This window comes from Taudactylus pleione, unplaced genomic scaffold, assembly GCF_031769625.1.
Source record: "Taudactylus pleione unplaced genomic scaffold, aTauple2 ptg000727l, whole genome shotgun sequence".
Lineage (NCBI taxonomy): Eukaryota > Metazoa > Chordata > Amphibia > Anura > Myobatrachidae > Taudactylus > Taudactylus pleione.
This window is the reverse complement of record NW_028285129.1, coordinates 145,508-215,697: the sequence shown is the minus strand read 5'-3', so window position 1 is coordinate 215,697 and position 70,190 is coordinate 145,508.

Here is a 70,190-nt window from a genome sequence, read left to right as displayed (position 1 = left end):
TTAGGGCTAGTGTAGTGTGTGCGGGGAGCGGCAGCAGGGTTAGGGGTAGTGTAGTGTGTGCAGGGAGCAGCAGCAGGGTTAGGGGTAGTGTAGGGTGTGCGGGGAGTGGGAGTAGGGTTAGGGGTATTGTAGTGTGTGTGGGGAGTGGCAGCAAGGTTGTCGGTAGTTAGTTTGTGCGAGGAGTGGGAGCAGGGTTAGTGGAAGTGTAGTGTGTGCGGGGAGTGGGAGCAGGGTTAGGGTAGTGTATTAGGTGCGGGGAGTGGGAGCAGGGTTAGGGGTTGTGTAGTGTGTGCAGTGAGCGGCAGCAGGGTTAGGGGTAGTGTAGTATGTGCGGGGAGTGGGAGCAGGGTTAGGGGTAGTGTAGTGTGTGCAGTGAGCGGCAGCAGGGTTAGGGGTAGTGTAGTGTGTGCAGAGGATTGGGAGCAGGGTTAGGGGTAGTGTACTGTGTGTGTGGAGTGGGAGCAGGGTTAGGGGTAGTGTATTGTGTGCTGGGAGTGGGAGCAGGGTTAGAGGTAGTGTAGTGTGTGTGGGGAGAGGGAGCAGGGTTAGGGGTAGTGTAGTGCGTGTGGGGAGTGGGAGCAGGGTTAGGGGTAGTGTAGTGTGTGCGGGGAGCGGCAGCAGGGTTAGGGGTAGTGTAGTGTGTATGGGGAGTGGGAGCAGGGTTAGGGGTAGTGTAGGGTGTGCGGGGAGTGGGAGTAGGGTTAGGGGTATTGTAGTGTGTGGGGAGTGGCAGCAAGGTTGTCGGTAGTCTAGTTTGTGCTGGGAGTGGGAGCAGGGTTAGGGGAAGTGTAGTGTGTGCGGGGAGTGGGAGCAGGGTTAGGGGTAGTGTAGTGTGTGCAGTGAGCGGCAGCAGGGTTAGGGGTAGTGTAGTGTGTGCGGGGAGTAGGGTTAGGGGTAGTGTAGTATGTGCGGGGAGTGGGAGCAGGGTTAGGGGTAGTGTAGTGTGTGCAGTGAGCGGCCGCAGGGTTAGGGGTAGTGTAGTGTGTGCGGGGAGTGGGAGCAGGGTTAGGGGTAGTGCATTGTGTGAGGGGAGTGGGAGCAGGTTTAGGGGTAGTGTAGTGTGTGTGGGGAGCGGCAGCAGGGTTAGGGGTAGTGTATTGTGTTCGGGGAGTGGGAGCAGGGTTAGGGGTAGTGTATTGTGTGCTGGGAGCAGCAGCTTGGTTAGGAGTAGTGTAGTGTGTGCGGGGAGTGGGAGCAGGGTTAGGGGTAGTGTAGTGTGTGAGGGGAGTGGGACCAGGGTTAGGGATAGTGTAGATTGGGAGCAGGGTTAGGGGATGTGTAGTGTGTGCGGGAAGCAGCAGGAGGGCTAGGGATAGTTTAGTGTGTGCTGGGAGCTGGAGCAGGTTTAGCGATAGTGTATTGTGTGCAGGGGATTGGGAGCATGGTTAGGGGTAGTGTAGTGTGTGCGTGGAGTGGGAGCAGGGTTAGGGGTAGTGTATTGTGTGCTGGGAGTGGGAGCAGGGTTAGGGGTAGTGTAGTGTGTGTGGGAAGAGGGAGCAGGGTTAGGGGTAGTGTAGTGTGTGTGGGGAATGGGATCAGGGTTAGGGGTAGTGTAGGGTGTGTGGGGAGTGGGATCAGGGTTAGGGGTAGTGTAGGGTGTGTGGGTAGTGGGAGCAGGGTTAGGGGTAGTGTAGTTTGTGTGGGGAGTGGCAGCAGGATTAGGGGTAGTATACTGTATGCGGGGAGTGGGAGCAGGGTTAGGGGTATTGTAGTGTGTGTGGGGAGTGGCAGCAAGGTTGTCGGTAGTGTAGTTTGTGTGGGGAGTGGGAGCAGGGTTAGGGGTAGTGTAGTGTGTGCGGGGAGTGGGAGCAGGGTTAGGGGTAGTGTATTGTGTTCGGGGAGTGGGAGCAGGGTTAGGGGTAGTGTATTGTGTGCTGGGAGTGGGAGCAGGGTTAGGGGTAGTGTAGTGTGTGTGGGGAGTAGGGTTAGGGGTAGTGTAGTGTGTGCGGTGAGCGGGAGCAAGGATGGGGGATGTGTAGTGTGTGCGGGGAGTGGGAGAAGGGGTAGTGTAGTTTGTGCGGGGAGCGGCAGCAGGGTTAGGGGTAGTGTGTGTGGGGAGAGGAAGCAGGGTTAGGGGTAGTGTAGTGTATGCAGGGAGCGGCAGCAGGGTTAGGGGTAGTGTAGTGCATGTGGGGAGTGGGAGCAGGGTTAGGGGTAGTGTAGGGTGTGCGGGGAGTGGGAGTAGGGTTAGGGGTATTGTAGTGTGTGTGGGAGTGGCAGCAAGGTTGTCGGTAGTCTAGTTTGTGCGGGGAGTGGGAGCAGGGTTAGGGGAAGTGTAGTGTGTGCGGGGAGTGGTGGAGCAGGGTTAGGGGTAGTGTAGTATGAGCGGGGAGTGGGAGCAGGGTTAGGGGTAGTGTAGTGTTTGCAGTGAGCGGCAGCAGGGTTAGGGGTAGTGTAGTGTTTGCGGGGAGTGGGAGTAGGGTTAGGGGTAGTGTGTGCGGTGAGCGGGAGCAAGGATTGGGGATGTGTAGTGTGTGCGGGGAGTGGGAGAAGGGTTAGGGGTAGTGTAGTGTGTGCGGGCAGCGGCAGCAGGGTTAGGGGTAGTGTAGTGTGTGTGGGGAGAGGAAGCAGGGTTAGGGGTAGTGTAGTGTGTGCAGGGAGCGGCAGCAGGGTTAGGGGTAGTGTAGTACGTGTGGGGAGTGGGAGCAGGGTTAGGGGTAGTGTAGGGTGTGCGGGGAGTGGGAGTAGGGTTAGGGGTATTGTAGTGTGTGTGGGGAGTGGCAGCAAGGTTGTCGGTAGTCTAGTTTGTGCGGGGAGTGGGAGCAGGGTTAGCAGAAGTGTAGTGTGTGCGGGGAGTGGGAGCAGTGTTAGGGGTAGTGTAGTATGAGCGGGGAGTGGGAGCAGGGTTAGGGGTAGTGTAGTGTTTGCAGTGAGCGGCGGTAGGGGTAGTGTAGTGTTTGCGGGGAGTGGGAGCAGGGTTAGGGGTAGTGTAGTGTGTGAGGGGAGTGGGAGCAGGTTTAGGGGTAGTGTATTCTGTGCAGGGGATTGGGAGCATGGTTAGGGGTAGTGTAGTGTGTGCGTCGAGTGGGAGCAGGGTTAGGGGTAGTGTAGTGTGCGGGGAGTGGGAGCAGGGTTAGAGGTAGTGTAGTATGTGCAGGGAGCAGGGTTAGGGGTAGTGTAGTGTGTGCGGGGAGCAGGGTTAGGGGTAGTGTAGTGTGTGCGGGGAGTGGGAGTATGGTTAAGGGTAGTGAAGTGTGTATGGGGAGTGGCAGCAAGGTTAGGGGTAGTGTATTGTGTTTGGGTAGTGGGAGCAGGGTTAGGGGTAGTGTAGGGTGTGTGGGTAGTGGGAGCAGGGTTAGGGGTAGTGTAGTTTGTGTGGGGAGTGGCAGCAGGATTAGGGGTAGTATACTGTATGCGGGGAGTGGGAGCAGGGTTAGGGGTATTGTAGTGTGTGTGGGGAGTGGCAGCAAGGTTGTCGGTAGTGTAGTTTGTGTGGGGAGTGGGAGCAGGGTTAGGGGTAGTGTAGTGTGTGCGGGGAGTGGGAGCAGGGTTAGGGGTAGTGTATTGTGTTCGGGGAGTGGGAGCAGGGTTAGGGGTAGTGTATTGTGTTCGGGGAGTGGGAGCAGGGTTAGGGGTAGTGTATTGTGTGCTGGGAGTGGGAGCAGGGTTAGGGGTAGTGTAGTGTGTGTGGGGAGTAGGGTTAGGGGTAGTGTAGTGTGTGCGGTGAGCGGGAGCAAGGATGGGGGATGTGTAGTGTGTGCGGGGAGTGGGAGAAGGGGTAGTGTAGTGTGTGCGGGGAGCGGCAGCAGGGTTAGGGGTAGTGTGTGTGGGGAGAGGAAGCAGGGTTAGGGGTAGTGTAGTGTATGCAGGGAGCGGCAGCAGGGTTAGGGGTAGTGTAGTGCATGTGGGGAGTGGGAGCAGGGTTAGGGGTAGTGTAGGGTGTGCGGGGAGTGGGAGTAGGGTTAGGGGTATTGTAGTGTGTGTGGGAGTGGCAGCAAGGTTGTCGGTAGTCTAGTTTGTGCGGGGAGTGGGAGCAGGGTTAGGGGAAGTGTAGTGTGTGCGGGGAGTGGTGGAGCAGGGTTAGGGGTAGTGTAGTATGAGCGGGGAGTGGGAGCAGGGTTAGGGGTAGTGTAGTGTTTGCAGTGAGCGGCAGCAGGGTTAGGGGTAGTGTAGTGTTTGCGGGGAGTGGGAGTAGGGTTAGGGGTAGTGTGTGCGGTGAGCGGGAGCAAGGATTGGGGATGTGTAGTGTGTGCGGGGAGTGGGAGAAGGGTTAGGGGTAGTGTAGTGTGTGCGGGCAGCGGCAGCAGGGTTAGGGGTAGTGTAGTGTGTGTGGGGAGAGGAAGCAGGGTTAGGGGTAGTGTAGTGTGTGCAGGGAGCGGCAGCAGGGTTAGGGGTAGTGTAGTACGTGTGGGGAGTGGGAGCAGGGTTAGGGGTAGTGTAGGGTGTGCGGGGAGTGGGAGTAGGGTTAGGGGTATTGTAGTGTGTGTGGGGAGTGGCAGCAAGGTTGTCGGTAGTCTAGTTTGTGCGGGGAGTGGGAGCAGGGTTAGCAGAAGTGTAGTGTGTGCGGGGAGTGGGAGCAGGGTTAGGGGTAGTGTAGTATGAGCGGGGAGTGGGAGCAGGGTTAGGGGTAGTGTAGTGTTTGCAGTGAGCGGCGGTAGGGGTAGTGTAGTGTTTGCGGGGAGTGGGAGCAGGGTTAGGGGTAGTGTAGTGTGTGAGGGGAGTGGGAGCAGGTTTAGGGGTAGTGTATTCTGTGCAGGGGATTGGGAGCATGGTTAGGGGTAGTGTAGTGTGTGCGTGGAGTGGGAGCAGGGTTAGGGGTAGTGTAGTGTGTGCGGGGAGTGGGAGCAGGGTTAGAGGTAGTGTAGTATGTGCAGGGAGCAGGGTTAGGGGTAGTGTAGTGTGTGCGGGGAGCAGGGTTAGGGGTAGTGTAGTGTGTGCGGGGAGTGGGAGTATGGTTAGGGGTAGTGAAGTGTGTATGGGGAGTGGCAGCAAGGTTAGGGGTAGTGTATTGTGTTTGGGTAGTGGGAGCAGGGTTAGGGGTAGTGTATTGTGTGCAGGGAGAGGAAGCAGGGTTAAGAGTAGTGTAGTTTGTGCAAGGAGTGGGAGCAGGGTTAGGGGTAGTGTATTGTGAGCTGGGAGCAGCAGCATGGTTAGGAGTAGTGTAGTGTGTGCGGGGAGTGGGAGCAGGGTTAGGGGTAGTGTAGTGTGTGAGGGGAGTGGGACCAGGGTTAGGGATAGTGTAGTGTGTGCGGGGGATTGGGTGCAGGGTTAGGGGATGTGTAGTGTGTGCGGGAAGCAGCATCAGGGCTAGGGATAGTTTAGTGTGTGCTGGGAGCTGGAGCATGTTAGGGGTAGTGTAGTGGTAGTGTAGTGCGTGTGGGGAGTGGGAGCAGGGTTAAGGGTAGTGTAGAGTGTGCAAGTAGCGGCAGCAGGGTTAGCGGTAGTGTAGTGCGTGTGGGGAATGGGATCAGGGTTAGGGGTAGTGTAGGGTGTGTGGGGAGTGGGATCAGGGTTAGGGGTAGTGTAGTTTGTGTGGGGAGTGGCAGCAGGATTAGGGGTAGTATACTGTATGCGGGGATTGGGTGCAGGGTTAGGGGTATTGTAGTGTGTGTGGGGAGTGGCAGCAAGGTGGTCTGTAGTGTAGTTTGTGCGGGGAGTAGGAGCAGGGTTAGGGGTAGTGTAGTGTGTGCGGGGAGTGGGAGCAGGATTAGGGGTAGTGTATTGTGTTCGGGGAGTGGGAGCAGGGTATGGGGTAGTGTATTGTGTGCGAAGGATTGGGAGCATGGTTAGGGGTAGTGTAGCATGTGCGGGGAGTGGGAGCAGGATTAGGGGTAGTGTATTGTGTGCTGGGAGTGGGAGCAGGGTTAGGGGTAGTGTAGTGTGTGTGGGGAGTGGGAGTAGGGGTAGTGTAGTGTGTGCGGGGAGTGGGAGCATGGTTGGGGGATGTGTAGTGTATGCGGTGAGTGGGAGCAGGGTTAGGACTAGTGTAGTGTGTGCGGGGAGCGGCAGCAGGGTTAGGGGTAGTGTAGTGTGTGTGGGGAGAGGGAGCAGGGTTAGGGGTAGTGTAGTGTGTGCAGGGAGCGGCAGCAGGGTTAGGGGTAGTGTAGTGCGTGTGGGGAGTGGGAGCAGGGTTAGGGGTAGTGTAGGGTGTGCGGGGAGTGGGAGTAGGGTTAGGGGTATTGTAGTGTGTGTGGGGAGTGGCAGCAAGGTTGTCGGTACTGTAGTTTGTGCGGGGAGTGGGAGTAGGGTTAGGGGTACTGTAGTGTGTGCGGGGAGTGGAAGCAGGGTTAGGGGTAGTGTATTGTGTTCGGGGAGTGGGAGCAGGGTTAGGGGTAGTGTATTGTGTGCGGGGGATTGGGAGCATGGTTAGGGGTAGTGTAGCTTGTGCGGAGAGTGGGAGCAGTATTAGGGGTAGTGTATTGTGTGCTGGGAGTGGGAGCAGGGTTAGGGGTAGTGTAGTGTGTGTGGGGAGTGGGAGTAGGGTTAGGGGTAGTGTTGTGTGTGCGGGGAGCGGGAGCATGGTTGGGGGTGTGTAGTGTGTGCAGTGAGTGGCAGCAGGGTTAGGGCTAGTGTAGTGTGTTCGGGGAGCGGCAGCAGGGTTAGGGGTAGTGTAGTTTGTGGGGAGAGGGACCAGGGTTAGGGGTAGTGTAGTGTGTGCAGGGAGCTGCAGCAGGGTTAGGGGTAGTGTAGGGTGTGCGGGGAGTGGGAGTAGGGTTAGGGGTATTGTAGTGTGTGTGGGGAGTGGCAGCAAGGTTGTCGGTAGTCTAGTTTGTGCGAGGAGTGGGAGCAGGGTTAGGGGAAGTGTAGTGTGTGCGGGGAGTGGGAGCAGGGTTAGGGGTAGTGTAGTAGGTGCGTGGAGTGGGAGCAGGGTTAGGGGTTGTGTAGTGTGTGCAGTGAGCGGCAGCAGGGTTAGGGGTAGTGTAGTATGTGCGGGGAGTGGGAGCAGGGTTAGGGGTAGTGCAGTGTGTGCAGTGAGCGGCAGCAGGGTTAGGGGTAGTGTAGTGTGTTCAGAGGATTGGGAGCAGGGTTAGGGGTAGTGTACTGTGTGTGTTGAGTGGGAGCAGGGTTAGGGGTAGTGTATTGTGTGCTGGTAGTGGGAGCAGGGTTAGGGGTAGTGTAGGGTGTGCGGGGAGTAGGGTTAGGGGTATTGTAGTGTGTGTGGGGAGTGGCAGCAAGGTTGTCGGTAGTCTAGATTGTGCTGGGAGTGGGAGCAGGGTTAGGGGAAGTGTAGTGTGTGCGGGGAGTGGGAGCAGGGTTAGGGGTAGTGTAGTATGTGCGGGGAGTGGGAGCAGGGTTAGGGGTAGTGTAGTGTGTGCAGTGAGCGGCAGCAGGATTAGGGGTAGTATACTGTATGCGGGGAGTGGGAGCAGGGTTAGGGGTATTGTAGTGTGTGTGGGGAGTGGCAGCAAGGTTGTCGGTAGTGTAGTTTGTGTGGGGAGTGGGAGCAGGATTAGGGGTAGTGTAGTGTGTGTGGGGAGCGGCAGCAGGGTTTGGGGTAGTGTATTGTGTTCGGGGAGTGGGAGCAGGGTTAGGGGTAGTGTATTGTGTGCAGGGGATTGGGAGCAGGGTTAGGGGTAGTGTATTGTGTGCTGGGAGCAGCAGCATGGTTAGGAGTAGTGTAGTGTGTGCGGGGAGTGGGAGCAGGGTTAGGGGTAGTGTAGTGTGTGAGGGGAGTGGGACCAGGGTTAGGGATAGTGTAGTGTGTGCCGGGATTGGGAGCAGGGTTAGGGGATGTGTAGTGTGTGCGGGAAGTAGCAGGAGGGCTAGGGATAGTTTAGTGTGTGCTGGGAGCGGGAGCAGGTTTAGCGATAGTGTATTGTGTGCAGGGGATTGGGAGCATGGTTAGGGGTAGTGTAGTGTGTGCGTGGAGTGGGAGCAGGGTTAGGGGTAGTGTATTGTGTGCTGGGAGTGGGAGCAGGGTTAGGGGTAGTGTAGTGTGTGTGGGAAGAGGGAGCAGGGTTAGGGGTAGTGCAGTGCGTGTGAGGAGTGGGAGCAGGGTTAGGGGTAGTGTAGTGCGTGTGGGGAGTGGGAGCAGGGTTAGGGGTACTGTAGTGTGTGCGTGGAGTGGGAGCAGGGTTAGTGGTAGTGCAAGTGGGGAATGGGATCAGGGTTAGGGGTAGTGTAGGGTGTGTGGGGAGTGGGATCAGGGTTCGGGGTAGTGTAGGGTGTGTGGGGAGTGGGAGCAGGGTTAGGGGTAGTGTAGTTTGTGTGGGGAGTGGCAGCAGGATTAGGGGTAGTATACTGTATGCGGGGAGTGGGAGCAGGGTTAGGGGTATTGTAGTGTGTGTGGGGAGTGGCAGCAAGGTTGTCGGTAGTGTAGTTTGTGTGGGGAGTGGGAGCAGGATTAGGGGTAGTGTAGTGTGTGCGGGGAGTGGGAGCAGGGTTAGGGGTAGTGTATTGTGTTCGGGGAGTGGGAGCAGGGTTAGGGGTAGTGTATTGTGTGCGGGGGATTGGGAGCATGGTTAGCGGTAGTGTAGCTTGTGCGGGGAGTGGGAGCAGGGTTAGGGGTAGTGTATTGTGTGCTGGTAGAGGGAGCAGGGTTAGGGGTAGTGTAGTGTGTGTGGGGAGTGGGAGTAGGGTTAGGGGTAGTGTAGTGTGTGCGGTGAGCGGGAGCAAGGATGGGGGATGTGTAGTGTGTGCGGGGAGTGGGAGAAGGGTTAGGGGTAGTGTAGTGTGTGCGGGTAGCGGCAGCAGGATTAGGGGTAGTGTAGTGTGTATGGGGAGAGGAAGCAGGGTTAGGAGTAGTGTAGTGTGTGCAGGGAGCGGCAGCAGGGTTAGGGGTAGTGTAGTGCGTGTGGGGAGTGGGAACAGGGTTAGGGGTAGTGTAGGGTGTGCGGGGAGTGGGAGTAAGGTTAGGGGTATTGTAGTGTGTGTGGGGAGTGGCAGCAAGGTTGTCGGTAGTCTAGTTTGTGCGGGGAGTGGGAGCAGGGTTAGGGGTAGTGTAGTGTGTGCGGGGAGTGGGAGCAGGGTTAGAGGTAGTGTAGTATGTGCAGGGAGCAGGGTTAGGGGTAGTGTAGTGTGTGCGGGGAGCAGGGTTAGGGGTAGTGTAGTGTGTGCGGGGAGTGGGAGTATGGTTAGGGGTAGTGAAGTGTGTATGGGGAGTGGCAGCAAGGTTAGGGGTAGTGTATTGTGTTTGGGTAGTGGGAGCAGGGTTACGGGTAGTGTATTGTGTGCAGGGAGAGGAAGCATGGTTAGGAGTAGTGTAGTGTGTGCGGGGAGTGGGTGCAGGGTTAGGGGTAGTGTAGTGTGTGAGGGGAGTGGGACCAGGGTTAGGGATAGTGTAGTGTGTGCGGGGGATTGGGTGCAGGGTTAGGGGATGTGTAGTGTGTGCGGGAAGCAGCATCAGGGCTAGGGATAGTTTAGTGTGTGCTGGGAGCTGGAGCATGTTAGGGGTAGTGTAGTGGTAGTGTAGTGCGTGTGGGGAGTGGGAGCAGGGTTAAGGGTAGTGTCGAGTGTGCAAGTAGCGGCAGCAGGGTTAGCGGTAGTGTAGTGCGTGTGGGGAATGGGATCAGGGTTAGGGGTAGTGTAGGGTGTGTGGGGAGTGGGATCAGGGTTAGGGGTAGTGTAGTTTGTGTGGGGAGTGGCAGCAGGATTAGGGGTAGTATACTGTATGCGGGGATTGGGTGCAGGGTTAGGGGTATTGTAGTGTGTGTGGGGAGTGGCAGCAAGGTGGTCGGTAGTGTAGTTTGTGCGGGGAGTAGGAGCAGGGTTAGGGGTAGTGTAGTGTGTGCGGGGAGTGGGAGCAGGATTAGGGGTAGTGTATTGTGTTCGGGGAGTGGGAGCAGGGTATGGGGTAGTGTATTGTGTGCGAAGGATTGGGAGCATGGTTAGGGGTAGTGTAGCATGTGCGGGGAGTGGGAGCAGGATTAGGGGTAGTGTATTGTGTGCTGGGAGTGGGAGCAGGGTTAGGGGTAGTGTAGTGTGTGTGGGGAGTGGGAGTAGGGGTAGTGTAGTGTGTGCGGGGAGTGGGAGCATGGTTGGGGGATGTGTAGTGTATGCGGTGAGTGGGAGCAGGGTTAGGACTAGTGTAGTGTGTGCGGGGAGCGGCAGCAGGGTTAGGGGTAGTGTAGTGTGTGTGCGGAGAGGGAGCAGGGTTAGGGGTAGTGTAGTGTGTGCAGGGAGCGGCAGCAGGGTTAGGGGTAGTGTAGTGCGTGTGGGGAGTGGGAGCAGGGTTAGGGGTAGTGTAGGGTGTGCGGGGAGTGGGAGTAGGGTTAGGGGTATTGTAGTGTGTGTGGGGAGTGGCAGCAAGGTTGTCGGTACTGTAGTTTGTGCGGGGAGTGGGAGCAGGGTTAGGGGTACTGTAGTGTGTGCGGGGAGTGGAAGCAGGGTTAGGGGTAGTGTATTGTGTTCGGGGAGTGGGAGCAGGGTTAGGGGTAGTGTATTGTGTGCGGGGGATTGGGAGCATGGTTAGGGGTAGTGTAGCTTGTGCGGAGAGTGGGAGCAGTATTAGGGGTAGTGTATTGTGTGCTGGGAGTGGGAGCAGGGTTAGGGGTAGTGTAGTGTGTGTGGGGAGTGGGAGTAGGGTTAGGGGTAGTGTTGTGTGTGCGGGGAGCGGGAGCATGGTTGGGGGTGTGTAGTGTGTGCAGTGAGTGGCAGCAGGGTTAGGGCTAGTGTAGTGTGTTCGGGGAGCGGCAGCAGGGTTAGGGGTAGTGTAGTTTGTGGGGAGAGGGACCAGGGTTAGGGGTAGTGTAGTGTGTGCAGGGAGCTGCAGCAGGGTTAGGGGTAGTGTAGGGTGTGCGGGGAGTGGGAGTAGGGTTAGGGGTATTGTAGTGTGTGTGGGGAGTGGCAGCAAGGTTGTCGGTAGTCTAGTTTGTGCGAGGAGTGGGAGCAGGGTTAGGGGAAGTGTAGTGTGTGTGGGGAGTGGGAGCAGGGTTAGGGGTAGTGTAGTAGGTGCGTGGAGTGGGAGCAGGGTTAGGGGTTGTGTAGTGTGTGCAGTGAGCGGCAGCAGGGTTAGGGGTAGTGTAGCATGTGCGGGGAGTGGGAGCAGGGTTAGGGGTAGTGCAGTGAGCGGCAGCAGGGTTAGGGGTAGTGTAGTGTGTTCAGAGGATTGGGAGCAGGGTTAGGGGTAGTGTACTGTGTGTGTGGAGTGGGAGCAGGGTTAGGGGTAGTGTATTGTGTGCTGGTAGTGGGAGCAGGGTTAGGGGTAGTGTAGTGTGTGTGGGGAGAGGGAGCAGGGTTAGGGGTAGTGTAGTGCGTGTGGGGAGTGGGAGCAGGGTTAGGGTTGTGTAGTGTGTGCGGGGAGCGGCAGCAGGGTTAGGGGTAGTGTAGTGTGTGGGGAGAGGTAGCAGGGTTAGGGGTAGTGTAGTGTGTGCAGGGAGCGGCAGCAGGGTTAGGGGTAGTGTAGGGTGTGCGGGGAGTAGGGTTAGGGGTATTGTAGTGTGTGTGGGGAGTGGCAGCAAGGTTGTCGGTAGTCTAGATTGTGCTGGGAGTGGGAGCAGGGTTAGGGGAAGTGTAGTGTGTGCGGGGAGTGGGAGCAGGGTTAGGGGAAGTGTAGTGTGTGCAGTGAGCGGCAGCAGGGTTAGGGGTAGTGTAGTGCGTGCGGGGAGTGGGAGCAGGGTTAGGGGTAGTGCAGTGTGTGAGGGGTGGGACCAGGTTTAGGGGTAGTGTAGTGTGTGTGGGGAGCGGCAGCAGGGTTTGGGGTAGTGTATTGTGTTCGGGGAGTGGGAGCAGGGTTAGGGGTAGTGTATTGTGTGCAGGGGATTGGGAGCAGGGTTAGGGGTAGTGTATTGTGTGCTGGGAGCAGCAGCATGGTTAGGAGTAGTGTAGTGTGTGCGGGGAGTGGGAGCAGGGTTAGGGGTAGTGTAGTGTGTGAGGGGAGTGGGACCAGGGTTAGGGATAGTGTAGTGTGTGCCGGGATTGGGAGCAGGGTTAGGGGATGTGTAGTGTGTGCGGGAAGTAGCAGGAGGGCTAGGGATAGTTTAGTGTGTGCTGGGAGCGGGAGCAGGTTTAGCGATAGTGTATTGTGTGCAGGGGATTGGGAGCATGGTTAGGGGTAGTGTAGTGTGTGCGTGGAGTGGGAGCAGGGTTAGGGGTAGTGTATTGTGTGCTGGGAGTGGGAGCAGGGTTAGGGGTAGTGTGTGTGGGAAGAGGGAGCAGGGTTAGGGGTAGTGCAGTGCGTGTGAGGAGTGGGAGCAGGGTTAGGGGTAGTGTAGTGCGTGTGGGGAGTGGGAGCAGGGTTAGGGGTACTGTAGTGTGTGCGAGGAGTGGGAGCAGGGTTAGTGGTAGTGCAAGTGGGGAATGGGATCAGGGTTAGGGGTAGTGTAGGGTGTGTGGGGAGTGGGATCAGGGTTCGGGGTAGTGTAGGGTGTGTGGGGAGTGGGAGCAGGGTTAGGGGTAGTGTAGTTTGTGTGGGGAGTGGCAGCAGGATTAGGGGTAGTATACTGTATGCGGGGAGTGGGAGCAGGGTTAGGGGTATTGTAGTGTGTGTGGGGAGTGGCAGCAAGGTTGTCGGTAGTGTAGTTTGTGTGGGGAGTGGGAGCAGGATTAGGGGTAGTGTAGTGTGTGCGGGGAGTGGGAGCAGGGTTAGGGGTAGTGTATTGTGTTCGGGGAGTGGGAGCAGGGTTAGGGGTAGTGTATTGTGTGCGGGGGATTGGGAGCATGGTTAGCGGTAGTGTAGCTTGTGCGGGGAGTGGGAGCAGGGTTAGGGGTAGTGTATTGTGTGCTGGTAGAGGGAGCAGGGTTAGGGGTAGTGTAGTGTGTGTGGGGAGTGGGAGTAGGGTTAGGGGTAGTGTAGTGTGTGCGGTGAGCGGGAGCAAGGATGGGGGATGTGTAGTGTGTGCGGGGAGTGGGAGAAGGGTTAGGGGTAGTGTAGTGTGTGTGGGTAGCGGCAGCAGGATTAGGGGTAGTGTAGTGTGTATGGGGAGAGGAAGCAGGGTTAGGGGTAGTGTAGTGTGTGCAGGGAGCGGCAGCAGGGTTAGGGGTAGTGTAGTGCGTGTGGGGAGTGGGAACAGGGTTAGGGGTAGTGTAGGGTGTGCGGGGAGTGGGAGTAAGGTTAGGGGTATTGTAGTGTGTGTGGGGAGTGGCAGCAAGGTTGTTGGTAGTCTAGTTTGGGCGGGGAGTGGGAGCAGGGTTAGGGGAAGTGTAGTGTGTGCGGGGAGTGGGAGCAGGGTTAGGGGTAGTGTAGTATGAGCGGGGAGTTGGAGCAGGGTTAGGGGTAGTGTAGTGTTTGCAGTGAGCAGCAGCAGGGTTAGGGGTAGTGTAGTGTTTGCGGGGAGTGGGAGTAGGGTTAGGGGTAGTGTAGTGTGTGCGGTGAGCGGGAGCAAGGATGGGGGATGTGTAGTGTGTGCGGGGAGTGGGAGAAGGGTTAGGGGTAGTGTAGTGTGTGCGCGGAGCGGCAGCAGGGTTAGGAGTAGTGTAGTGTGTGTGGGGAGAGGAAGCAGGGTTAGGGGTAGTGTAGTGTGTGTGGGGAGTGGGAGTAGGGTTAGGGGTAGTGTAGTGTGTGCGGGGGATTGGGAGCATGGTTAGGGGTAGTGTAGCTTGTGCGGGGAGTGGGAGCAGGGTTAGGGGTAGTGTATTGTGTGCTGGTAGAGGGAGCAGGGTTAGTGGTAGTGTAGTGTGTGTGGGGAGTGGGAGTAGGGTTAGGGGTAGTGTAGTGTGTGCGGTGAGCGGGAGCAAGGATGGGGGATGTGTAGTGTGTGCGGGGAGTTGGAGAAGGGTTAGGGGTAGTGTAGGGTGTGCGGGGAGTGGGAGTAAGGTTAGGGGTATTGTAGTGTGTGTGGGGAGTGGCAGCAAGGTTGTCGGTAGTCTAGTTTGTGCGGGGAGTGGGAGCAGCGTTAGGGGAAGTGTAGTGTGTGCGGGGAGCAGGGTTAGGGGTAGTGTAGTATGAGCGGGGAGTGGGAGCAGAGTTAGGGGTAGTGTAGTGTTTGCGGGGAGTGGGAGTAGGGTTAGGGGTAGTGTAGTGTGTGCGGTGAGCGGGAGCAAGGATGGGGGATGTGTAGTGTGTGCGGGGAGTGGGAGAAGGGATAGGGGTAGTGTAGTGTGTGCGGGGAGCGGCAGCAGGGTTAGGGGTAGTGTAGTGTGTGTGGGGAGAGGAAGCAGGGTTAGGGGTAGTGTAGTGTGTGCAGGGAGCGGCAGCAGGGTTAGGGGTAGTGTAGTGCGTGTGGGGATTGGGAGCAGGGTTAGGGGTAGTGTAGGTTGTGCGGGGAGTGGGAGTAGGGTTAGGGGTATTGTAGTGTGTGTGGGGAGTGGCAGCAAGGTTGTCGGTAGTCTAGTTTGTGCGGGCAGTGGGAGCAGGGTTAGGGGAAGTGTAGTGTGTGCGGGGAGTGGGAGCAGGGTTAGGGGTAGTGTAGTATGAGCGGGAAGTGGGAGCAGGGTTAGGGGTAGTGTAGTGTTTGCAGTGAGCGGCAGCAGGGGTAGGGGTAGTGTAGTGTTTGCGGGGAGTGGGAGCAGGGTTAGGGGTAGTGTAGTGTGTGAGGGGAGTGGGAGCAGGGTTAGGGGTAGTGTAGTGTGTGAGGGGAGTGGGAGCAGGTTTAGGGGTAGTGTATTGTGTGCAGGGGATTGGGAGCATGGTTAGGGGTAGTGTAGTGTGTGCGTGGAGTGGGAGCAGGGTTAGGGGTAGTGTAGTGTGTGTGGGGAGAGGGAGCAGGGTTTGGGGTAGTGTAGTGCGTGTGGGGAGTGGGAGCAGGGTTAGGGGTAGTGTGTGCGGGGAGCGGCAGCAGGGTTAGGGGAAGTGTAGTGCGTGTGGGGAGTGGGAGCAGGGTTAGGGGTAGTGTAGGGTGTGCGGGGAGTGGGAGTAGGGTTAGGGGTATTGTAGTGTGTGTGGGGAGTGGCAGCAAGGTTGTCGGTAGTCTAGTTTGTGCGGGGAGTGGGAGCAGGGTTAGGGGAAGTGTAGTGTGTGCGGGGAGTGGGAGCAGGGTTAGGGGTAGTGTAGTGTGTGCAGTGAGCGGCAGCAGGGTTAGGGGTAGTGTAGTGTGTGCGGGGAGTGGGAGCAGAGTTAGGGGTAGTGTAGTATGTGCGGGGAGTGGGAGCAGGGTTGGGGGTAGTGTAGTGTGTGCAGTGAGCGGCAGCAGGGTTAGGGGTAGTGTAGTGTGCGCGGGGAGTGGGAGCAGGGTTAGGGGTAGTGCAGTGTGTAATGGGAGTGGGAGCAGGTTTAGGGGTAGTGTAGTGTGTGTGGGGAGCGGCAGCAGGGTTAGGGGTAGTGTACTGTGTGCAGGGGATTGGGAGCATGGTTAGGGGTAGTGTAGTGTGTGCGTGGAGTGGGAGCAGGGGTAGTGTAGTGTGTATGGGGAGTGGGAGTAGGGCTAGGGGTAGTGTGTGCGGGGAGCGGAGGCATGGTTGGGGGATGTGTATTGTGTGCGTGAAGTAGCAGCACGGCTAGGGGTAGTTTAATGTGTGCTGCGAGCGGCAGCAGGGTTAGGGGTAGTGTTGTGTGTGCGGTGAGTGGGAGCAGGGTTAGGGGTAGTGTATTGTGTTCGGGGAGTGGGAGCAGGGTTAGGGGTAGTGTATTGTGTGCGGGGGATTGGGAGCGTGGTTAGGGGTAGTGTAGTGTGTGCGGGGAGTGGGAGCAGGGTTAGGGGTAGTGTATTGTGTGCTGGGAACGGCAGCACGGTTAGGAGTAGTGTAGTGTGTGCGGGGAGCGGGAGCATGGTTGGGGGATGTGTAGTGTGTGTGCGGGGAGTGGGAGCAGGGTTAGGGGTAGTGTAGTGTGTGCAGTGAGCGGCAGCAGGGTTAGGGGTAGTGTAGTGTGTGCGGGGAGTGGGAGCAGGGTTAGGGGTAGTGTAGTATGTGCGGGGACTGGGAGCAGGGTTAGGGGCAGTGTAGTGTGTGCTGTGAACGGCAGCAGGGTTAGGGGTAGTGTAGTGTGTGCGGGGAGTGGGAGCAGGGTTAGGGGTAGTGCAGTGTGTGAGGGGAGTGGGAGCAGGTTTAGGGGTAGTGTAGTGTCTGTGGGGAGCGGCAGCAGGGTTAGGGGTAGTGTATTGTGTTCGGGGAGTGTTAGCAGGGTTAGGGATAGTGTTGTGTGTGCGGGGTATTGGGAGCAGGGTTAGGGGTAGTGTAGTGTGTGCGGGGAGTGGGAGCAGGGTTAGGGGTAGTGTAGTGTGTGCAGTGAGCTGCAGCAGGGTTAAGGGTAGTGTAGTGTGTGCGGGGAGTGGGAGCAGGGTTAGGGGTAGTGTGCAGTGTGTGAGGGGAGTGGGAGCAGGTTTAGGGATAGTGTAGTGTGTATGGGGAGCGGCTGCAGGGTTAGGGGTAGTGTATTGTGTTCGGGGAGTGGGAGCAGGGTTAGGGGTAGTGTATTGTGTGCAGGGGATTGGGAGCAGGGTTAGGGGTAGTGTACTGTGTGCTGGGAGCAGCAGCATGGTTAGGAGTAGTGTAGTGTGTGCGGGGAGTGGGAGCAGCTTTAGGGGTAGTATAGTGTGTGAGGGGAGTGGGACCAGGGTTAGGGTTAGTGTAGTGTGTGCGGGGGATTGGGAGCAGGGTTAGGGGAAGTGTAGTGTGTGTGGGAAGCAGCAGGGCTAGGGATAGTTTAGTGTGTGCTGGGAGCGGGAGAATGTTAGGGGTAGTGTAGTGGTAGTGTAGTGCGTGTGGGGACTGGGAGCAGGGTAAGGGGTAGTGTAGTGTGTGCAAGTAGCGGCAGCAGGGTTAGGGGTAGTGCAGTGCGTGTGGGGAATGGGATCAGGGTTAGGGGTAGTGTAGGGTGTGTGGGGAGTGGGATCAGGGTTAGGGGTAGTGTAGGTTGTGTGGGGAGTGGGAGCAGGGTTAGGGGTAGTGTAGTTTGTGTGGGGAGTGGCAGCAGGATTAGGGGTAGTATACTGTATGCGGGGAGTGGGAGCAAGGTTAGGGGTATTGTAGTGTGTGTGGGGAGTAGCAGCAAGGTTGTCGGTAGTGTAGTTTGTGCTGGGAGTGGGAGCAGGGTTAGGGGTAGTGTAGTGTGTGCGGGGAGTGGGAGCAGGGTTATGGGTAGTGTATTGTGTTCGGAGAGTGGGAGCAGGGTTAGGGGTAGTGTATTGTGTGCGGGGGATTGGAAGCATGGTTAGGGGTAGTGTAGCTTGTGCGGGGAGTGGGAGCAGGGTTAGGGGTAGTGTATTGTGTGCTGGGAGTGGAAGCAGGGTTAGGGGTAGTGTAGTGTGTGGGGAGTAGGGTTAGGGGTAGTGTAGTGTGTGCGGGTAGCGGGAGCAAGGATGGGGAATGTGTAGTGGGTGCGGGGAGTGGGAGCAGGGTTAGGGATAGTGTGTGCGTGGAGCGGCAGCAGGGTTAGGGGTAGTGTAGTGTGTGTGGGGAGAGGGAGCAGGGTTAGGGGTACTGTAGTGTGTGCAGGGAGCGGCAGCAGGGTTAGGGGTAGTGTAGTGTGTGCAGGGAGTGGGAGCAGGGTTAGGGGTAGTGTTGTGTGTTCGTGGAGTGGGAGCAGGGTTAGGGGTAGTGTATTGTGTGCTGGGAGTGGGAGCAGGGTTAGGGGTAGTGTAGTGTGTGGGGGGAGAGGGAGCAAGGTTAGGGGTTGTGTAGTGCGTGTGGGGAGTGGGAGCAGGGTTAGGGGGGGGTAGTGTAGTGTGTGCGGGGAGCGGCAGCAGGGTTAGGGGTAGTGTATTGCGTGTGGGGAGTGGGAGCAGGGTTAGGGGTAGTGTAGGGTGTGCGGGGAGTGGGAGTAGGGTTAGGGGTATTGTAGTGTGTGTGGGGAGTGGCAGCAAGGTTGTCGGTAGTCTAGTTTGTGCGGGGAGTGGGAGCAGGATTAGGGGAAGTGTAGTGTGTGCAGGGAGTGGGAGCAGGGTTAGGGGTAGTGTAGTGTGTGCAGTGAGCGGCAGCAGGGTTAGGGGTAGTGTAGTGTGTGCGGGGAGTGGGAGCAGGGTTAGGGGTAGTGTAGTGGGTGCAGTGAGCGGCAGCAGTGTTAGGGGTAGTGTAGTGTGTGCAGAGAGTGGGAGCAGGGTTAGGGGTAGTGTGCAGTGTGTGAGGGGAGCGAGAGCAGGTTTAGGGGTAGTGTATTGTGCGTGGGGAGCGGCAGCAGGGTTAGGGGTAGTGTATTGTGTTCGGGGAGTGGGAGCAGGGTTAGGGGTAGTGTATTGTGTGCCGGGGATTGGGAGCAGGGTTAGGGGTAGTGTATTGTGTGCTGGGAGCAGCATAATGGCTAGGAGTAGTGTAGTGTGTGCGGGGAGTGGGAGCAGGGTTAGGGGTAGTGTAGCGTGTGAGGGGAGTGGGACCAGGGTTAGGGATAGTGTAGTGTGTGCGGGGGATTGGGAGCAGGTTGAGGGGATGTGTAGTGTGTGTGGGAAGCAGCAGCAGGGCTAGGGATAGTTTAGTGTGTGCTGAGAGCGGGAGCATGTTAGGGGTAGTGTAGTGGTAGTGTAGTGCGTGTGGGGAGTGGGAGCAGGGTTAGGGGTAGTGTGTGCAAGTAGCGGCAGCAGGGTTAGGGGTAGTGTAGTGCGTGTGGGGAATGGGATCAGGGTTAGGGGTAGTGTAGGGTGTGTGCGGAGTGGGATCAGGGTTAGGGGTAGTGTAGGTTGTGTGGGGAGTTGGAGCAGGGTTAGGGGTAGTGTAGTTTGTGTGTGGAGTGGCAGCAGGATTAGGGGTAGTATACTGTATGCGGGGAGTGGGAGCAGGGTTAGGGGTATTGTAGTGTGTGGGGAGTGGCAGCAAGGTTGTCGGTAGTGTAGTTGGTGCGGGGAGTGGGAGCAGGGTTAGGGGTAGTGTAGTGTGTGCGGGGAGTAGGAGCAAGGTTATGGGTAGTGTATTGTGTTCGGGGAGTGGGAGCAGGGTTAGGGGTAGTGTATTGTGGGCAGGGGATTGGGAGCATGGTTAGTGGTAGTGTAGCTTGTGCGGGGAGTGGGAGCAGGGTTAGGGGTAGTGTATTGTGTGCTGGGAGTGGGAGCAGGGTTAGGGGTAGTGTAGTGTGTGTGGGGAGTGGGAGTAGGGTTAGGGGTAGTGTAGTGTGTGCGGGGAGCGGGAGCAAGGATGGGGAATGTGTAGTGTGTGCGGGGAGTGGGAGCAGGGTTAGGGGTAGTGTAGTGTGTGCCGGCAGCGGCAGCAGGATTAGGGGTAGTGTAGTGTGTGTGGGGAGAGGGAGCAGGGTTAGGGGTAGTGTAGTGTGTGCAGGGAGCGGCAGCAGGGTTAGGGGTAGTGTAGTGCGTGTGGGGAGTGGGAGTAGGGTTAGGGGTATTGTAGTGTGTGTGGGGAGTGGCAGCAAGGTTGTCGGTAGTCTAGTTTGTGCGGGGAGTGGGAGCAGGGTTAGGGGAAGTGTAGTGTGTGCGGGGAGTGGGAGCAGGGTTAGGGGCAGTGTAGTATGTGCGGGGAGTGGGAGCAGGGTTAGGGGTAGTGTAGTGTGTGCAGTGAGCGGCAGCAGGGTTAGGGGTAGTGTAGTGTGTGTGGGGAGTGGGAGCAGGGTTAGGGGTAGTGTAGTGTGTGAGGGGAGTGGGAGCAGGTTTAGGGGTAGTGTATTGTGTGCAGGGGATTGGGAGCATGGTTAGGGGTAGTGTAGTGTGTGCGTGGAGTGGGAGCAAGGATGGGGAATGTGTAGTGTGTGCGGGGAGTGGGAGCAGGGTTAGGGGTAGTGTAGTGTGTGCGGGGAGCGGCAGCAGGGTTAGGGGTAGTGTAGTGTGTGTGGGGAGAGGGAGCAGGGTTAGGGGTAGTGTAGTGTGTGCAGGGAGCGGCAGCAGGGTTAGGGGTAGTGTAGTGTGTGTGGGGAGTGGAAGCAGGGTTAGGGGTAGTGTAGGGTGTGCGGGGAGTGGGAGTAGGGTTTGGGGTATTGTAGTGTGTGTGGGGAGTGGCAGCAAGGTTGTCGGTAGTCTAGTTTGTGCGGGGAGTGGGAGCAGGGTTAGGGGAAGTGTAGTGTGTGCGGCTAGTGGGAGCAGTGTTAGGGGTAGTGTAGTATGTGCGGGGAGTGGGAGCAGGTTTAGGGGTAGTGTTGTGTGTGCAGTGAGCGGCAGCAGGGTTAGGGGTAGTGTAGTGTGTGCGGGGAGTGGGAGCAGGGTTAGGGGTAGTGTAGTGTGTGAGGGGAGTGGGAGCAGGTTTAGGGGTAGTGTATTGTGTGCAGGGGATTGGGAGCATGGTTAGGGGTAGTGTAGTGTGTGCGTGGAGTGGGAGCAGGGTTAGGGGTAGTGTATTGTGTGCTAGGAGTGGGTGCAGGGTTAGGGGTAGTGTAGTGTGTGTGGGGAGAGGGAGCAGGGTTAGGGGTAGTGTAGTGCGTGTGGAGAGTGGGAGCAGGGTTAGGGGTAGTGTAGTGTGTGTGGGGAGCGGCAGCAGGGTTAGGGGTAGTGTAGTGCGTGTGGGGAGTGGGAGCAGGGTTAGGGGTAGTGTAGGGTGTGCGGGGAGTGGGAGTAGGGTTAGGGGTATTGTAGTGTGTGTGGGGAGTGGCAGCAAGGTTGTTGGTAGTCTAGTTTGTGCGGGGAGTGGGAGCAGGGTTAGGGGTAGTGTAGTGTGTGCGGGGAGAGGGAGCAGGGTTAGGGGTAGTGTAGTGTGTGCATTGAGCGGCACCAGGGTTAGGGGTAGTGTAGTGTGTGCGGGGAGTGGGAGCAGGGTTAGGGGTAGTGTAGTGTGTGCGGGGAGTGGGAGCCGGTTTAGGGGTAGTATAGTGTGTGTGGGGAGCGGCAGCAGGGTTAGGGGTAGTGTATTGTGTTCGTGGAGTGGGAGCAGGGTTAGGGGTAGTGTATTGTGTGCAGGGGATTGGGAGCATGGTTAGGGGTAGTGTAGTGTGTGCGTGGAGTGGGAGCAGGGTTAGGGGTAGTGTATTGTGTGCTGGGAGTGGGAGCAGGATTAGGGGTAGTGTAGTGTGTGTGGGGAGTGGGAGTAGGGCTAGTGGTAGTGTGTGCGGGGAGCGGAGGCATGGTTGGGGGATGTGTAGTGTGTGCGTGAAGTAGCAGCAGGGCTAGGGGTAGTTTAATGTGTGCTGGGAGCGGGAGCATGTTAGGGGTAGTGTAGTGTGTGTGGGGAGTGGGAGCAGGATTAGGGGTAGTGTAGTGTGTGCGGGGAATGGGAGCAGGGTTAGGGGTAGTGTAGTGTGTGTGGAGAGGGAGCAGGGTTAGGGGTAGTGTAGTGTGTGCAGGGAGCGGCAGCAGGGTTAGGGGTGGAGTGGGAGCAGGGTTAGGGGTAGTGTAGGGTGTTCGGGGAGAGGGAGTAGTGTAGTGGTAGTGTAGTGCGTGTGGGGACTGGGAGCAGGGTAAGGGGTAGTGTAGTGTGTGCAAGTAGCGGCAGCAGGGTTAGGGGTAGTGCAGTGCGTGTGGGGAATGGGATCAGGGTTAGGGGTAGTGTAGGGTGTGTGGGGAGTGGGATCAGGGTTAGGGGTAGTGTAGGTTGTGTGGGGAGTGGGAGCAGGGTTAGGGGTAGTGTAGTTTGTGTGGGGAGTGGCAGCAGGATTAGGGGTAGTATACTGTATGCGGGGAGTGGGAGCAAGGTTAGGGGTATTGTAGTGTGTGTGGGGAGTAGCAGCAAGGTTGTCGGTAGTGTAGTTTGTGCTGGGAGTGGGAGCAGGGTTAGGGGTAGTGTAGTGTGTGCGGGGAGTGGGAGCAGGGTTATGGGTAGTGTATTGTGTTCGGAGAGTGGGAGCAGGGTTAGGGGTAGTGTATTGTGTGCGGGGGATTGGAAGCATGGTTAGGGGTAGTGTAGCTTGTGCGGGGAGTGGGAGCAGGGTTAGGGGTAGTGTATTGTGTGCTGGGAGTGGAAGCAGGGTTAGGGGTAGTGTAGTGTGTGGGGAGTAGGGTTAGGGGTAGTGTAGTGTGTGCGGGTAGCGGGAGCAAGGATGGGGAATGTGTAGTGGGTGCGGGGAGTGGGAGCAGGGTTAGGGATAGTGTGTGCGTGGAGCGGCAGCAGGGTTAGGGGTAGTGTAGTGTGTGTGGGGAGAGGGAGCAGGGTTAGGGGTACTGTAGTGTGTGCAGGGAGCGGCAGCAGGGTTAGGGGTAGTGTAGTGTGTGCAGGGAGTGGGAGCAGGGTTAGGGGTAGTGTTGTGTGTTCGTGGAGTGGGAGCAGGGTTAGGGGTAGTGTATTGTGTGCTGGGAGTGGGAGCAGGGTTAGGGGTAGTGTAGTGTGTGGGGGGAGAGGGAGCAAGGTTAGGGGTTGTGTAGTGCGTGTGGGGAGTGGGAGCAGGGTTAGGGGGGGTAGTGTAGTGTGTGCGGGGAGCGGCAGCAGGGTTAGGGGTAGTGTATTGCGTGTGGGGAGTGGGAGCAGGGTTAGGGGTAGTGTAGGGTGTGCGGGGAGTGGGAGTAGGGTTAGGGGTATTGTAGTGTGTGTGGGGAGTGGCAGCAAGGTTGTCGGTAGTCTAGTTTGTGCGGGGAGTGGGAGCAGGATTAGGGGAAGTGTAGTGTGTGCAGGGAGTGGGAGCAGGGTTAGGGGTAGTGTAGTGTGTGCAGTGAGCGGCAGCAGGGTTAGGGGTAGTGTAGTGTGTGCGGGGGAGTGGGAGCAGGGTTAGGGGTAGTGTAGTGGGTGCAGTGAGCGGCAGCAGTGTTAGGGGTAGTGTAGTGTGTGCAGAGAGTGGGAGCAGGGTTAGGGGTAGTGTGCAGTGTGTGAGGGGAGCGAGAGCAGGTTTAGGGGTAGTGTATTGTGCGTGGGGAGCGGCAGCAGGGTTAGGGGTAGTGTATTGTGTTCGGGGAGTGGGAGCAGGGTTAGGGGTAGTGTATTGTGTGCCGGGGATTGGGAGCAGGGTTAGGGGTAGTGTATTGTGTGCTGGGAGCAGCATAATGGCTAGGAGTAGTGTAGTGTGTGCGGGGAGTGGGAGCAGGGTTAGGGGTAGTGTAGCGTGTGAGGGGAGTGGGACCAGGGTTAGGGATAGTGTAGTGTGTGCGGGGGATTGGGAGCAGGTTGAGGGGATGTGTAGTGTGTGTGGGAAGCAGCAGCAGGGCTAGGGATAGTTTAGTGTGTGCTGAGAGCGGGAGCATGTTAGGGGTAGTGTAGTGGTAGTGTAGTGCGTGTGGGGAGTGGGAGCAGGGTTAGGGGTAGTGTGTGCAAGTAGCGGCAGCAGGGTTAGGGGTAGTGTAGTGCGTGTGGGGAATGGGATCAGGGTTAGGGGTAGTGTAGGGTGTGTGCGGAGTGGGATCAGGGTTAGGGGTAGTGTAGGTTGTGTGGGGAGTTGGAGCAGGGTTAGGGGTAGTGTAGTTTGTGTGTGGAGTGGCAGCAGGATTAGGGGTAGTATACTGTATGCGGGGAGTGGGAACAGGGTTAGGGGTATTGTAGTGTGTGGGGAGTGGCAGCAAGGTTGTCGGTAGTGTAGTTGGTGCGGGGAGTGGGAGCAGGGTTAGGGGTAGTGTAGTGTGTGCGGGGAGTAGGAGCAAGGTTATGGGTAGTGTATTGTGTTCGGGGAGTGGGAGCAGGGTTAGGGGTAGTGTATTGTGGGCAGGGGATTGGGAGCATGGTTAGTGGTAGTGTAGCTTGTGCGGGGAGTGGGAGCAGGGTTAGGGGTAGTGTATTGTGTGCTGGGAGTGGGAGCAGGGTTAGGGGTAGTGTAGTGTGTGTGGGGAGTGGGAGTAGGGTTAGGGGTAGTGTAGTGTGTGCGGGGAGCGGGAGCAAGGATGGGGAATGTGTAGTGTGTGCGGGGAGTGGGAGCAGGGTTAGGGGTAGTGTAGTGTGTGCCGGCAGCGGCAGCAGGATTAGGGGTAGTGTAGTGTGTGTGGGGAGAGGGAGCAGGGTTAGGGGTAGTGTAGTGTGTGCAGGGAGCGGCAGCAGGGTTAGGGGTAGTGTAGTGCGTGTGGGGAGTGGGAGTAGGGTTAGGGGTATTGTAGTGTGTGTGGGGAGTGGCAGCAAGGTTGTCGGTAGTCTAGTTTGTGCGGGGAGTGGGAGCAGGGTTAGGGGAAGTGTAGTGTGTGCGGGGAGTGGGAGCAGGGTTAGGGGCAGTGTAGTATGTGCGGGGAGTGGGAGCAGGGTTAGGGGTAGTGTAGTGTGTGCAGTGAGCGGCAGCAGGGTTAGGGGTAGTGTAGTGTGTGTGGGGAGTGGGAGCAGGGTTAGGGGTAGTGTAGTGTGTGAGGGGAGTGGGAGCAGGTTTAGGGGTAGTGTATTGTGTGCAGGGGATTGGGAGCATGGTTAGGGGTAGTGTAGTGTGTGCGTGGAGTGGGAGCAAGGATGGGGAATGTGTAGTGTGTGCGGGGAGTGGGAGCAGGGTTAGGGGTAGTGTAGTGTGTGCGGGGAGCGGCAGCAGGGTTAGGGGTAGTGTAGTGTGTGTGGGGAGAGGGAGCAGGGTTAGGGGTAGTGTAGTGTGTGCAGGGAGCGGCAGCAGGGTTAGGGGTAGTGTAGTGTGTGTGGGGAGTGGAAGCAGGGTTAGGGGTAGTGTAGGGTGTGCGGGGAGTGGGAGTAGGGTTTGGGGTATTGTAGTGTGTGTGGGGAGTGGCAGCAAGGTTGTCGGTAGTCTAGTTTGTGCGGGGAGTGGGAGCAGGGTTAGGGGAAGTGTAGTGTGTGCGGCTAGTGGGAGCAGTGTTAGGGGTAGTGTAGTATGTGCGGGGAGTGGGAGCAGGTTTAGGGGTAGTGTTGTGTGTGCAGTGAGCGGCAGCAGGGTTAGGGGTAGTGTAGTGTGTGCGGGGAGTGGGAGCAGGGTTAGGGGTAGTGTAGTGTGTGAGGGGAGTGGGAGCAGGTTTAGGGGTAGTGTATTGTGTGCAGGGGATTGGGAGCATGGTTAGGGGTAGTGTAGTGTGTGCGTGGAGTGGGAGCAGGGTTAGGGGTAGTGTATTGTGTGCTAGGAGTGGGTGCAGGGTTAGGGGTAGTGTAGTGTGTGTGGGGAGAGGGAGCAGGGTTAGGGGTAGTGTAGTGCGTGTGGAGAGTGGGAGCAGGGTTAGGGGTAGTGTAGTGTGTGTGGGGAGCGGCAGCAGGGTTAGGGGTAGTGTAGTGCGTGTGGGGAGTGGGAGCAGGGTTAGGGGTAGTGTAGGGTGTGCGGGGAGTGGGAGTAGGGTTAGGGGTATTGTAGTGTGTGTGGGGAGTGGCAGCAAGGTTGTTGGTAGTCTAGTTTGTGCGGGGAGTGGGAGCAGGGTTAGGGGTAGTGTAGTGTGTGCGGGGAGAGGGAGCAGGGTTAGGGGTAGTGTAGTGTGTGCATTGAGCGGCACCAGGGTTAGGGGTAGTGTAGTGTGTGCGGGGAGTGGGAGCAGGGTTAGGGGTAGTGTAGTGTGTGCGGGGAGTGGGAGCCGGTTTAGGGGTAGTATAGTGTGTGTGGGGAGCGGCAGCAGGGTTAGGGGTAGTGTATTGTGTTCGTGGAGTGGGAGCAGGGTTAGGGGTAGTGTATTGTGTGCAGGGGATTGGGAGCATGGTTAGGGGTAGTGTAGTGTGTGCGTGGAGTGGGAGCAGGGTTAGGGGTAGTGTATTGTGTGCTGGGAGTGGGAGCAGGATTAGGGGTAGTGTAGTGTGTGTGGGGAGTGGGAGTAGGGCTAGTGGTAGTGTGTGCGGGGAGCGGAGGCATGGTTGGGGGATGTGTAGTGTGTGCGTGAAGTAGCAGCAGGGCTAGGGGTAGTTTAATGTGTGCTGGGAGCGGGAGCATGTTAGGGGTAGTGTAGTGTGTGTGGGGAGTGGGAGCAGGATTAGGGGTAGTGTAGTGTGTGCGGGGAATGGGAGCAGGGTTAGGGGTAGTGTAGTGTGTGTGGAGAGGGAGCAGGGTTAGGGGTAGTGTAGTGTGTGCAGGGAGCGGCAGCAGGGTTAGGGGTGGAGTGGGAGCAGGGTTAGGGGTAGTGTAGGGTGTTCGGGGAGAGGGAGTAGGGTTATGGGTAGTGTAGTGTGTGCTTGGAGCGGCAGCAGGGTTAGGGGTAGTGTAGTGTGTGCTTGGAGCGGCAGCAGGGTTAGGGGTAGTGTAGTGTGTGTGGGGAGAGGGAGCAGGGTTAGGGGTAGTGTAGTGTGTGCAGGGAGCGGCAGCAGGATTAGGGGTAGTGTAGTGTGTGCAGGGAGTGGGAGCAGGGTTAGGGGTAGTGTAGTGTGTTCGTGGAGTGGGAGCAGGGTTAGGGGTAGTGTATTGTGTGCTGGGAGTGGGAGCAGGGTTAGGGGTAGTGTAGTGTGTGGGGCGAGAGGGAGCAGGGTTAGGGGTAGTGTAGTGCGTGTGGGGAGTGGGAGCAGGGTTAGGGGTAGTGTAGTGCGTGTGGGGAGTGGGAGCAGGGTTAGGGGTAGTGTAGGGTGTTCGGGGAGTGGGAGTAGGGTTAGGGGTATTGTAGTGTGTGTGGGGAGTGGCAGCAAGGTTGTCGGTAGTCTAGTTTGTGCGGGGAGTGGGAGCAGGGTTAGGGGAAGTGTAGTGTGTGCGGGGAGTGGGAGCAGGGTTAGGGGTAGTGTAGTGTGTGCAGTGAGCGGCAGCAGGGTTAGGGGTAGTGTAGTGTGTGCGGGGAGTGGGAGCAGGGTTAGGGGTAGTGTAGTGGGTGCAGGGAGCGGCAGCAGGGTTAGGGGTAGTGTAGTGTGTGCAGGAAGTGGGAGCAGGGTTAGGGGTAGTGTGTGTGGGGAGTGGGAGCAGGGTTATGGGTAGTATAGGGTGTGCGGGGAGTGGGAGTAGGGTTAGGGGTATTGTAGTGTGTGTGGGGAGTGGCAGCAAGGTTGTCGGTAGTCTAGTTTGTGCGGGGAGTGGGAGCAGGATTAGGGGTAGTGTAGTGTGTGCGGGGAGTGGGAGCAGGGTTAGGGGTAGTGTAGTGGGTGCAGTGAGCGGCAGCAGTGTTAGGGGTAGTGTAGTGTGTGCAGAGAGTGGGAGCAGGGTTAGGGGTAGTGTGCAGTGTGTGAGGGGAGCGGGAGCAGGTTTAGGGGTAGTGTAGTGTGTGTGGGGAGCGGCAGCAGGGTTTGGGGTAGTGTATTGTGTTCGGGGAGTGGGAGCAGGGTTAGGGGTAGTGTATTGTGTGCAGGGGATTGGGAGCAGGGTTAGGGGTAGTGTATTGTGTGCTGGGAGCAGCAGCATGGTTAGGAGTAGTGTAGTGTGTGCGGGGAGTGGGAGCAGGGTTAGGGGTAGTGTAGTGTGTGAGGGGAGTCGGACCAGGGTTAGGGGATGTGTAGTGTGTGCGGGGGATTGGGAGCAGGGTTAGGGGATGTGTAGTGTGTGTGGGAAGCAGCAGCAGGGCTAGGGATAGTTTAGTGTGTGCTGGGAGCGGGAGCATGTTATGGGTAGTGTAGTGGTAGTGTAGTGCGTGTGGGGACTGGGAGCAGGGTAAGGGGTAGTGTAGTGTGTGCAAGTAGCGGCAGCAGGGTTAGGGGTAGTGCAGTGTGTGTGGGGAATGGGATCAGGGTTAGGGGTAGTGTAGGGTATGTGGGGAGTGGGATCAGGGTTAGGGGTAGTGTAGGTTGTGTGGGGAGTGGGAGCAGGGTTAGGGGTAGTGTAGTTTGTGTGGGGAGTGGCAGCAGGATTAGGGGTAGTATACTGTATGCGGGGAGTGGGAGCAAGGTTAGGGGTATTGTAGTGTGTGTGGGGAGTAGCAGCAAGGTTGTCGGTAGTGTAGTTTGTGCGGGGAGTGGGAGCAGGGTTAGGGGTAGTGTAGTGTGTGCGGGGAGTGGGAGCAGGGTTATGGGTAGTGTATTGTGTTCGAAGAGTGGTAGCAGGGTTAGGGGTAGTGTATTGTGTGCGGGGGATTGGAAGCATGGTTAAGGGTAGTGTAGCTTCTGCGGTGAGTGGGAGCAGGGTTAGGGGTAGTGTATTGTGTGCTGGGAGTGGGAGCAGGGTTAGGGGTAGTGTAGTGTGTGTGGGGAGTAGGGTTTGGGGTAGTGTAGTGTGTGCGGGTAGCGGGAGCAAGGATGGGGAATGTGTAGTGGGTGCGGGGAGTGGGAGCAGGGTTAGGGGTAGTGTGTGCGTGGAGCGGCAGCAGGGTTAGGGGTAGTGTAGTGTGTGTGGGGAGAGGGAGCAGGGTTAGGGGTAGTGTAGTGTGTGCAGGGAGCGGCAGCAGGGTTAGGGGTAGTGTAGTGTGTGCAGGGAGTGGGAGCAGGGTTAGGGGTAGTGTTGTGTGTTCGTGGAGTGGGAGCAGGGTTAGGGGTAGTGTATTGTGTGCTGGGAGTGGGAGCAGGGTTAGGGGTAGTGTAGTGTGTGGGGGGAGAGGGAGCAAGGTTAGGGGTTGTGTAGTGCGTGTGGGGAGTGGGAGCAGGGTTAGGGGGGGAAGTGTAGTGTGTGCGGGGATCGGCAGCAGGGTTAGGGGTAGTGTAGTGCGTGTGGGGAGTGGGAGCAGGGTTAGGGGTAGTTTAGGGTGTGCGGGGAGTGGGAGTAGGGTTATGGGTATTGTAGTGTGTGTGGGGAGTGGGAGCAAGGTTGTCGGTAGTCTAGTTTGCGGGGAGTGGGAGCAGGATTAGGGGAAGTGTAGTGTGTGCAGTGAGCGGCAGCAGGGGTAGTGTAGTGTGTGCAGGGAGTGGGAGCAGGGTTAGGGGTAGTGTAGTGGGTGCAGTGAGCGGCAGCAGTGTTAGGGGTAGTGTAGTGTGTGCAGAGAGTGGGAGCAGGGTTAGGGGTAGTGTGCAGTGTGTGCAGAGAGTGGGAGCAGGTTTAGGGGTAGTGTGCAGTGTGTGAGGGGAGCGAGAGCAGGTTTAGGGGTAGTGTATTGTGTGTGGGGAGCGGCAGCAGGGTTAGGGGTAGTGTATTGTGTTCGGGGAGTGGGAGCAGGGTTAGGGGTAGTGTATTGTGTGCCGGGGATTGGGAGCAGGGTTAGGGGTAGTGTATTGTGTGCTGGGAGCAGCAGAATGGCTAGGAGTAGTGTAGTGTGTGCGGGGAGTGGGAGCAGGGTTAGGGGTAGTGTAGCATGTGAGGGGAGTGGGACCAGGGTTAGGGATAGTGTAGTGTGTGCGGGGGATTGGGAGCAGGGTGAGGGGATGTGTAGTGTGTGTGGGAAGCAGCAGCAGGGCTAGGGATAGTTTAGTGTGTGCTGAGAGCGGGAGCATGTTAGGGGTAGTGTAGTGGTAGTGTAGTGCGTGTGGGGAGTGGGAGCAGGGTTAGGGATAGTGTAGTGTGTGCAAGTAGCGGCAGCAGGGTTAGGGGTAGTGTAGTGCGTGTGGGGAATGGGATCAGGGTTAGGGGTAGTGTAGGGTGTGTGGGGAGTGGGATCAGGGTTAGGGGTAGTGTAGGTTGTGTGGGGAGTGGGAGCAGGGTTAGGGGTAGTGTAGTTTGTGTGTGGAGTGGCAGCAGGATTAGGGGTAGTATACTGTATGCGGGGAGTGGGAGCAGGGTTAGGGGTATTGTAGTGTGTGTGGGGAGTGGCAGCAAGGTTGTCGGTAGTGTAGTTTGTGCGGGGAGTGGGAGCAGGGTTAGGGGTAGTGTAGTGTGTGCGGGGAGTAGGAGCAAGGTTATGGGTAGTGTATTGTGTTCGGGGAGTGGGAGCAGGGTTAGGGGTAGTGTATTGTGGGCAGGGGATTGGGAGCATGGTTAGTGGTAGTGTAGCTTGTGCGGGGAGTGGGAGCAGGGTTAGGGGTAGTGTATTGTGTGCTGGGAGTGGGAGCAGGGTTAGGGGTAGTGTAGTGTGTGTGGGGAGTGGGAGTAGGGTTAGGGGTAGTGTAGTGTGTGCGGGGAGCGGGAGCAAGGATGGGGAATGTGTAGTGTGTGCGGGGAGTGGGAGCAGGGTTAGGGGTAGTGTAGTGTGTGCCGGCAGCGGCAGCAGGATTAGGGGTAGTGTAGTGTGTGTGGGGAGAGGGAGCAGGGTTAGGGGTAGTGTAGTGTGTGCAGGGAGCGGCAGCAGGGTTAGGGGTAGTGTAGTGCGTGTGGGGAGTGGGAGCAGGGTTAGGGGTAGTGTAGGGTGTGCGGGGAGTGGGAGTAGGGTTAGGGGTATTGTAGTGTGTGTGGGGAGTGGCAGCAAGGTTGTCGGTAGTCTAGTTTGTGCGGGGAGTGGGAGCAGGGTTAGGGGAAGTGTAGTGTGTGCGGGGAGTGGGAGCAGGGTTAGGGGTAGTGTAGTATGTGCGGGGAGTGGGAGCAGGGTTAGGGGTAGTGTAGTGTGTGCAGTGAGCGGCAGCAGGGTTAGGGGTAGTGTAGTGTGTGTGGGGAGTGGGAGCAGGGTTAGAGGTAGTGTGTGAGGGGAGTGGGAGCAGGTTTAGGGGTAGTGTATTGTGTGCAGGGGATTGGGAGCATGGTTAGGGGTAGTGTAGTGTGTGCGTGGAGTGGGAGCAAGGATGGGGAATGTGTAGTGTGTGCGGGGAGTGGGAGCAGGGTTAGGGGTAGTGTAGTGTGTGCGCAGAGCGGCAGCAGGGTTAGGGGTAGTGTAGTGTGTGTGGGGAGAGGGAGCAGGGTTAGGGGTAGTGTAGTGTGTGCAGGGAGCGGCAGCAGGGTTAGGGGTAGTGTAGTGTGTGTGGGGAGTGGAAGCAGGGTTAGGGGTAGTGTAGGGTGTGCGGGGAGTGGGAGTAGGGTTTGGGGTATTGTAGTGTGTGTGGGGAGTGGCAGCAAGGTTGTCGGTAGTCTAGTTTGTGCGGGGAGTGGGAGCAGGGTTAGGGGAAATGTAGTGTGTGCGGCTAGTGGGAGCAGGGTTAGGGGTAGTGTAGTATGTGCGGGGAGTGGGAGCAGGGTTAGGGGTAGTGTAGTGTGTGCAGTGAGCGGTAGCAGGGTTAGGGGTAGTGTAGTGTGTGCGGGGAGTGGGAGCAGGGTTAGGGGTAGTGTAGTGTGTGAGGGGAGTGGGAGCAGGTTTAGGGGTAGTGTATTGTGTGCAGGGGATTGGGAGCAGGGTTAGGGGTAGTGTAGTGTGTGTGGGGAGCGGCAGCAGGGTTAGGGGTAGTGTAGTGCGTGTGGGGAGTGGGAGCAGGGTTAGGGGTAGTGTAGGGTGTGCGGGGAGTGGGAGTGGGGTTAGGGGTATTGTAGTGTGTGTGGGGAGTGGCAGCAAGGTTGTTGGTAGTCTAGTTTGTGCGGGGAGTGGGAGCAGGGTTAGGGGTAGTGTATTGTGTGCTGGGAGTGGGTGCAGGGTTAGGGGTAGTGTAGTGTGTGTGGGGAGAGGGAGCAGGGTTAGGGGTAGTGTAGTGCGTGTGGAGAGTGGGAGCAGGGTTAGGGGTAGTGTAGTGTGTGTGGGGAGCGGCAGCAGGGTTAGGGGTAGTGTAGTGCGTGTGGGGAGTGGGAGCAGGGTTAGGGGTAGTGTAGGGTGTGCGGGGAGTGGGAGTAGGGTTAGGGGTATTGTAGTGTGTGTGGGGAGTGGCAGCAAGGTTGTTGGTAGTCTAGTTTGTGCGGGGAGTGGGAGCAGGGTTAGGGGTAGTGTAGTGTGTGCGGGGAGAGGGAGCAGGGTTAGGGGTAGTGTAGTGTGTGCATTGAGCGGCAGCAGGGTTAGGGGTAGTGTAGTGTGTGCGGGGAGTGGGAGCAGGGTTAGGGGTAGTGTAGTATGTGCGGGGAGTGGGAGCAGGGTTGGGGGTAGTGTAGTGTGTGCAGTGAGCGGCAGCAGGGTTAGGGGTAGTGTAGTGTGTGCGGGGAGTGGGAGCCGGTTTAGGGGTAGTGTAGTGTGTGTGGGGAGCGGCAGCAGGGTTAGGGGTAGTGTATTGTGTTCGTGGAGTGGGAGCAGGGTTAGGGGTAGTGTATTGTGTGCAGGGGATTGGGAGCATGGTTAGGGGTAGTGTAGTGTGTGCGTGGAGTGGGAGCAGGGTTAGGGGTAGTGTATTGTGTGCTGGGAGTGGGAGCAGGATTAGGGGTAGTGTAGTGTGTGTGGGGAGTGGGAGTAGGGCTAGTGGTAGTGTGTGCGGGGAGCGGAGGCATGGTTGGGGGATGTGTAGTGTGTGCGTGAAGTAGCAGCAGGGCTAGGGGTAGTTTAATGTGTGCTGGGAGCGTGAGCATGTTAGGGGTAGTGTAGTGTGTGTGGGGAGTGGGAGCAGGATTAGGGGTAGTGTAGTGTGTGCGGGGAATGGGAGCAGGGTTTGGGTAGTGTAGTGTGTGTTGAGAGGGAGCAGGGTTAGGGGTAGTGTAGTGTGTGCAGGGAGCGGCAGCAGGGTTAGGGGTAGTGTAGGGTGTGCGGGGAGAGGGAGTAGGGTTAGGGGTATTGTAGTGTGTGTTTGGAGTGGCAGCATGGTTGTCGGTAGTGTAGTCTGTGCGGGGAGTGGGAGCAGGGTTAAGGGAAGTATAGTGTGTGAGGGGAGTGGGAGCAGGGTTAGGGGTAGTGTAGTGTGTGCAGGGAGTGGGAACAGGGTTAGGGGTAGTGTAGTGTGTGTGTGTGGAGAGGGAGCAGGGTTAGGGGTAGTGTAGTGTGTGTGTGGAGAGGGAGCAGGGTTAGGGGTAGTGTAGTGCGTGCAGGGAGCGGCAGCAGGGTTAGGGGTAGTGTGGGGAGTGGGTGCAGGGTTAGGCTTAGTGTAGGGTGTGCGGGGAGTGGGAGTAGGGTTAGGGGTATTGTAGTGTGTGTGTGGGGAGTGGCAGCAAGGTTGTCGGTAGTCTAGTTTGTGCGGGGAGTGGGAGCAGGGTTAGGGGTAATGTAGTGTGTGCAGTGAGCGGCAGCAGGGATAGGGGTAGTGTAGTGTGTGCGGGGAGTTGGAGCAGGGTTAAGGGTAGTGTATTGTGTGCGGGGAATTGGGAGCGTGGTTAGGGGTAGTGTAGTGTGTGCGGGGAGTGGGAGCAGGGTTAGGGGTAGTGTATTGTGTGCTGGGAATGGCAGCACGGTTAGGAGTAGTGTAGTGTGTGCGGGGAGCGGGAGCATGGTTGGGGGATGTGTAGTGTGTGTGCGGGAAGCAGCAGCAGGGCTAGGGGTAGTTTAGTGTGTGCGGGGAGTGGGAGCAGGGCTAGGGGTAGTGTAGTGTGTGCAGGGAGCAGTAGCATGGTTAGGGGTAGTGTAGTGTGTGAGGGGAGTGGCAGCAGGGTTAGGGGTTGTGTAGTGCGTGTGGGAAGTGGGAGCAGGGTTAGGGTTAGTATAGTGTGTGCGGGGAGTGGGAGCAGGGCTAGGGGTAGTGTTGGGTGTGCTGGGAGCAGCAGCAGGGTTAGGGGTAGTGTAGTGCTGTGGGGAGTGGGAGCAGGGCAATGGGTAGTGTAGTGTGTGCAGGGAATGGGAGCAGGGTTAGGGGTAGTATAGTGTGTGCGGGGAGTGGGAGCAGGGCTAAGGGTAGTATAGTGTGTGCTGGGAGCAGCAGCAGGGTTACGGGTAGTGTAGTGCATGTGGAGGGTGGGAGCAGGGCTAGGGGTAGTGTAGTGTGTGCGGGGAGTGGGAGCATGGCTAGGGGTAGTATAGTGTGTGCGGGGACTGGGAGAAAGGCATACTTGCTTACTTTTTGAAAACTAGTTTCAGAGAGATTATAGTCGGTCGCTGTTGAGGGTGTGCCATGCTCCTCCCAAAGGAGTGTCTAGCTTCATCAATGTTATCGGTGGTTGACATCGATGGTATGAAACTATCGCCTGAACCATCAATGTTTTCATCTACCGATGGTCATCCCTGTTTTAATACGGGCAGCGGGCCAATCAGGGAGAGGGGCTTTGTGGGCCGTGTCGGGTGGCGGAGCTTAGCTCCAGTGTACCATCGATGGCAAAACCATCAACCAACGGTGGTCAACCATCAATGTTTTTTTAACCATCGATAGTTGACTGCCATCCCATTTCAACAGTGGGTGCTCCAGACAGGGCGTGCAATCAGAATGCCGGCCGCTGAGATTCCGGCGGTGAGAATGCACTTGTCAGAATACCAGTGCCGACATCCCGACTGCCTGCATCCTGAAGGTACGTACTGGTGTTAGGGGGAGGGTTAGACTTTGGGTAAGGGGATAGGATTAGGCACTGGGGGAGGTTAGGTTTAGGCTATAGGGAGGAAGGGTTAGGTTTAGGGGTAGAGTTAGGGGTTAACTTAGACTTACTTATCTGGGGGCATCGGCATTCTAAACTTGTCAGGATGCCGGTGTCGGGGTTTCTGACTGCCGAGTGCCAGCATCCCGTACCCAATCCCTTAACTAGGACACATTGGCCAAATGAAATAGGGTGAGAGTTTAGATAATGTGAGAGTTTAACAGTAACTCTCACATTGGTCGAGTTTTATCTTCAAAATGGGAAAATATCTGGATGAGAGTTTAAATCGTGAGAGTTTTTCGAGTCTAAAAACATGTGAGTTTATAATGGCTGAGTTTAAAAAGTGTGAGAGCTTACTGCTAAACTCTCACATTTTCTAAATTCTCACTCTATTACATTTAGCCCATGAACTGGTTTCTGTGTTCTTTAAATTTTTTTTACTTTGAAGTACAAATAAAAAAATAATTTCCCATTGGATTTACAAAGAATGTCAATTTTGTCCTCTGTCATTCTCATAAATAATAATATATAATTATAATAATATATATTTTAATTGAATTTGTTTTTAATGATGCAGTTATGTGGATTATATTTATACAATAGCTACATGATATTAATTCACTTTTAGATATGATACTGTGGGCTTTATTTAACAACGAGTTTTATCACTCACGAGTGATAAAACTCGCTGCATATGATAAATGGTGCTCCAGCCAATCAGCTACACACAACTTGTGGTGGCCAGCGGCTAGTATTCAGATTCCAGACATCGCGCATCATGTAGTCCTATCATCCGGTCCCTATCTCATCATGACTTGTACATGCCCAGACAGCATTCCCTATGGGGAATCCAGGGTGCTGTCAAACCATCTGGGGTAGCGGGAGACTCTGCAGTGATGCAGGGGAGTAGGTGTGGTACCCTATATTCTGTACTAGTATGCCCCTCCATATGTGTAAATACATATGTTAAAATTGTACAATTATTTTAATTCAGATATAGTAGTGGCTGTTATATGTTCTTTATATTACTGTATTTTGTCCCAGTGCTGTGTCCCCTCTTTGTGTGCTTTCACCAACATCCCACCCCTCCAGAGTGTGAGTTACAGCGGCCGGTGAGGAGCTGGGTTGGATCAGGGGAGACCAGCGGCGCCCATTCATTCAACACATATATAGAAAGCAGGCAGGCTGGAGGTGGGTGTGAGGGCGAATCACGGCTGAACAGAGGATACAAGTGCCAGCCTTCACTGCATATCCCTCAGTGCCAACGGGAGGTCCGGAGGCAGGAGCGGTGGTGGATCTAGGTGGATTTATCCAAGGAGGTGGGGCAGCTAGTATTCAGACTGGATTCCCTACGAGACAGTGGGGAATCCGGGATTTTGTTAAACAGGGTTAGGGGTAGTTTAGTGTAGAACCCAGAGGCTTCTATAGGCAACACAATCTATAGCTGGCTTTGCAATCCTGGGAGGAAATTCAAGTGAAAAAAACAAGAGCATAACAGACATGTTTTGAGTGTAGTATTTTAGGATCAAATATATCAGTTAAAATGATATAATACAAATAAAGGCATTCTACTAACAATGAGAGTGCCTTCCAAGCACTAAAGCACATCATATGCATGGTAAGGGGTGTTAATCTATTATACTAGTGTTAGTTACCTCTGTCTTTGCAGACAGTTACGGACAGTTAAGAACAAATGAAAGAAAAATCATTACATCATAATAAGAGGAATATTTAATTATTTTCAAAGTTGCAGTTAAGGAGCATGAGAAGTCATTGCCGTCAGTGGGATTGCCGGCTGGCTGGACCTGGCGTCTACACATTGATGGAAATGTTCCATGACTTTAATCTCAGCATTCAGAACTTTGCAATTGTGGAATTCAGAGCAGTAGTGATATTATCTTACATTGTGCAGTTTCATAGATAATAGTTGTCTGCCTTTGTCCTCATTGGGAAATCCAGAAGCCTCATTGCAGTGTGGTGGGAAAACGCTTGTGATCAGCTAATGGGACTCACTGTCATTTCAGGCCATAGTCATTCAGCATTAGGGATAGCCAATGGTAGGTTAACCATCAATGGACTTCATTGATGTTACAATTGGTGGTTGATATCAATGGTATGAAAATATCACCTGACCATCAATGTTTTCATCTACCGATGGTCATCCCTGTTTTAATACGGGCAGCGGGCCAATGAGGGAGAGGGGCTTTGTGGGCCGTGTCGGGCGGCGTAGCTAAGCTCCAGTGTACCATCCATGGCAAAACCATCAACCAGCGGTGGTCAACCATCAATGTTTTTTTAACCATCGATAGTCGACTGCCATCCCAATTCAGCAGTGGGTGCTCCAGGCGGGGGTGCGGTCAGAATCCCGGCTGCTGAGATTCCGGCGGTGAGAATGCACTTGTCAGAATACCAGCACCGACATCCCGACTGTCTGCATCCCAAAGGTACGTACTGGGATTAGGGGGAGGGTTATAGTTTGGGAAAGGGGATAGGGTTAGGCACTAGGGGGAGGTTAGGTTTAGGCTGTGGGGAGGAAGGGTTAGGTTTAGGGGTAGAGTTAGGGGTTAACTTAGACTTACTTACCTGGGGGCGTCGGCATTCTAACCTGGTCAGGATGCTGGTGTCGGGGGTTCTGACCGCCGAGATCCCGAGCGCCAGCATCCCGTGCCCAATCCCTGAACGAGGACACAAATGGCCAAATGTAATAGGGTGAGAGTTTAGATAATGTGAGAGTTTAGCAGTAACTCTCACATTGGTCGAGTTTTATCTACAAAATGGGAAAACATCTCGATGAGAGTTTAAATCGTGAGAGTTTTTCGAGTCTAAAAACATGTGAGTTTATAATTGCCGAGTTTAAAAAGTGTGAGAGTTTACTGCTAAACTCTCACATTTTCTAAATTCTCACTCTATTACATTTAGCCCAGGGATGGGGAACCTCTTGCTCGGGAACCTTTTAAGGCCCTCGGAATCAGGGGTGTATCTAGCTATTGGCCAGGATGGCACTTGCCAGGGGCGCCTGCTGGAGGAGGGGCGCCACCTGACAGTGCCACCCTCTGCCGGGGATAGAATCACTACACTCCATCCCACCATAACACTTTAATGTCACCCTAATGTGCAGCGCGGCACCCTAAAGTAAGAAGACTACATGTCCCAGGGTGCAGCGCAGCGGTCAAAGCCACGTGTGTGTTGAGGAAGTGGTGGATTGGCTGCAGCAGTGCTCTGGGCTGGCGGCGGTATGGAGACTGCGCCGGCTGTGGTATGGAGATTGATGCGCCCTCATCTTCATAAAATACTTTGTCCATGTGACTTCCCCAACCTTGGTGTCTGGGGGAGCTCCCGGGTCTGTAACCTGTACACCATCCTCTTTCATCACTGCACGGCGGCAGCTGGCGCTGAGCGATCCCTGTGCTCCCTCCACACCCTTTGATGCCAGTTTCCCCTCCTGTGCGTCTCACGTTCTGCGTAAGTTTGTCACCTCCTATGTGTATCATCTCCTGTGTGTGTCACCTATGTGTGTGTATCATCTCCTGTGTGTGTCACCTCCTATGTGTGTGTATCACCTTCTCTGTGTATCATCTCCTGTGTGTCTCACCTCCTATATGTGTGTGTCACCTCGTGTGTGTGTGTGTCTCACCACCTGTGTGTGTGTCTCACCTCCTATGTGTGTGTGTCACCTCGTGTGTGTGTGTGTGAGTCACGTCCTTTATATGTCTCTTCCTATGTGTGTTTGTGTCACCTCTGTGTGTCACCTCCAGTTTGTGTGTCACCTTCTGTGTGTCATCTCCTGTGTGTGTGTCACCTTCTGTGTGTCATCTCCTGTGTGTGTGTCACCTCCTGTGTGTGTCACCTATATGTGTATGTCACCTCCTGTGTGTGTGAGCTCCTGTGTGTGTCACCTTCTCTGTGCCACCTCCGATGTGTGTGTATCACCTTCTGTGTGTGTGTGTCACCTTCAGTGTGTGTCATCCAGGGTTGTATCTACCCCTAGACCAGGATGCCACTCACCATGTTTGCTGGCAGTAATCTTTATTTTGTCTTTTGTTTTTCCGAAAATATGGGTCCGTGGGGAAGGGGGGGGGCGGCAGTCCCTTTCTTTGCCAGGGGCGCTTGGACCCCTAGATACACCCCTGCTCGGAATCATTTGGTCTGGCCCTCTGAGCTTTTCTCTGCTAGCCTCATTTGGCTAGCGTGGTGCCTAGAATGGCACCCTGCACCCAGAATCTATGCAGCAGTGCCACCTGGAGCGTCCTTAAGATGCTTCAGACAGTCACACCGCTGCCCTTACAGCTCCCAGGAACATCCTCAGAATGCTCCAGGCATTGCTGTAATCACAGGCGATTGTGGCCCCGCCCCTGTGTGACCATGCGGAGGGGGCATGGCCTGAACCAGGCCAGCAAATAATATTATATATATATCAAAATGGCCCTCGGCAAAAAAAAGGTTCCCCACCCCTGATTTAGCCCATGAACTGGTTTCTGTGTTCTTTACATTTTATTTTACATTGAAGTACAAATAAAAAAATAATTTCCCATTGGATTTACAAAGAATGTCAATTTGTCCTCTGTCATTCTCATAAATTATAATATATAATTATAATAATGTATATTTTAATTTAATTTGTTTTTCATGATGCAGTTATGTGGATTATATTTATACAATACGGTAGCTACATGATATTAATTCACTTTTAGATATGATACTTTATTTATCAACGAGTTTTATCACTCATGAGTGATAAAACTCGCTGCATATGATAAATGGTGCTCCAGCCAATCAGCTGATTGGCTGGAGAACCATTTATCATATGTAACGAGCATTATCACTCGTTGTGAGTAATAAAACTCGTTGATACATGAGGCCCACGTAAGAGGTCAATTGATTTAGAGTAGGGGTGTGCATCGGCCACTTTTCGTGTTTTGTGTGTTTTCGAGGTAGCTGGATGACTATGCTAAGCGACACAAGTGGGCGGCACAAACATGTGGCCCATCTAGGAGTGGCACTGGAGTGGCAGGCTGGATGGCAGTTTGAAAAACTAGGCCCCAAAGAGTACATAATGCAAATAAAAAGTGAGGCGCAAGATAGAATTGTCTTTGGGATTATGTTGTATAAACAGGACATGCACACTTTGACAAACCAATCATTTCAGCGCCAGGGTCTGCCACACAACTGTGGCTGAAATTATTGGTTCATTTGGGCACCCACAAAACAAGCTGACAATTAATCTGTCCCTGCACAAACTGGCTCTGCAGAGGCAAGATGTCGTCCTCATCCTCATCCACCGATTCCTCACCTTCGTCAGTATTGTGGACATCCTCATCCTCACAGAGAATTAATTTGTCCCTGCTGGAATCTACCACCACAGGTCCCTCTGTACTTTCTGGAGGCTGGTCTTCCCGAAACAATCGATAATCATTTTGATGAACATCATCTTTTCCACGTTTTGTGGAAGCAACCTCTTACGCCTTTCACTGACAAGATTCCCGGATGCACTAAAAACTCTTTCGGAGTACACACTGGAGGGGGGGTCAACTTAAGTAAAATAGAGTCAGTTTGTACAGGGGCCTCCAAATTGCCTCTTTTTCCTGCTAGTACAGGTACGGACTGTCTGACATGCCTACTTGGATGCTGTCACCGATGTAATCCTCCACCATTCTTTCAATGGTGACAGTATCATATGCAGTGACAGTAGACATGTCAGAAATTGTTGGCAGATCCTTCAGTCCAGACCAAATGTCCAAACTTGGTCCTGTCTGCCCTGTGTCACCGCCAGCGGGTTGGTTAGGATATCTAAGTTGTTTCCTGGCAGCCCCAGTTGCGAGAGAAAATGAATGAGCTGTTGCCGTGTCATGAAAGAGAGACACCACGTAGGCTTTAAACCTAGGATCGAGCACGGTGGCCAAAATGTAGTGGTCTGATTGCAACAGATTGACCACCCTCGAATCCTGGGAAAGTGAATGAAGGGCTTCATCCACAAGTCCCACATACCGAGCAGAATTGCTCTGTCTTAGCTCCTCCTTCACTTTCTCCAGCTGCTTCTGCAAAAGCCTGATGAGGGGAATGACCTGACTCAAGCTGGCAGTGTCTGAACTGACTTCACGTGTGGCAATTTCAAAGGCCTGGAGAACCTTGCACAACACGGATATCATTCTCCACTGCGCTTGAGTCAGGTGCATACCCCCTCCTTTGCCTATGTCATAGGTGGATGTAAAGGCTTGAATGGCCTTTTGCTGCTCCTCCATCCTCTGAAGCATATAGAGGGTTGAGTTCCACCGTGTTACAACCTCTTGCTTCAGGTGATGGCAGGGCAGGTTCAAGAGTGTTTGCTGGCGCTCCAGTCTTCGGCACACAGTCGCTGAATGGCGAAAGTGGCCAGAAATTTTTCGTGCCACCCAAAGCGTCTCCTGCATGCCCCTTTCGTTTTTTTTTAAATTCTGCAACACCAAATTTATTGTGTGAGCAAAACATGGGACGTGCTGGAAGTTGCCCAGATGTAATGCCGGCACAATAGTGGTGGCGTTGTCAGATATCACAAATTCCCAGGAGAGTCTAAGTGGGGTAAGCCATTGGGCGATGATTTACCTCAGTTTCTCTAAGAGGTTGTCGGCGGTGTGCCTCTTACTGAAACCGGTGATGCACAGCGTAGCCTGCCTTGGAACGAGCTGGTGTTTCTGAGATGCTGCTACTGGTGACACTGCAGTTGTTGCTGCGTAAGGCGATACATTTACCCAGTGGGCTGTCACAGTCATATACTCCTTAGTCTGCCCTGTTCCACTTGTCCACATGTCCGTGGTTAAGTGGACATTGGGTACAACCGCATTTTTTAGGACACTGAGGACACTTTTTCTGACGTCTCTGTACATTCTCGGTATCACCTGCCTAGTGAAGTGGAATCTAGACGTGATTTGGTACCAGGGACACACTATCTCCATCAATTGTCTAAATCCCACTGCACTAATGGCGGATACCGGACGCACGTCTAACACCAACATAACTGACAAGTAACTTTTTATGAACGTGATGCCTGTTTACGTAAAAATATAACCCATGTCATCATCATAACCAGATAATATATACTGTAGCAGAAGTTTTTGTGCAGGAAAAATATGAATTTCCCTGATCTGTGTCTCTCCAGGCTCCCCTGTGTTACTCCAGACTAGGGATGTGCAAGCAAAGATAAATTCAGATTTTCCCGCCAAGTTCAGATTTTTCCCGCCAAAAATCGGGTCTCAGAAAAAGGCAAAACGTCATCTTTCATGGACAAACACAGGGCCGACTCTAGTGGTGTTCGACCAGTGTGGTCACACAGGGGCGCCACCCATAGAGGGTGCACCCCTCTCCAACATCCCGATTTCAGCGGGACAGTACTATCCTGCTGTTCCACCCGTGGTCCGAAGTGGCCCACGGGTGGTCAAATCAGGAGGTTGGGGACCCCCACCGCTGCAGCTGTGCGCCGGTTCTGGACCCCCAGAGTGTGAATGGATGCACAGCGCATGTGAGCGGCATCCATTCAGTGACGGGAGAGGGCAGGGGGGAGCCCAGCCAGTGATGGAGGGCTGGGCTTTACCCCCAGCCTGACATTATTTGGAGGCGTGTCATGCGGGCACGCCGCCAAATAACATCACTTAGGGGGCGTGACCTATGGTAATGAGGCCACACCCCAATTTCAGTCGCGCGCAGCTTCACCACGCGTGATTTGTAGGGCGCTACGTACCGGGCAGGCATAGGGTGCTCAGACCCCTGGAGCCGGCCCTGGACAAACATCATTTTTCATGGACTGTTGTCCAGGAATGATGATGTTTGTCCATCAAAGATGACGTTTTGCCTCTTTCGAAGGCTCGAATTTTGGCAGGAAAAATCCGAACTGCGCAGGAAAATCCAAACTAATCCAAGCCTGAACATCCCTACTCCAGACCCCCTCAATGTCTCCATCCCTAGGCCAACCTGTGGTTCTCCAGGCTGTGTCTTTATCTCCAGTCCTCCATGTCTCTCTATCTCCAGACCCCCTTGTCTCTCACCAAGAACCCGTGCCGTACCTCCTGGGCCTCTTCATCCCCAGGACCCTCTGCATCTTTCCATCCTCAGTCCCACTTGTGGCTCTCAGCCTCATTCCCCCAGCCCCAGTGTGCATTTCTCAGCCCCATTACCCTGACCCCAATGTGCGTCTATGAACAGACAAAAGAAGGAAAAACTCTCTTTTTGGGGGCACTCTGTGTGATTATATCAGTTATGACAGATAAATACTTAACTTTTAATGAGTATGCATTAAAAACATATTTTGATCAACTCAGCCATACAGTTCACGTGTGGCTTGATATCCGACATACATATATCAATGTGACAATACATACAATTAACATTAAAACACACGAACATATATAATGGATTTATTCTAGGAAAGCTAAGCGAAAATATTCCAAAATAATAACAGAGAACTATGCGAGGCCAAGACCCTCAATAAGCATATGATATTCAATGGTACAATGACCGATCAGTATCAATGTTCTCTATATTTTTATTTGTCAAGATGCCATCATTATCCTCGGCATTACTGTGGTATCATGATCAATCATAGTGTCAGCAGACATACAAAAATTAATTGATTAAAAGATATAGTGAGCTTAATCTTCAGGTATTGGTGGGCTAATCACCGATCATATAGCCATATATTTAGTGGGCTAATCAATTAAACAGATATTTGTGACTCGTTATGCTCATATACTAAACACCATGCGTATTCAATTAAGACACATGACATTTGAACATGTAGAACGAGAGCATGCTAGTATGGATTCCTGAAGTCACCAGATAATAGTATGAGGTACCATAAGAGAATATAGAGTGATATAGATAGTAAATAGAATAGTCTACACCCTTCTAATGGATATATAAACAGCAGCTGCTGCACGTCATCATGTGTGAAAATAGCGGATGGCGTGTGAGCGTGCTTTTTAATACCACAGGGGTAGGAATAAGTATATTGGGCATCTGCTATTAGAGCCAGTCAGAAATAGAAGGATCCTGATATAATATGGAGCAGGAACCTACTCTGACTGGACCACAATGAGAGTACCCATAGTGAAAAGAGATGATACTGTGTTGTTATTAGTAGATGTAAATACCATAGTACATGATCGGGGCTGGTGCTGCTGCCACTCACTTACCTCTAGGGCTGTGGTGAGTGGTGAGAAGCCCAGCTCCGTATACAATGATTTAGAAGAAAGTAAGTTCCAGCTACACTTAGACGCTACTGGCTGAGCAGCGCTCTGTCTGCCTTCAGGTGTTGCAGAGCTACCTGCTCTCGCCAAGTATGGTGGTCATATAGTGTGTTTGGAGAAAGTAGGGGTGAAAGGTACCTAATTCTGTATCAGAGTGGTTTGGATTGTAGGTGGTTGGATCGCATGCAGAGCCCGCTTGTGTGCTGCTGACACGTGTCCCGCTTGTACTTCGCGGGAATCGGGATCTGAGACGCGCGTTTCGCTTCCGCTTCTTCCGTCAGATGTGCGTCTCTCAGACCCATTCCCATGGCCCCAGTGTGTATCTCTCAGCCCCATTCTCCTGGCCCCAGTGTGCATCTCTCAGACCCATTCCGCCAGCCCCAGTGTGCATCTCTCAGCCCCATTCCCCCGGCCTCAGTGTGCAACTCTCAACCCCATTCCCCGAGCCCCAGTGTGCATCTCTCAGCCCCATTCCCCCGGCCCAGTGTGCATCTCTCAGCCCCATTCCCCCGGCCCCAGTGAGCGTCTCTCAGCCCCATTCCCCTGGCCCCAGTGCGCGCCTCTCAGCCCCATTCCCCCGGCCTCAGTGTGCATCTCTCAACCCCATTCCCCGGGCCCCAGTGTGCATCTCTCAGCCCCATTCCCCCGGCCCAGTGTGCATCTCTCAGCCCCATTCCCCCGGCCCCAGTGTGCGTCTCTCAGACTCATTCGCCCAGCCCCAGTGTGCATCTCTCTGCCCCATTCCCCCAGCCCCAGTGTGCGATAGCGTCATTCCCCAGCCCATGTCACCCCAGCCCTGTGCAGTCAGCTCCAACCTTCCCCCCAGTCCCCTGTGCAGTTAGCTCCAACTCCCACCCAGCCCCCTGTGCAGTCAGCTCCAACCTCCCCCCCCGCCCCCTGTGCAGTCAGCTCCAATCCCTCCCAGCCTTATGTGCAGTCAGCTCCAACATCCCGTCCCCCAAAACCCCTGTGCCGTCAGCTCCAACCTTCCCCCCAGTCCCCTGTGCAGTTAGCTCCAACTCCCACCCAGCCCCCTGTGCAGTCAGATCAAACCCAATCCCCTGTGCAGTCAGCTCCAACCTCCCCCCGCCCCCTGTGCAGTCAGCTCCAATCCCTCCCAGCCTTCTGTGCAGTCAGCTCCAACGTCCCGTCCCCCAAAACCCCTGTGTAGTCAGCTCCAATCCTCTCCCCTCCCTGCAGTTGCATCCACTGATAGCACTTACCTGCTCTGTGCTGCTCCGTTCTCTGGCTGCGCCACTGCTTGTGGAAGAGCTGCTGCTGGGCATGCGCAGCAGCTCCCCCGGTGGCCATTTTTTATTTAAGGTAAGCTCCTGCGCATGCTCCAATTGTGGCAGAGGGTGTGAGAGAGTGCAGGGCGGCTGCCGGCCACTGCCCTGGATGGCGGTGGGTGAGCAGCGGCGGTTCAGTGAAGTGGGCTAATGGGTGGTCCTGTGCACCCCCAGACCACCCCCCAGTTTCACCTATGGTTACAGTTAATTGACAGGACAAGTGACACAGCAGCTGCTGCACCCACTGAAGGTCTGCCCCCCTTTATATACTGCAGCCTAAGGCATGGACAACACAGCAGCAGCATTCAGCCCAAGACCCCGACAGGACACACACACTGATTGACTGACAGTGACTACACATCTGCTAGCTTCTCTCTCCACAGCCGGAGTGAAAATGGAGCAGATTGCGGGGACCTTTATATAATCCAAAACCCGCGAGAATCCGACAGCGAGAGGATGACGTTTTGCCTCATTTTGAGATCCGAGTCAGGCGGGAAAACCTGAGCCGGTCTTGGATCTGACTCGGAATTGCAATGTTCGGGTGGGTCTGGTTCTTTGAGAACCGGACCCGTTCATCTCTAGACTTAGGCGGCACTAGGCAAAGGCGCGGAGGGCATTGTAAGCATAGGCCCATTGGTTAAGTAGACATTAGGCCCCATTAATGAGAATGTCTGCTGGTATGTAATCTTGTCATTTAGTCATTGTAGCTCCCGCAGCCAGGCCCCCATTAAAGGTAGGCTGTTAGTAAGGTACCTGCTTGTGTATTTGGTTCTGTAACTGTGAATAGGAATACTGTAGGCCTATGCTAATTCTTTGACATTGCATATATAAATGATATTGTTCTAATGTTATATAGGAATTTATATTGTACGTTCATAATGACATTTGAGATATAATGATTTCCAAATTTTGAATATCTATATATGTTTCTTTTAGGACTATCAGCATTGCAAGAAAGTTTGTCTAAAATGGGTATTGAGCTCTCCCCTGTTTTACTTACAATTATTTGTTTTCTAATATTTGTATCTATATAGTTATTAGTATTTTAACTATTCCAATGTTATTATGAACACTGATCCAGAACCTTTCCTCTGAATTTAGGAATTGCAGTCTTATCACAGACAGCCTCAGAAGGATTAATTACAGGTGAATTGGATTATCTAATGACCCTTTGGTGAATAAATAGGATCACCCATGAAGCAGTGCTATATCCTCTGATGAAATGACCAGATGGAGAAGAAACGCGTTAGTAGCCTGCCCTGACTTGTCATTGATTACTGATTTGAGCAGACATCCAGCAGCTCTCTCTATTCACCACCTTACACAGCACATGACTACATGCTGACAGCTATTAGAAATGAGGTGGCCTTGCTGGTGACCATAACAGGCTTTTGCACCACCTTCTAGCCACCCCTCCACACACTATAGAAATGTTTTTAATTCAAATTCAATAAACTTAATGTGCAGAGGTCTGAGGCACATTTAAGGAGCCTGTGGAGTGTTAGATTGGCCTGATTCTGAATCGGACACAGCGGTGATGTATGTGAATGCATCCCGAGTTTGTATGTATAGAGTCGCAGTACAGATGTGGCCTCATACATTGTTTCTGCAGTCACACCAAACAGCCCCTCTTGGAGCATCAGGTCCTGTACGACTCTGCTTTTGCCAAGCGTCTTGTTTGCCTCATTTTTTTGCCTGGATTACGCACGCAGGTCTGTTGCGAAAATATTCTAATGACTGCAATCACAAAGCTATTATAGAGATGCCCAATGCCAGCATAGAGATGCCAACTACCGCTTTCGCACATCCATAATACCTTGCAATCCTGCGTATACATCAGGAACATTGAGTAACATCGGCCCCTCAGGTCTGACCTTACTCAGACATTGCTAACCTCGTCGCACGCAGTGAGTACACAAGCTGTGTATGCTGTCGCAGTGACTAATTTATGCACGCCCATGCAACAACGTTCAAACATAAAGGCACGCCTGCATTTCTCCAACCACTCCCCCGTCACCACCCCCAAACGCTGATGTCCCGTCCCTCTGTCTGCGATGGCTTTGTATCTGCATGATCGATCGCTGCATTATCGCAATGCTAACTCGTGCACGCACACTGCATACACATGCGCAGTTTGCACCATCAACCGATCTGCGTACACAGTTGCAATTGTGATCCATGATAAATCAGGCCCTGTGACAACTAAGTTTAAACAATAAACTCATGATACAGCACTAGTTCACTTGCAAATTAACTGACTCCAGTAATATATACACGTCCTTTATCAAGTCATGGAGATGATATATCAGTCAGTAAGAAGAGTGGAGAAGTTGTCCATAGCAACCAATCAGCATCTTATTCTCACCTGTTGAGGGTGTGGAAAGAGTTATTAAGCTCTGTATTTTCATTGTAATATAGTAATTCTGTCTTTCTTCCTTTATTCCCATGAACACCAATGGAGACATTAATGGATTAGAACTGAATGTATTTGTTTAGCACCACTGTAATACATAACATTGTTTTTTATAGTGTTTCATGTGTATTAGTCCATATCTGCTGCAGAACCCCCATCATACAGCCAGTGGATGCTGCCATTTTTGTGGGCATCCCTCTACAGTTTTCAGAGGATTTCCCATAAAATGTGTTTAATAAATAAATATGCCCCTGAGTCTGAATCTTATCTATAGTTATACTGGGACAGCACAGGATTTGGGGCAAGCACTGCATGACCGTTACTATAGATCCCTAATGAGTCATATAACCTAGTAGCATCACAAGGGGGGTGCGGTGGGTGCGGGCTGCACCCGGGTGTTAACCACCGAGGAGTGACACCAAGGTGCTGGCTCCTCCTTAGTGACAGGAGCTGGGTGCTGCACTGTAGCATTAAGTGCAGCACTCGGCACCTGTCACAGTGAGGGAACCGGCGCTCCGCACCTCCGGCCCCCCACACCACCCCAGTGATGATAACCATAGGCCGGGGACAGGGTTTGGGCCGTGAGGCCACAACCCCTATAAGTGAGGCCATGCCCCCTGCCCACAAGACCATGCCTCCTTTGCGGTGGCACCGGGAGCATGGCATTCCTCCCCGCATCTGGTATCACCGCAGGGAGGCACGGCACTGATATAACCGGCATGAGGTAAGTTTCCCTTTACACTTACACATATCAGTGCTGTCTACCTGAGAAACCTTCAACCATTATATTCTAATTTGGATCTGATGCCCTTACACGTTGCTAGGAGCCAATGACATCACAGAGACAAGTGCAAACAGTTACATGTTACATCGTGCAGGACAAATAAATAACTATTTTGTGCCATTTATACAGAGTTGTTGCACTCGCATCTAAATATCTCACAGGTGTCTGTCCAATGCCTGGTCCTTACTGTCACTACTTGTGCACCTGGATCACACATGTTGCATTTCTGGTCCCACCCTGCTTCATAAACTCACTAACGTGTATTATCGTGTTACCATATAACAACCTTATTAAATACAATGTAACTTAACTTCTAAAATAAAGACACAGACAACAGTGTTGGCGTTTAAATATTTTGTCAGATTTATTTTTGACAAGTCATTACATTTTTAGACTATAAGTTAATAATAATAATGAAACAAAAAGAACGCACAGGACAATAACAACAAAACCGTTCAAACAAACACACACAAGCCAAGCATTGGTGATCATCTCTCCTTTAACTTCAACCACCGGTCCAGGTGGTATAGCCATTTCCCGTCCAGTACAATTGGCTGTCGCCTTACTACACTTCAATGAGAGCGCACCCAGTAAGCCTAAGTGTCATTCTTTTCCTCCAAGCGAGGCCTAAACCGATGCGCCGCCACCATAACTCAACCCTGTAACAATAAACACCTCAACCAGCAGAAAATTAGCCAATCCTGCAGGATTAAAAATGCACGCCATCTCCACGAAACAAATGTGCATCGCGGAATGAATAAACATCTGCTCCATTACACCACCACCATTCTCCACTACATCACTACCATTCTCCTACATGTACCTCATCACTGCAGTATTTTACCTCCTCCTACCCACATCCAACCGGGCACCAGAACCAGCACACCAACAAACACTCCTGTGGACAATGAAATACCACAACAACTGGCAGGAAGGCAGAGCTTCTGCTATCAAATGGCTCTAATGACAATAGAGCGCAAATCCAATGCAGTTCGCTGACTTAAATCATTCCCTAATGATGGGTAGAGAGGGAAAGAGTTGTCTGCAATGGATGCACAGAATTAAAATAGAACTTTTATTAGTCTTTAAAATATGTGAATCAATTATATAGTCCGTGAAATATTCAATGAAAGAAATTAAAGTGTTATATAGGTAAGAAAAATTTTAATTAAAATAGATTCTCGGTACCAATACAGGTGTGTATTTAATATTTTTCTGAAATATGGTAGTATCCTGGATATCTACTGTATATATTACCATTTATTTAATCTATTGCAATAAATAATTATTTAAACCAATTGCCACTCTGTCCGTATTATGTACATATATGTCCACATATCACAACACAAGTAGATACGTTCATTCACACACAGATGCAGAACCTTATAATACGGAAAGAAAAAACACAAACCAAGCAGTCGTACCATAGACACACCATACCGACAAGACATGGAAACGTAACAAGAGGGGGGTAGGGGGAGAGGAACAACGTAGCTAACCAGACTTGATGCAAAAAACATAAAAAACCCCGAAGTAAACTAACCATCACGCCATATCATATATAATTCAGAAGCCAATTGGGCACCCGGGGAAAATAAAAAATTCCTCATAGACTCCCGCAGTAGGTCGGCGAGTGGTTAGGCCTCCGGTGAGCTACGTTGGAGTAAAAATTAGCTAAACCCAGATGACTATAACATCGGAACGCAGCAGAACGCCACCGACCAAGGGATTGTATATCCCTGTCGGAGAAGCCAGCAGAAGCCGCAGATGAAGCAGCTCCTATTCTAAATGAGTGAGTACTGAACTCGCCCAGCTCGAGTTCTGAAAAAGCTAAACAACGCTGCAAAATTATGACAAAACTATATTTCGCAACCAGGTATACATCCTTGTGCATCAACCATGTCCCATCTCATTGCCATGCATCTGCTCAACGATGCGCGCCTGCGCCACCGGACATACTGCGGGAATGGGATATGGTTGAAGTGAAATCCAGCCCCCTCTACCAGTCTGGTCCGTACTGGGGCACTGTATAAGGCCTAGCATCGCTTCCAGGCATACAATTGCGTCCGCAATAGTGAGTGGTGGGTCGGCCCTCTCAAAGGGGCAACTAATTCGCAGACCCAAAACGCTACATGAAGCGTCATGGCAAAAACCTAATTGTTTTTATTTTCAGCTTAGAATGCCCGCTGTTTCAAATGGAAGGGACCGCAGGAACCAAGTAAACAACATGGACATATCAATGGGACAACTGCAGTCAACCGCTTAGGGGTTTTGACCTGGACCAACCCCTGCAGGCCCCTGAAATTATGAAGGACCTTAAGGGGCCGGGCCTTTCATACAACGCAGAGAAAAATAGACACACCTGCAAAAATATGCAGTACCACATCGAGCGAGTGGCCTTGCGAATACAGATCCCAAATAAAAGTCAGCATGACTCTCTGCAAGCTCTTACATGCCTGAGCCAGGAAAAACGCTCCCATTCCAGCCAACCTACCTGATAATAGCGCAAAATCCTGGGGGACAATGACCCTCAAAGCTAATTACTAAATGCCGGCCTGATGAACTGCCAAACCTGAGGAGGACACAGGTCACCGGCCAAAATGGCCTGAGGGGCTAATTCCTGAAACGGCAACAGTGTATCCGCAATCCAAATCTGTATACCAGGCACATGACTGGCAACAAAATGGACATCAAGCAGCAGGCAACACAGAACAATTCATTCAAGCAAACGAACAACTGGAAGAGAGGGCGAACTCTGAGGTCAAGCGCATGCACCGTGCCCAGGGTGTCGCAACAAAATCATACTCACGTTACCCAAACAGTCCCTCTAGGGTTCTAAAGCAACCACAATGGGGAACAGCTAAAGCAACAGCATGTTCTTAGTAAACCCCTACGCAACCCACGTGAACGGCCAAGGTGAAGCGCACCACGGACCGTTGAGGTAAGCCAAAAGACCAGTCACGACAGCAGCGTCAGTAAAATTGGAGCTGAGTGTTACTGCAGGAGTACTCAGCCACTTCCCTATGAGGATATAGCTGAGGGCGGGTTTTAGGGTAGCACGCCGCAAATATAATGAAAACCCACCTGCCAATTATGGTAGGAGCAATAGGCCTCCTCACCCGTGCCCCTCTCACCCAGCGCAGCAAGCGCTGGCCAGCCAACGGGCCCAGCTGTGTCTGAACATGAAGAAGCAATGGAAAAGCAGCAATTGCTGATGACTGATCAATAGATGACCCAGGCGTGGAGACTAGGATGCTAGCAAAGGGGTCAAAAAATGCTGGCCCGAGATGACAGCTTATGGATGGCAGCAATAGCAGCAGCTGGGTCAGAGGGTGTGGGGTGGGGTGTGCCACAGCCACGGGAGATAATGCCGCTGGCGTGGGTGTAACAAACCAGGAGAGTGGCAAGGGTGGGTATACAGGAGCATGAAATGGACAGAGGGCACCATCCAGGGTTCCGCAATTCATGGGGAGCTACATAGTATGATGGCCGCCTGTTTTATCTCGGTTAGTTTGCACTATACCCTAAATAAGTTACGGATATTTATTTATTTTTATTAATTTATAAGGAGACCTGGAATAATAATAATGGTGGTAGAGAGAACATGATTAGTGGTACTCACATTAATATAGGTGCAGTGTATATTTGGGAAGTAGGAGCATAGCTGAATATGGAGCTTCCCATAGGTGTTCCCCCTCCAGTGATAGCTGCTTGGGGCAGTGATTGCAGTAATAAGCTGTGCACCCTGTGGAATCTCACTCTAGCACATGTACTCTGTCAATTTAAGTTAAGTGCTCAGAATAATAATACAGTCTCCTCTATTGACTGATAACAATGATTCAAAGGAGATAAAAGTTAGATCCTAGGTACCATACATAAATAAAGCAGTGACAAAGCAGCTACACCTTAATGTCAGATAGCGCATCACTAAAGCATTCTATTCCCCCAATGGGACCTCAATGCCCATCATAAAAACTGCCACTGTTTGCTGGGTTTCTCTTCACTCTAGTATTCCCGCAGGCTGGCCATACCCCACTAGCACAGTACAGTATAGCACCCTGAATCGGCGGAGCCAGGACTGCCTAGCTCTATACATGGGAGACTACCATAACTGCTGGCGTAACAGTAGGGGAATGGGCACCCTGGACCCGAGCACCCACAGCAGCTGATGCACTTGCTGCTGCTGCGGTAATGGAGAGCCCACCACTACTGGACCCATACGCAACCTCTTCGCTATAAAGGAGGGGCCTGCCTTCCCCCTTGGGCAATCCTAACAGCCCTTGTTTGTAAAGGGACAGGGATCAGTGGCAAATGCAGAATCTCTACAGAGGGATTTCCAAATGCTTGATTAGTACATTTTACCATTAAGAGGGCATAATCAGCACTTAAACCAGCTATAATATACATCCTACGTATGTACCGAATGAAAGAATTCTGGCACATACAGGACCAGCAAACACAGTAAGCAACTATATGTAGAGGGCCATCCTGTCTGAGCTGAATCTTTTTATTTCATATGTGAGCTCCATTACAGATCATTTGAGCAAGTTGGGGAATCTGCAAACTATACGTAATCAAAATACAAATTATCAATTTTAGAATATTAATTTAGATTAGATATTAATGTGTCAATGTATATGTGTATTTTGAAAACAACCAAAACAAAACTATTAGTCTAAATATAAAATTTTAGTTAAAATTCTGGCCTCCACCACCCCTCACTAGCCAGCCAATCACTCGCCTTTGATGTTATTTATTATAAAAAATTTAAATGTAAAAATTATCAATTTAACATTAAATATTGAAAAAGAATAGATATTTGTCAATTAATTATGTTCATATTAATAATAAATGAAAGTATAAATACTATATAATCTCAATATATAAATTATCAATTTAAGATTAAATATTAAGTTAAATTAGAGTAGATATTAATTTGTCAATTTATATGTATATGTATATTTATAAAAACAATCAAAACAAAAGTATTTGTCTAAATATAAAATGTTAATTAAAATTCTGGCCTCCGCCACCCCTCACTAGCCAGCCAATCACTCCCCTTTGATGTTATTTATTTAAAAAAATTAAATATATAATTATTTTAACATTAAGGGCCGGATTCAATTAGGTACGAATTTGGGTGATTTTATCGTTAGCGATAAAATTGGACGATTTCACCAGCAAAATCGGATGATTTTTGCCAAAAATCAGGCTAAAATGGGTAGGTGCAATAAAATAACAGGTGCAAACAGGCAAAAATGTGAGGACATGCAGGAAATTGAGTCTGTACCCCAAAAAAAGGCTGATGTACATCAGAAATTAATTTAGAAGTGTATTATTGGCTGTAATAAAAGTATTTAGGGTACTTTGGTTGGCAGTAAAATGCATATAGAAAAAAAATTATACAAAGCAATTTTTTTCAGGAAATTACTGTTTCATGTAAATTGGGGGTACGTTAAAATGGGTGCAAGTATATTTTAGGGTTGCAAAAGTGTGCTTTTAAAATGTAAAAAAACCGCCTGCTGCAACAATGTGCAATGTTTACAACATTTGATGCATCCATATAGCCCCCCAAAATACCAAACCCAATATATTAAACCCATTTTAATTGATTTTTTTTTTCACCCAAAATTTGACTGGTCATTTTTTTGCAAAATTACACAGATTGCAAGAAACTTTTGGGGTAATTTATGATTGGGGGTGTCCAAATGGTTCTAAAAGAAATCCCCACATTTTTAGGCAAAAATAGGGATTTTGCTAATATTTTCACCTGGTCTGAGATGGTGAAAACTTTTCGCCTGTTTTAGAGTATTCCATTCCCGTGGGTGTGATGATTCGCCACGAAATTAGCTGATTTTGTCGGCGAAATCTGAGGTTTTCATCCCCAGCGATAAAATTAGCCGATTTCGCAACTAATTGAATACAGCCCTTAATATTATAATACTGTAGATTAGATGATCAATTTGAGATTAAATAATAAATTACATTCAATATTAATCTATAATTAAATTTATATTTACAAAACAACAAAAATATTGGTCTAAATGTAAGATTTTAGTTAATATTCTGGCCTCCGCCACCCCTTACTAGCCAGCCAATCACTCGCCTTTGATGTTATTTATTATAAAAAAATTAAATATATAAATGATCAGTTTAACATTAAATATTGAAATAGATTAGATATTTATATCAATTAATTATATATTTATATTAATAAATTAAAGTATAAATACTATATATTCTTAATATATAAATGATCAATTTAAAATTAAATATTGAGTTAAATTAGATTAGATATTAATGTGTCAATTTATATGTATATTTATAAAAACAATTATCAAAACAAAAATATTGGTCTAAATATAAAATGTTAGTTAATATTCTGGCCTCCACCACCCCTCTCTAGCCAGCCAATCACTCATCTTTGATGTTATTTATTATAAACATTTTCAATATATAAATTATCAGTTTAACATTAAATATTGAAAGAGATTAGATATTTATATCAATTAATTATATGTTTAGATTAATTAATTGAAGTATAAATACTATATATTCTCAATATGTAAGTTATCAGTTTAAGATTAAATATTGAGTTAAATTAGATTAGATATTAATGTATCGATTTATATGTATATTTATATGTATATTTATAAAAACAATTATCAAAACATAGGTATTGGTCTAAATATAAATTTTTGTTAATATTCTGGCCTCCACCACCCCTTACTTGCCAGCCAATCACTCACCTTTGATGTTATTTATTATAAAAATGTTCAATATATAAATTATCAGTTTAACATTAAATATTAATATAGATTAGATATTTAGTGTCAATTCATTATATGTTCATATTTACAATAAATGATAGTACACACTCTATATTTTCTCAATATGTAAATCAATTTAAGAATAAATATAAAATTAGATTAGATATTAATATGTACATTTCTGTATATTAATAAAAAAGTATCAAAACAAAAGTTATGTTATAAATATAAAATTTTAATTAAAATTCTGGCCTCCACCTCCCCTCAATAGCCAGCCATCACTCACCTTTGATGTTATTTATTATAAAAAATGTCAATATATAAATTATCAGTTTAAATATTAACATAGATTAGATATTTAGTGTCAATTATATGTTCATATTTACAATAAATTATAGTATACACTCTATAGGTTCTCAATATATAAATGAATTTAAGATCAAATATAAAATTAGATATTAATATGTAAATTTATATGTATATTAATAAAAAAGTATTAAAACAAAAATATTGTTATAAATATTAAATTTTATTTAAAAATTCTGGCCTCCACCTCCCCTCACTAGCCAGCCATCACTCACCTTTGATGTTATTTATTATAAAAAAATATATAAATTACCAAGTAAATATTAAATATTAAAATAAAGTAGATATTTGTGATATTGATTAAATAAAATAATTATGATAAATAGTATATTTTCAAAATATAAATGATCAATTAAAGATTAAAAATTAAAGATTAGAAATGTATGTTTTAATGAAATAATATGTTCCTACTGAATAATAATAAAGATAATAAATGTAAAACTGCAATTCTTAAGAAATACTAATTTATATTAGACTATTTATATTGTAAAAATGCATAAAAAAATTCTACATAAAAGTATTTACTTACCTTGCTTACCTAACTTACCTTATAGGCTTTGTTGAGGATGATTGTCTCTATCTCCAGTACTTGCCGGGCATTGGAGGACATACTGTAGGTGTTTAATTGATGACGGGCGATCTTATGCCTTATATATAACTTGGGTTGACGGAGGGGCCAGGTGTTCTTATGCAGGCTTGATGTTATTCTGTGGCTACTGATGGAACCAAGGGCTGCCTGCTCCTGTGGAAGATGTTTATTCCTCCAGCATCTGGGGAGGTGATGGTACCTTCGCTGGTGGCTGCAGGTAGAAAACAATCACACATTTTTCATATGAAAAAGGTCTTTCTGTAAGGAGAGATACATAAAAAGACTTAAATTAATTTCTTCCTGTTTAATAGAGAATTTATATTTTGAGATACATCAGGAAGTAACTGAGACTTCCTAAACTCTTAGCTCTTGAACCAAATTTTAAAGGTGGCAGAAATGGGTATTCAATGGGGAATGTGAAATATAATTATGAGGGACTTTTGTCAATTTTAGTCAGACCCAGTTTTTTATTTTGATTAACCCATTCACAAACATGTCACACATGCTCAGGTTCGTCTTGTTATGACACACATGAATAAGAATATTAGGCAATAAAAGCACAGTGTATGGTCACATAGCATAATATCCACTCCTTTACCAATAAAAGGATTTATCCCATCCCTGCCATGGTCCCCATAATATAATGTGGATTACTGTATGATAAGCAGTGGGGTAAACATTACGAGATTCCTATATGTTACCTTCCAATTCTAAACACTTACTTTGCCGGGTATGAATGGGGGCTGCACTCGAAGATCTTCTAACTCCACCCAATCAATACCCTCAAAGAACGGATGATTACGTATCTCGCCATTCACACCCAGACGCATCTGAGGGTCATCGCACAGGAGCTGAAAAGAGCAATGTGAGCATAATTATAGTGTCAGTCCAGCCACAGTTCACAAATTTGGCAGCAATATAATTTAGTCATGATTTTTTAGCATCACACAGGAAAAGCATTATTCTTTTACTGTAATCAGAATACATGCATCTAGTTTAGGATAAAACCAGGATAGAAGACACTGCTGGTGAAAAGATTTAGAACATCATAATTTTTCCAATTTGTATTGAAATTCACGCAGTTTAATGTCTCAGTGTATGCTCAAAATATAGCATAGAACAAAAACAATTGGAGATAAAAAAAGAAATCATAGAATCATTTTGTTTAACATAACAGAATCTAAAAATTTGACTCCTCAATGTAGCCACCCTTTGCAGATATAACCGATGAACACACTTGTGGTATTCTTTTGTAAATTGGAAATCAATATTGCTTGGATAATTCTTCCCAACACTGTTGCAGAAGTTCCCACAAATTTGTTGCACTTGTAGGTTGTTTTCACCCTTTCTGCCCAGTTCATCCAAAACAAGCTCAATTGTGTAGATGTCTGCAGATGGTGACACTGCCTGGAGGTATTTTAGGTCATTATTTTGCTATAGGATGAACCTGTGACCAGGTAGGTATAGACCAGAGGGTATAGCATTTGGCTGCAAACTGTTGTGGTAGATCTTTTGGTACAGGGTACCAGTCACCCAGTCACTCTGTTTAAGTTGTGAACTTAGGTTCCAGCAAAATAACCCCAGACCATAACGCTTCCTTCTTCTTCTTTGAGAGATGATGTCACAGGGGTTTATTTACTAAGAGCTGGCTTGTAAAAGCAGCCATTTGAAATTTTGCGTTTAAATATGCTGGTAATATAGTAATTAAACCACATGCACTGAGGAACCATCCATTTGAATTCTCGACAGCATACGAAAACCCTGCCTAATGTAAAAAAGATTTCATATTTTTTATTCCAGTCTTAAGTAGTCCAGTGGTTGTGCTTCATAGCCCAGACAAGCCTTTTTCATTTGCTGCAGAATATCTGTAAATTCTTAACACACTTGTTCCCTGAAAGTCACACTATTTTTCAGTTTTTGCTGACCTAACTTTTTTCTGAACCACTTAACTGACGAATTTTGTTTCCAAAAACCGCTCCAAAATTGTCGGGTTTTTTTATGACTGAATTAGGTCAAGAACATGTTTTTATGAATTTTTTTTTCTATTTTTTTTTTAAACACAGTATACCATAAATATAGCAAAATTTATGATATACTGTAGTGATGGTTATTGACAGCTGCACAATTGATGGCAGTCCCAACCGATGTTAAGGAAACATTGATGACTGGAGTTTTAAACAATCGATGATTATCTATCGATGTGGCAACCATCGATAAAAAATCATCACCTTTTTTTAGACTAAAGCTACCGATGTTTCCTTAACATCGGTTCAGGCTGCCATCGATGGTATAGTATCGATGACCATAAGCAATGGCACAACAACTTGTTAGTGGTCATAGACCATCGATAGTTTGTAAACCATCGATGGTCAGTGGCCATCCCTAGTATACTGTATAGTATACCATCCCTAATCAGAGGCCCTGTATCGAATCTTGATCGATACAGGACCACCATAATCAAAACAAAATTGCCTATAACACCAATATAAGCATAAAAAAAAATTGTTAACAAAATAATATATATATATATATATATATTTACACACACACACACATATATATAAATATATATATATATATACACACACACATATATATATGCATATAATATGTATATATATGTATATATCGTATATATACATATATACTGTGTGTGTATATATGTGTATATATATATATATATATATATATATATATATATAGGCAGGGCTCTTCTGTGTATATACATTGGTGGGAGGGTAAGTGGGAGGGACAGAACTATGCTTGCTGCCCCACAGGACCTATATCCAGCGGCTAGAGCAGCTGCTGGTGTGCGAGAGGGAGGAGGGAAAGGAGGAGGACAGCCTTGTGTATTTACCCGGCGGCTGCTCCATTCCCTCTTCAGCCGCCGTGTGCGGGTTCCAAAGGGGGGAGGATTTGCCCGGCGGATGTGCTGTTTCTTCAGCCGCTGAGCTGCCGCTATCTATACGGCAGCTGGAGAGGAGGATCTGCCCGGCGGCTGCTCCTTTCCCTCTGCAGCCACCGGGTATGGGTGTGATGCTGGGGAGAGGCTCACAGTGTGGGTGACATACGGGGGAGGATTTGCCCGGCGGCACAGCAGTTTCTTCAGCCGCCGGGCTGCTGCGATCTCTACAGCGGCGGGGGGAGAATTTTACCTTTAGCCGGCTGTGTGGTTAGGCGGAGGGGAGGATTTGCCCAGCGGCTGCTCCGTCCTGGAGCACCGCGGGCTGTGAGTGTGATGTGCCCGGTGGCTGCTCCGTCTCCTCTACAGCCGCCGGGTAAAGGGGGCCGTCGGCACGGGGCTGCCCGAGTACTGCTACAAGCAGTGATCAGGCATAGGGGTAGGAGCTAAGGGAGCAGAGGGACCGGGAGGTCCCTCTGAGATAGGCGGCTGCTGGAAGTTAACTTCCAGCAAGCCGCTCACTGGGCGTTTCTGACTGGTCGTATCAGATACGACCATGTCAGGGAAAGCCCAGTCTGGTATGGTCGTATCTGATCCGACCATGCCAGGCAAGTGATTAAACCTCTAGCAGCTTATAGCTTTATATTGTATTATTGCAGGTTATTCACTGGAGTTGATTTACTTAAATTTTAAAAGAGTGGGAAAATGGGAATGTTGTAAAACGTGTTACTGATGGTGTATGTCAGTGGTAAAGTGACTCCTGCAGCACTGATTGGTCTGACTTGGAGTTTTCTTCAGCCACCACTTGTTTATGATTGTCAGAAAGGGGGAACCAAGAAAAGTAATGTGATGTATGTAATACAGATATTTTCCCCATATATATCTACCTGACAATTCATAGCAAGAACAAATACATGACAGATACTAGAGAATGGGAGTTTTATAGAAATAATGGAGGATAACCAATGGAACACACTGTTCATGACATCCTTGTACCTAGTGCTGAATGCTAAGTGTCTTCTCACACTCACCTCTTCAATGATGTCTCTCATATTCGGGCTTAGGTCACAGCCCGATAAAGCCGAGATCTTCAAGTCGTGCGGGAATTGACCAGATGTCATGTTGAACAGTACTATCCCGAAGGAGTACCAGTCAACTCCCGCATCGTACTGTTGGCTTGAGACAATCTGTCAATAAAAGGTAAGAAATTTGCTACATTATACTGTTTTATAGACTGGAAAACACAACTGGGCACAATTTACCATCAGATGATAGATTGATAAATTACACCATACATGTGAGATGAATGAAAACTCAGATCATGTATACCACTCATAGGCATGATGGGGGACACATTTACCAGGATGGACACACTGACCACACATTTACCGGGACAGACACACTCACAGTATTTTCATGAGAATAGGGAAGGGGGGAATGAATAAAAATAGAATGAATTGATATGGGGAAATGATGGGAAAATGGAAGTATATGATTATAATGGTGATAATGATGCTGAAACTGAAGGCATTAGTGGTTTTGAGGTGGGCTTAATAAATAATTAGGGGGATATAAGGTATCGACCACAATAGTGATCTTGGTATTAAATATCATTTTTCTGCTCTCAGTTTTATGTTGTGGTCAAAATAATTCTCTGTATTTTGTTATGGCCACAGGCAGGGGCGGATTGGGATGGAAAATCATTCAACCATCGTGGTTATCATTTTAATGCATTAACATGCATGGCCGGATCTAGACCATATATAGCCCAAGGCAAAAATTTCCTTTAGCGTCCCCTCTCACCCACCTTACCAAATAATGCCCCAAAATAGCAGGGTGGCAGAACCCAAGGGAAAGGTGCCATTGTAGGCAGTGGGGAAAAAATGACGGTATAAGTGAGGGAAGGAGAAGCATATAAGGGAAGAGGGCCCTGCTCATGAGAGCTTAGTGTACAGGTCAGCCCTCAGGTAGGCCAGGTCAGCCTCACAAAGTAACTCACACGTTCAAGGCAACAATCTGTAACTCAGTGGTAAATAGAAGCAGACCTGGTGAGGATACACTGCACCGCCTGAGTGTACAGAAACAGGGAGCAATACTGTGACAACTCACACAACAGCCTTGTATACACATCTCTGTATCATTCATTCATTTTCTATAACAGATTTCTCAGTCCATCATAAAGATGAGAGGAAACAAGACAACACACAATATAACCATACTGCCAATTTTATAACAAAGTGTTCTTTATACACAGCTGGTACATCTATTTTGCAGCTGGAATATACATATATATACACATACATACACACATACATACATGTATGCAGTTATATATTGTACTGTATGTGTGTGCATGTGCAGACACAATGGGACCATATAACAGGATTTCCATAGTAGTCATATCATAGCACCGGGGCATCAAGTATATGGGCACAGCAGGGGTCCCTGACATCAGTGGCTCTATAGAGGATGCCAAGGGGTCCATGGTACTGTGCTGCAGGCAGGGACGCTATTAAATCGGATTTACAAGGGTCTGGGGAATGGTTACAGGAGGATCTATGGTAATAGGGTAGAAGAGCAGCAAAAGACCAATTTAATGCATCAGTAACATGGGGACATGGTCCCATGAAGGGCAATAAAGCAGTCTGAAGGTAGCATCCGGGGTAGCAATGGGATTGGGTGAGGGGTGGTAAGTGGATACATGGTGCAAGGACTGGAGATAAACACACATCAGATGCCTATGTATGTACCCTCAGCTATACCCAGGCATTTCACTGATCACACATATCAGCTGCCCAATTTATCTACAGCTATGCCCAGGCACTATACACATCCAACCTCCAGCTATATGTACCCCCAGTGGCGTCCTCACCTTTAGTTGCACCCGGTGTGGGTGTACAAGCAGGAGCGCGGCATAGCAGTGCGCTGGGGAAAAGGGGCGGGGTCTCAGGACAAGTGGGCGGGGCCTCACATGTGGGGGCGGGGCTGCGCGCCCGAACCCTGGTTTTAGTGTCTCCGGGGGGTCCAGGAGGTGCGGGCTGCCCCCGGGGACCAGTGTGTTTGTAGTGCTGGCTCCTTCACTGTGACAGGAGCCGAGTGCTGCACGTAATTCTACAGTGCAGCACCCGGCTCCTGTCACCAGAGGGGGAGTCTGCACTTTGGTGTCACCCCTTGGCGGGTGACACCCGGGTGCGGCCCGCACACCCCGCACCCCCCTTGTGACGCCACTGTGTACCCCCAGCTATACATAATGTATGTGCCCCTAGCTATACCAGGCAGTGGACCTCCTCCCACACCCCATCCATCCTAGAACTACTGTTCTAACTGCTGTCTAATCCCCCACCCCCCCCGCTGACACTTACTAACAGAGGACATATTCACCATGGCTGCAACAGTGGCTGTCTCCAAAGCAGCATCTCCAGGGAGAAGTGGAGGCGGGGAAGGAGTCTCCGGTGGTGGGAGGGGGGCTACAGCTGCTTGCAGGGCTCTGGGAAGTTGGAGAACCTGGGTAGGGATAGCCCTCAGCAGCAATCTCCAGCAGGTCCGAGCTTCTTCTCCTCTAGTCAAGGGTTCAGTTAGCGGCAGCCTTGAGTGCGCCTCTAGTATAAGAAACGGCGCTAGCGTGTGACGGCTGCAGACATAGAGGGTGATGAAGGCGGGCCGCGGACGGGCTGGAGGCAGAGCTGTCAGTGGTGACTGATGGCTCTGCAAAGGCTTATGGGAGGAGCTGCTGCAGGCATATGCCGCAGCTCCCTAGTCAGCCATTTTCTTTAACTACAGGTACTGGGCAGTAACTTTGCCCGATCGGAGCTCTCAGCTCTAATCGCGGCAGCGGCCAGCGGAACAGAGTAGGAGTGAATGAAGGGCAGCCCAATCTGCCCCTGGTCACAGGAATGCTCACTGTATCCTATGGCAGCCACTAGGTTGTTCTCTGTGTTGTGGTCTTTGTATTGTATGGCAGGAGCAAGAATGCTCGCTATAGGGCAGCACTGTGGTGCAGTGGTTAGCTTGCTGTCTTACACTACTGAGGTGTTGGGCTTGATTCCTACTAAGGCCCTATCTGTGTGGAGTTTGTATGCTCTCCCAATGTTTTTGTGGGTTTCCTTTGGGTACTGCAGTTTGCACCCAAAATCCACCCTTAAAATGTAATGTCTTCTAACAAACATCTTAACCTTAAGTATATGTGTGTGTACAGGGAATATAGATTGTAAGCTCCACTGGGACAGGGAATAACTAGATGATTCCAGTGAAATATATGTGTAAATAAATACCTTAATAAATATATTCATTTGTATTGCATAAAATACTCTGGGCTCTATTTACTACAATCCGCATATTGAATGCGGATTGTAGTGTGATATTACCGAGTGAATTCGCATTGCGAATTCAGGCAATATCACAGGGATTTACTATAAATCCCTTGCAGGGACAGAGCTTGCGATAAAGCTCTGTCCCTGCGGATCCCATCCGCACTCTAGTCGCAGTATTTTCGTAAAAAATACCGCGACTAAGAGCCCGCGCATGCGCCGACCCACCGTCGCTGCTACCCCCCACCGATGCTAAGCCCCGCCCCCCGGCACTAAGCCCCACCCCTGCGATCGCGGACCCCCCCTCCCTCCCCCCGCGACCCCCCCCTCCCTTCATTACACTTACCTGCATCCTCCTGGCCTCTGGTGATCTTCTCCGGGCTTCCCGATCAGGTGATCTCCCATACTGCACTGGGACCCGATCACCTGATGACCGGGCAGCAGTGCACTGTGGGAGACCAGCTAACCGGAGAGGAGCCATCACTGGAGGCCCGATCACCGGTCCCTGGATTCAGGTAAGTAAAAAAAAATGTTTAATTTTTTTTTTCAGCAATCAGCGTGTAGTCTGTTTAGACCACACAGCTGATTACTGGTACCGGCGCCCGCCTCTGCTCTCCCCGTTAGGTGGTGTTATTATCACAGGGCTTCCCCCGGTATTTTTTTACAATTTATTTTTAGTAACTATGGTCGGATCACATTTCCCATTACAATTATGGGAAATGCGATCTGCTTTACTAAAAATAAGTGATAATTAGGGGTTGGAGTAGAATTTTACTAATTCTACTCCAATTGCCCTATAGTAACTACAGGTGAAACTAAAATAATGTGAAAAGGGTGTGAAAACACCCTTTTTCACTTTATTTTAGTAAAAATAATGTTAATAAATAGAGCCCTCTGTCATGTATGGTGGTCACTAGGTTGCTCTCTGCATTGTGTGTCAATTAGTAGGATACTCTTTATATTATGTGGCAGTCACAAGTATGCTCTCTGTATAGTATATCAGTCACTAGGATGCTCTCTTTATTAATATAAAAAAATATGCTTGCATTGTATGATGGTAACTTGCATGCTTTCAGTATTATACACAAGTCCTTAGGATATTTTTAAGGGTAAGAACATACCTGCCACTATGGTTGGGTCACCTTAATTTTTTTTGTACATTTAGGCAGAGGCAATGATTAATTTTTTTTATTCTGCGTGTTGCATTGGCCTCATCTATCAGTGTTCTCCCCATGCTACTATATTTCTTTGGCAGTCCTTCCGGCACAATTTGTCAGAAAGTCGCGCTGCACTGACATTTCCTTTAGAAATGTCAGTGCAGAGCGACTGATTGGCCATGTCACAGTGTAGCTGATTGCTCGGACCCACCCCGCTGGTTGGAAGATGACGGCCACCCCCCTCCACTTCGACCTCGAACCACCTTGTTGGAAAGCTGCCCCCGCCGGAAGCTGGCCGTCCCCTCCACTTCGATCCCCGCCCACCCTGCATGAAGGCAAGCATTGCCTCCTACCCAGTGCCTGCCAAACAGTAAGTGAGATGCCAGATGGGGGGAGGGTGCTCAATAGGCTTCTGCTTACCTGCTGTGATAGGGTTCAGACCGCCCAGCCTTCCCCCACTTTGTCCCCCCACTCCCAAAATGCCTGAACACTGTATCAATAAGATGGCTAGGGCTAATGGTGTTCTGCTAACCCTACCTTTTTTTATATTAGCCACACATACGATTTCTCCCTGTCTGCTTGAGGACACTATTAGATTTTTCCAGGACACTTTAAGTTCCTGACACATCCCAGGTGAAAAGTGGTGGGTCTTCCTGATTAGCCTTGCCTGTGTGGGTTATGGTAATACAATGACTGGTACCCCTAGGTAGAACTGTTGCCAAGCTTGTGATCCTAGCATAATGGACCGCTGTCCCATAGAGTGATGCCCATTATTCAAAAATACATAAACATACACACATTTCATATAAACTGTTATGGACTAAAATACTCCCCAAAACCAAAACCCTTATTCCCCACTTTTTAAAATCTAAAATAAAATATTTTTTTCTCTTTCTATCCACTGTAGCGCTCAAGGGAAATAGTTGTCTTTACTTCTTTCTTGTTGGATAATTGATTCATTAAAATTATAGGACGAGACCCAATTATTATTAAATACTAAATCTTCCTCCCTGATCCATCATAGTCTAAATTGAGAAAATAAACAAATTTTGAAATATCCCCATAAAAAGAGCCATCTACTCGCTAAGAACAACCTGTGCAAAATAACCAAAGATAGATTACCCTGGTTCCTCTTCTCAGCCAATCAGTCATAAGCCGCCTGCGTGGGAAAACATCTGTGATTGGCTGGCAGTGAAGGGAAATCCTGAGTGGACATGAATTAAGGCCTTATTCAAAGCTGTATGCTGTTAGCATTGGTGCTGCACTTTTGGACACAGCAGCTATGCTAATATATGCGAAAACCGCAGGAGGCATCTTGTGTAAACAGACGCATCCTGACAGCTTCTGTGATCTGCTGCTGCATCCGAGGACGCAGCATCACATCACCATCGGCCATCTCAGTAAGCCTAAGCTTACTCAGAATGGCCGCCAGAACTTCTCTGCTGGGGCCAGGAAATTGACCCCGGCCTCTGCACTCGCCCCCATTTTCAGGTATGCTGCCTGGTACCACCAACTCCCCACACCCAAATGGCCCCAACCTGTCATACAGGCTAGGACTTAAGGTGTGTACACTGTCACACGTGCAATATTGTGAACGATATGAACGATAATGATGTCCTTATCCTTCATACTGTTCAACATCGCTCCGTGCGTATGCATGACATCGTTTACGATGCGCGCTCCCGTGGAACGTTAACGATGTCTGCCGTCATGCGAACATGCAGGCCAACCTAACTATATTGTCAGGCCCTGAATGTTTGGGGACTGTGGGAGGCGATGTCACTAACCGGTATCGTTAATGATATCGTTCAGTGTGTAAGCTCAATGTCGGGAATGACATTGAGCCCGTCAGGTGAGGGGACAACAATGAATGATATCGCTCATAGAGCATATCATTCTGCTTGTACCCAGCTTTAGGGGGCACTGGGTGCAACAATACAGGACCTGCTCTGCACATTCGCAGAACAGGTAATGAGCATAAGCAATCCCTCCACCATCTGAGTTGTACACATAAGATCGGGTTTGTATAGAGCTCTGAATCAGGCCCTTAGATCAGTATGCAGTGATTGTTTGTAGTATAGTAATGGTGGCAACCTGGGCAAAAGGTAAGAGTGGAAATGTCCAACATATATACGAATAGCACTAATACTGTATACTGTACACATCACCTCTATGTGATAAACTCACCTCTGGGGCAATGTAGCCTCGTGTCCCTGCATAGCCCACGGCTCCCTGGATCTTGTTAACAGCCAGCCCGAAATCGGCGATTTTAATGTGGCCGGATCCATCAATAAGTATGTTCTCTGGTTTTATATCTCTGTAAAAGAGACATTTTACACTTAGTATTTCATTAAGTACTTGTTTGCATAGACAGTATATGACACACATCATAAGTATCATAAGTGACTAAGGCTAATTTACCAATGGGGAAAAATGCATCTTCCATGGGACAACTGTCTTTTACACCTGGTGGGTCAGGGCGATCCGCTGTTGTGTGGACAGTTCCAAGGATCATGGATGCTGTGGTGTAGCTACTATAGGTGCAGGGTGTGCTATACACATGATCCCTAAGCTAAGGGGGCCCCGGACTGCCCATGGAATGCTATGGTGTAGCTACTCTAGGTGCAGGGTGTGTTGTACACATGATTCCTAAGCTAAGGAGGCCCCGGACTGCCCATGGAATGCTATAGTGTAGCTACTATAGGTGCAGGGTGTGTTGTACACATGATTCCTAAGCTAAGGGGGCCCCGGACTGCCCATGGAATGCTATAGTGTAGCTACTCTAGGTGCAGGGTGTGTTGTACACATGATCCCTAAGCTAAGGGGGCCCCGGACTGCCCATGGAATGCTATGGTGTAGCTACTCTAGGTGCAGTGTGTGTTGTACACATGATTCCTAAGCTAAGGAGGCCCCGGACCGCCCATGGAATGCTATAGTGTAGCTACTATAGGTGCAGGGTGTGTTGTACACATGATCCCTAAGCTAAGGGGGCCCCGGACTGTCCATGGAATGCTATAGTGTAGCTACTATAGGTGCAGGGGGGAGGCAATCGGGAAGCCGACTGCCTAAACACCGGCAGCCTGCTTCCCGACTGTCTTATCCCAGCAAGGGTGAAATGCCGGGCGTCTAGATGTAGACACCCGCATTTCCCCGACGCCGGGCGCCGCGAGCGGACAGCCGCGGGGGGGGGGAGGGTTAGGTTTAGGGCTCCCGGGGGGGACTTAGGGTTAGGCACCCCCCCGGGAGGGTTAGGGTTAGGCTAGGGGGAGGGAGGGTTAGGGTTAGGCTCCCCCGGGGGGGACTTAGGGTTAGGCACCCCCCCCGGGGGACTTAGGTTTAGGCAGCGGGGAAGAGGGTGGTTAGGGTTAGGCACTTAGAGGGGGGATTAGGGTTAGGCACTTGGGGGGGAAGTTAGGGTTAGGCACCCCTAAGGAGGGTTAGGGTTAGGGGGGTTAGGTTAGTAAATACTTACATATCCAGGATCGGGATTTCCAGTGCTGTCGGGCTTCCGCTGCGTCCAGTGGCGGGCTGGGCCGGGGGGCAGGGTGCCATGTGCTCCCCGGGCCACAGTGTCATGCGGGCCGCGGGCAGTCTGTGTCACTGTGACACAGACTGCACCGCGTGTGTAGCGCTGACTGGATGGAGTTCGGTCAGCGCTACACAGCACAAACACACAGCCGCCGGAGCCGGCAGCTGTGTGTTTGCTTTAGCAGCTGATGAGAGTCAGACAGACTCTCATCGGCTGCTGCTCCCACTGCCAGAGCCAGACATCTTCCGGCTCCCGCAGTGGGTAATGGAAGTGACGCGTGACGTGTCACTCTCATGATGCAAAGCGGCGGATGGAGGAGCTGATCTCGGCGGCGGGACCAGGAGCAGGAGCGGGTGTCAGGTAAGTGTTTTTTTTTTTTTTAATATTATGTGTCTACTGCGGGGGGTCTGGCACTATAAGGAGGAGACCACTACTGGGGGCACTACAAAGGGGGGACTACTACTACTGGGGGCGCTACAAGGGGGGGGGACTACTACTACTGGGGGCACTACAAGGGGGGGGACTACTACTACTGGGGGCACTACAAGGGGGGGACTACTACTACTGGGGGCACTACAAGGGGGAGACTACTGCTACTACTGGGGGCACTACAAGGGGGGTACTACTACTGGGGGGGACTACTACTAGGGGCACTACAAGGGGAGGGGACTACTACTAGGGGCATTGCATAGGGGGGAGGGGACTACTACTAGGGGTACTACATAGGGGGGAGGGGACTACCACTGGGGGCACTGCATCGAGGGACCACTGCTGGGGGCTCTATATAAAGGGCAATAGTGGGGGTACTGCATAGGGGGAAGACTACAACTGGGGCCACTATTTAAGGGGCACTGCATAAGGGTTACCACTACTGGGGGCACTATATAAGGGGCTTACTACTGGGGGCACTGCATAGGGGGGATTACTACTGGGGGCACTACTCGAGGCCTGCATAAGGGTGTCCTCTCCTGTGGCACAGGGTGGCACTGCATATGGGCACTACGACAGGGGGCTGCCCCTAATCTTTATTTTTACCTTACATTAATCCCATATGGACCTGCCTCCTCCCTAGAACACTTGAGGGGGGGACGCACGTTCTTTCGGGCACCCTGGCTACACGCTACTCCTCTGCCAGGGCCGCCTGCATGCATTTGCCCCCTAGGCTAAAAGTTGCCAGCCAGCCCCTGGCTGCGTCGCACTCTGCTCCTGTCGGGCTGCCGCTGACGGGAATCGAACTGCCGGCCAGGCGGCCGGCGGGATTTCATACCAATCCCGTGCAGGGTGTGTTGTGCACATAATCCCTAACATAAGGGGGTCCTGGACTGCCCATGGAATGCTATGGTGTAGCTACTCTAGGTGCAGGGTGTGTTGTACACATGATTCCTAAGCTAAGGGGTCCCCGGACTGCTCATGGAATACTATAGTGTAGCTACTATAGGTGCAGGGTGTGTTGTACACATGGTTCCTAAGCTAAGGGGGCCCCGGACTGCCCATGGAATGCTATAGTGTAGCTACTCTAGGTGCAGGGTGTGTTGTACACATGATCCCTAAGCTAAGGGGGCCCCGGACTGCCCATGGAATGCTATGGTGTAGCTACTCTAGGTGCAGTGTGTGTTGTACACATGATTCCTAAGCTACTATAGGTGCAGGGTGTGCTATGTACATAATCCCTAACATAAGGGGGTCCTGGACTGCCCATGGAATGATATGGTGTAGGTACCACAGGTGCAGGGTGTGCTGTGCACATAATCCCTAAAATAAGGGGACCTGGACTGCCCATGGAATGATATGGTGTAGGTACCACAGGTGCAGGGTGTGCTGTGCACATAATCCCTAAAATAAGGGGACCTGGAACTGCCCATGGAAAGCCATGGCATAGCTACCATAGATGTAGGGTGTGCTGTGTACATGATCCTTAAGCTAAAGGGGCCCCGGCTGCTCACTCTGCTCACTGAGCACCGCTCACTGGACAGCCATTGCCACCATATTTTCAGCATTTTCCTCGAAAATAAGAGTAGACTATAGCAAATACTATGGCGTCAGTGCCAGAGTCTATGATAACTTCTGCACATCTGTTTTCTGTGCAGGTGCCAGTGATTTATTTCTGGGGAGGAGAGGGCCCATGTAAATACCTGGCATAGAGGGCAACTCATTGATTAAAGTGCCCCTGATGAAGTGGATGTGCACCTTGAAGTGTGGTTGCTGAATAAAAGGGGGAATGTGTATAAAGATGTATACAGTACAGATCTGCATTATGTCTGGTTAATATCCTATTCAATGATTTTTTCTTCAGACATGTAAAACCAGCTCTCACATATACAATAGCAGAGACAGCCACAGACCAAACAAAAAGGACCCACATCACCAATTAGCATAAACAGTGTGAGGAAGCGGGTATTGTGCCCATGAAACGCGTTACTAGATATTATGCACACCCTTTTATGACTAGCCCTATGTGATATGATGACCACCCTTTCTGTGTTACTGTATGGAAAATTCATAATAAATTCATGTTAAAGACACAGATAAGACACTTCAATTGTTAGGACCTGCGCCTTAAAGATTTATTGCCTACAAACTTTTTCTGAGAGGTTTTAGGGTAATAAACACTAACGATTGATTGGATGGTTACATCAGTAGGTTGGCTCAAATCACCCCCTTCCAAACCTCTGTGAGGCGGCTCAGCTGGAACGGACCTCAAATAGGCCCTGGTTATTTAATATATGACAGCCAGCTTTTTGGAGCCAGGAAAAAGGATATTCAAATATACACACAGTATTTCTATGCACTGCAGTGATGTGTACGGCAGTGATAGGTAGTAGGAAGACCACTGCAGGAACATAAGGGTCAGCCTAACCTGGCACATTATGGGGGTGTGACCATGCCCCTCTAAGATACAGCCGCGCCCCTCCATTATATGGCCACACCCCCATTCATATCGGACAGAACCATTATTAGGTATGCCAATAGCACAGATGCCCCCCTCCTACGTATTGCTAAGTATTTATTTTATTTTATAAGGGTGTAACTACTTTCATTCATTTCCCATTGTAAACACAGTTACATCTGGGATGACCACGAATCCCCAAAGTGACATTTCTTCTATGTTTATGTAAATGAGGAAAGAAAGGCAGATACCGATGTATGAAGCCCTTGGCATGCAGGTACTGGAGACCAGAGACAATTTCAGCCGCGTAGAATCTGTTAAAGAAGAAATGTAAAAATATTGTAAAGTCCCAGATCCAGTTCTGTGTGAGGATTCTTTATATACAAAAAAAGTCATGTACATGGAATATATATGTTATTTACAGGGCAATTGGGAAATTATGAACAATGTTGAGGGCTGTTGTACAAATTTGTAATAGAGCAAAATCTGTTCAGTGCAGCACAGATTGTGCCATATATGTAATAACATAAGCCGCAGATGTAAGACCCTTATAATGGAGCTTCTGTGCTATGG